The sequence below is a fragment of the Humulus lupulus genome, chromosome X (assembly GCF_963169125.1).
Source record: "Humulus lupulus chromosome X, drHumLupu1.1, whole genome shotgun sequence".
Taxonomy (NCBI): domain Eukaryota; kingdom Viridiplantae; phylum Streptophyta; class Magnoliopsida; order Rosales; family Cannabaceae; genus Humulus; species Humulus lupulus.
The window spans coordinates 8,082,549-8,154,637 of NC_084802.1; the positions used below are offsets into that span (position 1 = coordinate 8,082,549).

The 72,089-nt window shown below is 37.2% G+C and overlaps 1 protein-coding gene, 1 long non-coding RNA gene and 1 pseudogene across 2 annotated transcripts; 2 read left to right on the forward strand and 1 right to left on the reverse strand.

The window, feature by feature from the left end:
- Positions 1 to 15,098: 15,098 nt before the first annotated feature.
- On the reverse strand, positions 15,099 to 18,752 carry LOC133803283 (laccase-14-like). The gene is made up of 7 exons (XM_062241262.1): positions 18,583 to 18,752; positions 18,336 to 18,487; positions 17,834 to 18,078; positions 17,602 to 17,727; positions 16,728 to 17,358; positions 16,287 to 16,639; positions 15,099 to 15,472 (listed from the first exon to the last, which is right to left on the reverse strand). Exons 1-7 carry the CDS (start codon positions 18,691 to 18,693, stop codon positions 15,339 to 15,341), a joined length of 1,752 nt encoding a protein of 583 aa, XP_062097246.1. The 5' UTR covers positions 18,694 to 18,752; the 3' UTR covers positions 15,099 to 15,338.
- A 23,741-nt stretch (positions 18,753 to 42,493) lies between these two features.
- LOC133804971 (uncharacterized) lies at positions 42,494 to 43,875 on the forward strand. The gene is made up of 4 exons (XR_009878727.1): positions 42,494 to 42,673; positions 42,758 to 42,840; positions 43,049 to 43,375; positions 43,583 to 43,875. It is a non-coding gene; the product is annotated as an uncharacterized LOC133804971 (long non-coding RNA).
- A 1,672-nt stretch (positions 43,876 to 45,547) lies between these two features.
- LOC133803362 (uridine kinase-like protein 3) lies at positions 45,548 to 48,369 on the forward strand (annotated as a pseudogene).
- Positions 48,370 to 72,089: the final 23,720 nt, after the last annotated feature.

Here is a 72,089-nt window from a genome sequence, read left to right on the forward strand (position 1 = left end):
CTTGAAGCTTTTCCCATGAAGCATAGTTTCTGGCCGTCATGAGTCTCGAACATCACCTTCTTGCGTTTGCAGTCGATGGTTGCACCGTGCTATGCTAGCCAGTCCATGCCTAGTATGACATCGTAGTTTTTGATCTCCAGTTCTATCAGGTCTCCTTTTAGTTTTACGTCCTCAATCTTGATCGGTACACCTCGTACTATCCGTGATGATAGAACTACTTTGCTCGAAGGCAACTGTAATGCCCCGGATTCTCTATTATGGTTTAATGGCTGGATTAGTAGGCCGGGAGGGCCATAACTGTTTAATTATGCCATTAAATGTGTTTATGCATGTTTATGAGAATTATATTATAATATGATGTTAAATGCATGCATGTGAGTCCACATTTGTTTACAGGGGTGTTTTGGTAATTTGTCCCGTTGAGGGTATAATTGAGTATTTGTTTGCGTGTTAATGATATATTGTGAGACCACATTATAATGTGGATTGGTTCGAGTATTTCGACATGAGACGATCTTTAAACATGATTTAACGGTTTGGTCATAACAGGTTTGAGCTCGGGGCTCGGGGTGAGTCTCGGGGTGATATTAATGGTTATAGCGTTATCGGGGATTTTAGGGTAACGGGATATGAATTATTGGTATTTGAGGATATTGAGATTAGCGGTAATTAGGAAGCGTTAATTATGATTAACGGGTTAACCGAGAAGTACCAATTTTACCCCCTAGAATAGCTTGAGAAGCTTTAGATGACTCAAGGGCAATTTGGTCATTTTAGGGGTGGATATATGTGACTTAAGTGGATGTAGAAGGTGGTAGACTTAAACAGAACAAAATAGAGAATTTGCTTCCTCTTCCTTCCCGTGCATCACCTTCCTCTTGTTCTCCTTTAAGGTTTTGAGCTCTAGGTGTGGATTCAACCAAGGTAAACTTAAAGGCTGGGTTGGTGGCTTGATTCAGCTTGTAAGGGAGGTCCAAAACCGGTTTCAAGGTGAGTTTTAGTCTTTGATTTCAGGTGTTGCTCTGTTTTCGTTTAAGTTTTTAGCTCATGAATCTTGATGTGAGAAGTGAGAATCAAAGGGAGTTTTTGTGTTGGTTTGATTGGGATTTGATGAGGGTGAGCTATGGGTGTTATTTGGGGGTTTAATTGTATGTTTGGAGGAGGATTAGAGATGGTTTGAGGGGTTGGTTTGGGAGGAAGGAGCACAGGGGAAAAACTGGTTCGTTTAAGGGCGTGTTGTTGGTCTGGGCTGGGCGCCGCGGCGCAGCAGGTGAGCGCCGCGGCCCTTGGCGTCTGGCAGGGGGAGTCCCTCTCTGTTTGAGGGCGCGCCGCGGCGCAGCAAGGGAGGGCCGCAGCCCTTAAGGTCAATTTTTCCAAAAACATGTTTTTAGCTTGGGGATTCAAACCTTAGGCCTCGGGGTTGAACCTAGTACCTGGTTGAGTTATGTTTGATGTCCCGGAGGCTAGTTCTTGGTTTGGGAACCCTCAGTTATCATTTTTATTAATGAATCCTATAATTTGGTTATGACCAGGTGACCGTCAAGGAATTTAAAGGTTGATCGTTCTCAGGGGTCGTTCATATAATAATTCTCACTCGAACCAGAGGTAAGAAAACAGTGTATGAATACAGTTGCACCCTGTATAGGTATATGACATGCATGGTTTGATATTGAGGCATGTTGGTTGATATATGTGGACATGGGTTGCATATTAAATGCTAGTGAACGCTGATTACCTGTTTATGGCATTGACTAGTCAGGGACCGACTCTAAAGTCGATGAACACGCATTGAATGGCTCTATGACATTAATGCGGGACCGACCCTAAGGTCGAGGAACTTATAAGCGCTTGCCTGGTCTATGACCAGATGTTTATAGCCAAGGTATATGACCCCGGTGACCGTTCGTCACATGGCTAGGGGACGTTGTCCATAGTTTCGACTCTAGGGTCGTGTGGAAGGTTATGTTGGTGACTAATCACCATGCACTTGTCCTGATCAAACTTATGAAAGAATCACTTATCAGTTAAGCCCTAGTGACCCTATCGTCACATGGCTAGAGGGAGTGATGCTCATTAATGTGACTTTTGGCTATTGTCACCTATTCGCTTGGACTGATAGTCCTGAATGGTTATTATGATCGTTGTTGATATTATATCATGCTTTATTGTGTTTTCTTGCTGGGCCTTGGCTTATGGGTGCTTTGTGGTGCAGGTAAAGGGAAGGAAAAAGCTTAACCAACCTTGAGTGGAGAGCTTGGGCGATGTTGTGTGCATACATGGCCGCTTGATCGCCACGGTCAAGGAGTTCTCAGAGGGACTAGGGGTTTACCCTATTTTTGCCGCTTAGGCCGGCGGGGAGTGTAAATTTGAAACAGTAGCGACTCTTTTGTATTACAAACTACTTGTAAACACTTTGAAAGGCTCATGAGCAGTTTATTTACTTAATGAAATGTATCATTTCCTTTTTACTGGTTTTCCACCTTAACCTGATAACAACACTTAGATCACGTTTTTAACCAAAGGACTCGGGTAGCGGGTCAAACTTCCGGTTCACTGTTCACCGTAACTGTTCTGGGGTAACCAGGGCGTTACAGCAACTCGGTTACAAACCTAGTTCTAAATCTTTCACATGGTTTGCTAGTTTTTATATCATTCCTAACGGGATATACGAATGAGTGGCTCCCAAATCAAATAATACAGAGCATATATTATTGAGGATAGAAACCTGACATGTGACCACCTTATTGGTAGCATCAGCCTCTCCTTGGGTTAAGGCAAAAACCCTAGCAGGAACCATCTGGTCGTCTTTCTTCCCCTCTGGCTTATGCTAAGGACAATCTCTTTTCCGGTGTCCTTCACCAGGATGTTTCTTCTGACACTTAGCACATGGCGGGTATTCCACATAACCAGACTTATTTCCCCCATTATTTGTCTGTGCCTTTTTATCGCTATCAGATTGCTTATTATCAGGATGCCTTCTTTTCTGACCGTTACTGTTGTTGCCGGACTGATTGTTACTATTATGGTTATTGTTCCGACTGGTCTGAAGTTGACCCTGCTATATAGGCTCATGCTTACTGGCTTCTTCTTTGCTTACATTAGCCTGCAGCCTCTCTACTTCTATTGCCGTCTCTAAAACGTTGGCATACGTAGTAATCCCCGGGTTTACTAGCTTAACCCCTAGCTCGATCTTTGGTCGAATTCCTCTAATGAACTTAGACACCCTCAGATAGTTGGTTGGAACCATTTCCGGTGTGAACTTAGCTAGGGAGTCGAAATGATGAGCATACTCTGCCACTGATAAACTACCTTGCTTCAAGTTGGAAAACTCCTCAACTCTTGAAGTGAGTACAGCCGAATTGTAATACTTCTTCTGGAACAACTCCACAAATCGAGTCCATGTCATGGTGGCAACATCATGCGATTGCTGGACCAAGTCCCACCATATTCTAGCATCCTTCTCGAGCGAAGACGAGACGCAGGATATACGGTCCGCGTTATTGAGATTCATGTGCGTCAGAATTGGCTCCACATTCCTTAGCCACTCTTCTGCTTCAAAGGGGTCTGTAGTCCCTTCAAAGTTTGGAGCGTGCTTCTTACAGAACCTCTCGTAAACCGACTCCATGTGTTGTACTGGATATGGCGCATAATTCGCCACTGGCCATCCCCCATATGGACCAACTTGTTAGGGTGCTGTGGCCATTTGGCGTGGCTGCGGCTGCAGTGGAGGCAGAGGCTGAGTCTGGGGCTGAGCCTGTTGTTGCTGTTACTGCAATAGTTCCTCGACTTGTTGTCGCAGTCTGGCAATCTTCGCAGTGTTGTCAATTGGTGGTGGCGGTGCGTTGCGGCTGGCAGTAGCACGCACCCCCCTTCTGCGAACTAGAGGGGCTTCATTGCTCACTGGAGCAGCGTTGGAGGCATTTCCGTTGGTGCGTGTAGATCTTCGGAGCGACATCGCAGCAGAGTTCTAACAGTTGAAAGAAACATGTTAGAACTTTACCTAATAGGCTCTAAGGCACAAACTTATTCTAAAACAAACATATCTCGGACCTATTGATTATGACTTCTTATGAAAATTATATAAGTCTTCTTATTTATTAGAGTGGGTTTCTATACTTAAACAAATAAGACATCTTTATTATTTTCTAAGTCTGTTCCTAATTATCCTATATGACTTAATTCTCAGGCTTAAAACTTATCTTTGTTCCAAAGTTAACCATATTGAGGGAGGGCTGGGATCAGTAAAATCTTTCCCACTAATATGGCCCCCTAACTCTCAATATAGAAACTTGGTTCATTGATTTGTATCCACCCTCACCAAACTTAGTCATTATTTATTATTTGTTATGATTGAAAAAAAAAATTCAAACTCATACATGATAACAAAATAACATGATATTATTTTGGAAAAGAGTTTTCACTAATTACAACCATAAAACAAATAATAAATAAAACAAATAATGAAACTAACTATTCTAAAAATCAGGATCTTCTATATCCGATGCTTCATCTAGCATATCATCATCTAACTCTTCATAGTCTTCATTATCATGTGCCTCAAAATGCCCTCGAGGAAGGTTCATAAAAATCCTATGCTTTGGTTTATGTTTTTTTAAATAATAATAATATGATAAACAATTTAGATCACAAACTACCTTTTAGGTACAAAACATTCAAGATATTATTCAAATTATACCTCAATGATTGGAGACAAAGCTTGTTTAATCTTGATAAATCAAAGATAAATGTTATTCTAAATTCTTATGTGGTTACACAGTCATACTATTTGTACACAGTCATATTGTTATGGACACGTGTCTTGTTTTGTGCTTTTGGTCCCCGCACAATTGGGTTTTATATATTTTGTATGTTCTATAGGTCTTTTTCAAGGAATACAAAAATTTTACACTTTCCTTCTATCATGGTATTGGAGCTGTGACGACTCCCCATGACATCCGAAATCAGTACAAGTTCTACAGCACTGGCTTTGCCGGAAAACCCATCATTTCCAGCACAAATACCACCAGCTCCAACTAGAAATGTTTCCGCTACCCAAAAAATCTCCACAGTTCCCTTCCACTTCTCCTTTCTTTTCATCACATTAATTATTCTACTCTCACAGGTCCGATGAGCTCCAGCTTTCCCTCGGTGAACCAAACCATTGTTATCAAACTTGATGATTCGAATTATCTGGTGTGGTGGATGCAGATGCAGATGCAGATGCAGAACATTATTGTGGCTAATTAATGGCCTTGAGGGATACATCGATGACTCTATTGTTTGTCAACCGTAGTTCGTCGATTTGGCTTCCACTCAAATCAACCCTGATTTCACTTACTGGCATCACTATAATTGGTTGATTATGAGCTGACTTTACGCCTCCCTCTTTGATACGATGTTGGGTCAAATTTTCAATTTAACCATTGCTTCTGAGATTTGTCTTTCTTTAAAACAAATTTATATTGCTACCTCCTTTGCTCGTATCTCTGAGGTTTGTACTTCTCTGCAAATTCTTAAGAAAGAGGGTTTATGACTAAATGGGTTAGGTCCTGAGTACAATGGTTTTGTCACTCCCATCCAAGCTAGGTCTCATAACCCTTCTCTCCTCCTCAGCCATGATGCCAGATTGGATCATCAATATACCGCTGCCTCACTTAGCTTCCTTCAAGCCAACTTGACTACTATGCCTTTCCCTAAACCCAAATCCAAACCTCATACTCCAATTCACCATCAACCTTTTCCACCACCATGACACTCACCACGCCCTTCCTTCTCTCCCAATTCATTTTCTCCCCACCCTTCTTCTCCTTGGGCATCCCCACCCAGACCATCTAACAACTCCTCATGCCCACTCTATTCCCCCAAATGTCAAATTTTCTTCAAAGTGGGACATACTACCAGTTCCTGCTATTACAGAAACAACCTTCAATACCATCCTCCACCTCTTCCACCCAAACAATACAATGCTTATCTTTCCCAACATACACCTTTCCCACATTCTCTCCCAATCTCATCCTGCAGCCAACCCTGGAACAATTACTGATCCTCACTGGTATATGGACTCGAGTGCCTCGCACCATTTCACTCCTGATTTGAACATGTTGGAGTCTGCTCAACCGTTCACTTGTGGTGACCAAATCACTGTCGATAATGGTAAGAAGGCCTCTATTTCTCATGTTGGTTTTGCCTCTTTACCAGCCTATAATTGTTTTCTTTAGCTTTGTCAAGTTTATCATTCTCCTTCATTGTCTAAAAATCTACTCAGTATTTCCAAATTGTGTCAAGATAATAATGTTGGGATTTGTGCCCTTAAAGCGTATTTATGTATGAACGATTACTGTTAATTAAATAAAGTTAATATTTTGCACTCATATTTGAATTTAATTATACATACCATTTATCATGAAGATCCAATATTATTGATGTGGTATTGAATTAAGTATATGTATAATGATATATATACAAGATGATTTAATTCAAGATAATAATATAAAAATTTTCCCTAATCGCTAAATAAAGTGGGAGCTTTATTTAATAAAGATGATGAGTATAGTCTATCTTCTATTTAAGACAAAGCAGTTTATCCAGATTGTTAAGTGTAGCGACACAAAAAGATAGATAGGTATCATATACAATATAGATTGTATTGGACAAGGACACGATGAAAGAAAGAACTTCTGATAATCTCCGTTAAAATATAGAAGTTAAACATTCATCAATCGATGGTCGTTTGAGACTTGACCTCAATCCTGAAGTGAGTAATGAACTCCTATTTGTGCTTTTACTTTTGACTTATCGGGTAAGGTTCAATATTCCTACGACCAAATTCTTGATATCTTGGAGTCATAGAACTACAAGTGGCTTGTAATGACCCAACTATTTTAGACCTTGGTGGTAATAACTACTATACTTAATCATAAGAAAACGTACATATGAAAACATCATAACTTTATTAGATAAAGAAAAGGTTTGAATACATAAAAAAAATGCATTTATTATATGGGATCACATTGTTTTAAAAATAAAAACATAACATGATCTAAATAAATCAATTACAAAACTAAGTGCGGAAAAATAATACATAGAAATCATAATTTAAAGACTTAAAGACTTCATCCTCTAATCGAACGCTCAATCCATCGATTCCATCCTGCCTCAATACATATCCCCAAGCTGCCAAGAACCTTTCCCGCCGCCATATCTATTTTCCTGCACATATAAACATAAAGGAATGAGCCTAATGCCCAGCAAGGAAAATCTAACAACATAAATCACATACATAAAATTCGTATCATATGCTAAAAACATGTCATAAACATATACCATAAGCGTATCATAAACATATGCCATATATACTACAATGGCTGTAGGCTTGTTAACTAATCAAGTCATATGCCCATTAGATTTGTGGGGCTTGCTAGCTAAGCAAGTCATATGCCCATAAATTTATTGGGGCTTGTTAGCTATACAAGTCATATGCCCAAGTCTATCAACATACATAATATAACATTTCATAACACAACATAACATAAGATAACATATAACATATAAAATCCTATCCTATTTTCCTTACCTATATACCGGGATATGAGAATGGAATCGGGACTTTGGAACACTCCTAAAAACCATAATAGAATGGTGAGTATACTAAAGAAAAGATATGGAAATAATAAACTACACCATTGAAACGATACTTACCAACGAAAACCTTATGTTCGAAGAACTTAGATGCCTAACCAAGAATAAAGAATACGAGTTAGGATTTGAGTAAAAGAACTTTAAGAATCAATGCAGAGAGGAACTAGAATTAGGAATACCTTGAATGCTTCTATGACCGAACTATACCTCGAAAGCAAAATATACTATGAACCTTACTTCCCGAGTGTTTATTAAGCTTATAAGGATAAAGCTTATAACCCCGACCCAAGTGTTTATCACTCTAAAATAACCTAGTAGCTGTACACTCTGAACTTAGCTTGATGAATGAATAAATGGCTGGGTACTAGGTCCTATTTATAAGAGTTCAAGAATGAAAAGATCTTTATTTTGCTTGAATAAAATAATGGCTTTTTAATTGAAAAATCTTCGAATAATCATTCAGCAGAGGCTGAAGACTCGGTCAAAAAGATTCTAGACTTATCAAAAGGTTAAAGAATAAATTAAGCTCGCTTTCAAAAGTTTTCAAATATCTGGCACTACAACCGATATATCACCCCTAGTAGGTGATATATCGCTTGGGCTAATATGCCCGAGGCTCATCGCGGTGGCCGTGCGAAGTTACGTATTTTTCGTATCCCCGTATGGCGATATATCACCCCCTAGTGCTGCGATATATCAGCATATGCTGAAATATTATACACGTAATTGCACTTTTTCAGCCTAATTTGAATTGAGTAAACAGCCCTGACTAGGTTCTCTAATGATTTCAAAGCTGCTGGCAAACCCTAGGATATTCAAATATTACTCTTATTAAATTTATTCCTAAAAAATACTTAATTATTCATTAAACATACACATGACAAGTGTCATTTCCTTATTGGGTTTATTTAAACCTTATATTATAATAAATATCACCTTCATAATCAGTCATATTAATTAAACCTTAAGTTATAATTAATATTCTTAAACTATAGGTTAAACTTATAAAATCTACAAGTGTTACTACGAGTGTCCAACTAAATCCCGGCTTGAACCAAAATCCACAGTCATAAAAATACTATAAATATTACTATTGCTACTACTATCTAACTATCTAAGTAAAGTTCTTGGACTCTATATGGCTGGGAACATACTTCACAGATATGGAATCTGCTTCTTACTTAAATGAAAGCAGATTAGTTGTTCTTTTTAGTGTTGATTCAGGGCTTGAACATAGAACGCTTAATTTGTGTTAGAGAATAGAAATTTCATTCTATAATTAAATTTATAGAATAATATCCATTAGAGGATCAATGGAACTAATCGATAAAGACATAATTAGAGGGTGTATGCCTTAAATATTCGCATATATTGGTGAGCTAGAAAATGGCCTAATTCGATCTGACACGTGTAAATCTTCCCATTGGAGCTGTGTGTTGCGGGCCTCCTTTTCTACATCTCGAGCTGATTAGAGAGTTAACTGCTACATGAAGGCATCCTGTAGCTAGAGTATGAGTGTCACGAGCTGACGCCACGTTAAGCTCGTGATGCAGCAGAGACCTGACATCCGAACCCTTGTAAAGTCAACCACGCAATATAAATGTGCATAAATCAGACATCACATGTCTATTCTGTTCCCGAATTCTCAGACACGCAGTATAAACGTACGTGTTCGGACATCCCACACCTGATTTGGGCCATGCGGACCATTATCCCTCATTACCTATTGATTAGACCACACTTCACTGCAAAGTTCAGGAAATAATCATCAGTGTCACAAACATGACGTGAAGGATAAAGAGATCACGGGATGACCCCATTGCCAACCCAGATATCTTCTTCCTATAAATACCGAGACCCTGGGTAGGGCAAGGGGTTGTCATATTTTTGTAAAGAAACACTTTGTAAGAACTAGTCAAGAGATATCAATAATATCGCCTGGTGGACTAGAGGGATTTTAACCTTCGAACCACCTAAAAAGAAAGAAGTGATCATCTATAGTTATTTTTATATTACGGTTCACCAATTTGCACTAATCCATCCTATTTATTCGCATAATTACCTGTTGCCGAAGAACCACGTCAACAGAGGGGTTAACAGACATTAAGACCTAACTTTAATTATGAACAACTAACAGAGGGTCATAACCCATGCAATTGTTAGGAAAAACTTATATAGGATCTTTATTTATTTTCCTGTATATCTAATATTAAACAAATTAATATGAGATAGCCTAAAACATGTTTCTAAAATTGAATTCAAAGAGAAACAAAGAATAGAATACTTACAGTATACGCAGCGGAATTAAAGAGTCATTCTTTCATTTTCTCTAACTCTTGTATCCTTTCTGTAGCATAGTATTATCAAGAAACTGAACCGATCTTCTATTTTCTTCACAACCTTCCAATGTATCCTTAGAATCACCTAGACTAGTGTGGGAAATTCTCAACACATGAGATACATACAGAGAAGAAGAAGAGAAAATAATCAAAGAGGCTTAGAAAAGGACTTGTGTTTAGATAGAATCTAAAACTATCAGAAAACCAGTGATTAAACTTATCTGTCATCTTAGAAATCTAAACTGATGTCTTCTCTCTAAACAGTCCTTTTACAGACTCAATTAGGCCATTTAATTTAATTAAAAAATAAATAAAATAATAGCCATTTTTAAACCTTAGGTCGAAATTATCATGGGCTTTAGGCCCTTGAAATTTCCCATTTGATTATAAGCCCGTTGGACTTAAAATCAATGCATGTATTATTTTCTATTGATTTAATTAATTAAAACCTTTATCAAATTAATTATTTATAATTTGAACCTTGATTTAAAATTATTTATTAATTTATATACCAATTTATCTTAATTAACAAATCTGCCATAATTTTTCTTTTCTTCTCAAAATTACACAACTCTGTGAAACTTTCCAAAATTGGCCTGGTCAACTTTGATAATTCTAATTGATAATTAAATCAATTAATTGAGACTATCTAGATGATTTTATCCAAGGTACAATGGGGACCATGGGCCTATGCAATCAAGCTCCAATAAGTTATCATAAATCTAACAAATAAATTTACTAACTTATTAATTCCTCGTGACTCCACTATAGATTTAGAATTGCACTCTTGAATTCATAGAACGCTCTATAACAAATATAAATACATTCTTAATTATCCATTGTTACAACCATAATTGTCACTCAATCCTCTATAGACGGTCTACAATGAGATAGGACTAAAATACCGTTTTACCCCTCATTGTATTTTATCCTTAAAACACTTAGTTTCTTGTAAATGATATTTCAGTAAACTAATTTAATTACTGAAATGAGATCTCTATCATTTAACACCTTGAACCAAACTAAAATGAAACTGTCGTTTCACTTCTTCATCAGAAGCTATAGATGTTCATATCTATGATTAACACTCCCACTCAATTATACTACCGAGTTCCCAAGATGTAAGTATGGGCTAGTCCGTAGGGTAAGCTGGTAACGAACAAGTCAAAGAACTCAAATAATACAATTAGTTAGAATACTAACCACTCAGAATTGAGATTGAATTGACCTATGGTCAACTATATGATATGACTAGAATAGATAATAACAGTATGTTTACTTATCTTATCAACTGTCAATTTCGGTCCAATCCGATGTAACAAATACATCCGATCTTATCTGCTTTGCTAATGTTCTGGAAAGAACATAACATTGTAATGTGTAAGTATATAATATTGTAGATTGGCAAGTCAATGTAAATCCTGTGCACTGACTAATCTTGGGACTAACTTATTTTGAACATATAATCATATTTATATTCCACTGTGATTACGTCACTATAAATAAGATTAGATACATGCTCGGGATTTAATAGAAGTTTATATTAAACAAATAATCATGAAAATAAAACATGTGAGCAAAGTGATTGACCAAGTCAAAAAATGATTTATATTCTTTTATTGATAATAAATGAGATCAAAGAATTTATGTTTTAATTAGGGCATAAAACCCCAACAGCACTGACTAAGTCAATTGACGACTTTATAGTTATAGCTTCTCATAATATAAGATTGTAGTTTTGAGAGTTCAACTATCAATTTCTAGTGGAATAATTCATATTTAATAAATTAATTAATGGAACTAAGAGTTTGTGAAATTAATTAAATGATTGGAGCTTACAACTACGAGTCCATATACCGTCCCCATACTAGCTCGATAACATAGAGGTAGGATTTTGGCATTAAAAGGAAATAATTAAAAATAATAAACTATTATTTTTAATCTCATAAATTATTATTATCTGTGAAATAATATTTAAAATATGATTTATGAAATAATATTTAATGGCAAATAAAATTATATTAATTATTTTGTGAAATTAATTTTCAAGGTATAATTGTATATTACATAAAATAATATGATAAATGCCCAACAAATAGCATTTTATAGAGACAAAATACCATAGGGCCCACAACCCTGCAGTTGGCGGCAACCACAATCCAAATGGATTGTGTCTCACAAATAGGCCCAATGTGATTAGGGCTAGGTCTTTTTTTTTTATTATTGTTATATTAATAGAACATAACATCACGAGAAAAAGATACCAGATGCATTTAACGTTATGTGCCAAGAGTGAAAAATAGAGAACTTGGTTATCTCTGAATTGTGAGAAGAACACTCTCTCATGTGTTGAGATTCAAAAGTATGTTCTTGTGTATCCTACCAAATAGCGCATAGACATCCACCTGTCTCCTTCTCTTTGTGCGAGCCATAGTATGGAAGATGGTGGGTTAGGAGGCTAAGACGATATTTGATCTACACATGTTCTATAACTACACAAATGTATTTGTATTTTTCTTTTTATTCAGATTCATGTCGCATGAGAAAGATCTCATTCTAGTTATGGTTCCTAGAGTGATTCATTCTTATGCTTTAATAATTGCTTTTATTGCATTGAAATATAATACCATGCTTTCGCTGCACTGTCAATCACATGATCAAAAACCAACAAATAATGCATTTGTTGAGTTTCATCCTCATTTTTTTTTGTAAAACATCAGGACAACAACCAAATCCTTCTCCAAGGTCTTCTTGAACATGGAATTTATCGAGTCTCCTCTCCGTCGTCATTGTCATCCTTGTCTTCTACTTTAACTCAGCTCCTCTTGACTTCCAAAAATGATCTCACTCTGTGGCACTCTCGTTTAGGACACCCGTCGTGGAGTGTTGTTACTCAAGTTTTTTCTACTTGTAATGTTTCTATTTCTAAGAATGATAGTGTGCAATTTTTTACTTCATGTCAATTGGCCAAGTCTCATAGACTGCCTTTCTCCAATTCTGCATCAAGGGATTTAGCCCCTTATGAATTAATACACACAGACCTTTGGGGACCTTCCCCTGTTACTGCCATTACTAGTGTTCACTATTTTATTTTGTTCATTGATGATTATAGTCGTTTTACATGGCTTTACCTTCTTAAAACTAAGGATGAAGCTTTCCAAGCTTTCATCACTTTCAAAAATATGATTCCCACAAAATTTAATGGTGTCATCAAGCGGGTCAGGTCTGATTGGGGTGGGAAATTTCGTTCCCTCTCCTTTTTTTTTCTTTCACTCAACATGGTATTTTACATGAACTTTCTTCTCCTCATACTCCACAAAAAAATGGACGTGTTGAGCGTAAGAATAGGCATGTTGTCGAGACGGATCTTACCTTGTTTGCACACACGTCCATGCCTCTTCGTTTTTGGCCCTATGCTTTCTCTATGACAGTCTATTTATTCACAGTCCTTTTCAGACTCTTTACCACAAGCTTCCATCTTATGCTCATTTTAGAGTCTTTGGGTGTGAATGCTTACATGGTCCCCCTGTGCCTACCATTGTCCCTATAAACTTGCATCCTATGATCACTAGAGCTAAGTCTGGTATCCATAAACTACAACTATTTTACAATGTTACTCCCAGTCTTTGTAACGTCCCGAAATTTCTAATATAACTAAGTGTTTTGATAAGCGTGTCGGGAGGACATGTGGTGTAATTATGAGTTAATTATTTTATTCATGTGATTTATACAATTGAGTATGCATGATTATGTGTATTAAATGTGTTTAAAGACTTGATTTTGTTAAGAAAGAGTATTTTTGTAATTTTGACCCGTTGATGGTATATTTGTAATTTTATACGCTATGTGCTTGAGATCACATTATTATGTAGATATATTCGTGATATTCGGCATGAGTCGATCATTTCGAGTAATTTAGTGGAAGAGTTACAACGGGGATAAATACTCGGCTTGGGATGAACCAAGGGGTATTTTTGGTAATTTCGCATATTTTGGGAATTATTAGTAAATGAAATAATTGGGGAAAATATTTGTGATTGGAAGATTAGGAGATTAAATTGGGGATTAGAGGTGTAATTTGAGATTAGTGGAGATTTTTTAGGCTTGGGAGGAAGGGTAATTTGGTCTTTTGACCTTGAGGATAGTGAAAGCTGATACTATTTGTACACAGTCATACTGTTATGGATATGTGTCCTGTTTTGTGCTTTTGGTCTCCTCACAAAGGGGTTATATATCTTTTGTATGCTCATTGAGTCTTTTTCAAGGAATACAACAATTTTACACATTCCTATCACAAATGTATTCAATTAAATAATATTGTCTATGAAAAAATAATTTATTATGTATATATAAATATATATATGAATATTATATACATACAAATATATTTTAAAAAAGAGTTGTTGACATTAATGCATCAAAAATCTATTTTACCATCTATTTCAAATATATTAAGTGTTAAATTATGGACCTTATCATACAATCTATTTATGAAGTAGACTTGAATATTAAAAAAAAAGCTTACAAATTAAAATTCTTTGTTAAATATGAACTTCAACAGATTTAATTGATCAATAACTAGTTCTATATATATAGTTCCAGATGTAAATTAAGAGAAAACATGCTTAAAGTTACTTTTAGGTGTGTTTGGATGAAATATAGAAAAAACTTTAGAAATGACTTCTAAAAAACACGAGAATCTATTTTCTTGTTTTAATGAATATTTCATAATACTAGTTTACCCCTATTTTTTATAAAAAAAAAAATCAAATTACATCTATATCCTAAATTGTGCCGATAACAGTTATAGAATACGATTATTTTTTTTCTTAAAAAGTATTCTATCTAATTTTTCTAAGAATAACTACCTACTATTTTTTTAGTTTTTATTTTATATATAGAATCTCTTTCTCTAACTACATTTAGATTTTTATATTTGAATATTCAATTTAAAATTTATATTTTCTGTTAATTAAGTTTAGATTTTTATGATTTATTTATTAATTAATTAATATTAATTCATATATGTATGCAATTAGATTTTTTTCTTCAAAAGAACGATTAATTTTCAAATGAGTTCATACATAACATATATTATTATAAACATATATTTATGGTTAAATATGATATTTATTTTATAAGAGCTTTTATGTAGTATATACCAAACATTCTGAAAAGCTCTTCAACAAAGAAAAAAACTCTTTCAAAATATAAATCCAAACAAAAATTAGAAATCTCAAACTTTTACTTGTCTTCTTTTTATGTCTAAAAGTAAAAGTAAAAGCTATACCAAACAAACCCAATATATATAAGTATATATTTATATGTATATATATATTTGTGGTGGAAGCTTTTAATTAATTAAGAGCAGATTGGCATGTTAGGAGGAGGTTCTCGAATGCTTGTCTCCTTCGTTGGCCCATTCTTGACAATCAGCACAGCACTCATACCCCAACTGGCATGTCTCTCTAGATGACAATGCAAAAACCACACTCCTGAAAAAAAAATAACATTTGAATTTCTTAATTACTACTGTTCAAGAGTTTAATGCTCTTAAAAATTTGAATTCTTTTCTCATAAAAATTAAAAAAAATAATTAATAAAAAAATGTAGTATCATGTATGATATATGTGATATATGCCTTGGAATATGACCCATATACGTTGTGCTTATATATACAATGACTCCACTCCCCTCATCATACATAATTTCTCTTGAGTATCAAAACAATCATCTTTTCTAACATGTTTTTGGAAAGCAAAAGGGTCTTTTCAATTTAATCAACCACTAGCTATTTTTATTCTTTGTGTGGTTATGTTGTCAATCATTATTAGAAATTAATCATCTATAGTTTCTAAATATTGGTGTCTCTATAGCTAGTAGCATTCCCCATCAAAAAACAGCAATATATTCGAACTTCTATATATATATATTTAGTGAATTGATAAGGTGAACATCCATCATCCCTAATAGTGTTATTCAATATCGAGTCTCATATATTTAAATTTAATAAGTATTATATGAGATATCGATAACCAATTAAGAGGTATCACCTTGTGTGGCGTTGGACACCTTAAAATATGAAATAACCACACTCATATATATTTATGTCGTATGTGGAATCTTGTGTGCTCTTCTTCTTCATGCATGTTATTAATTTGGACAAAAAACATGACATAATGGAGAATTATTACTCATGTAGTCATGTTATTATAATAATTTGCTAGATATATAGTATATATATTCTGTAACAAATAAAAACTACTCATCATATATAAACAAGAATAAATTTCTTACGTACGTACGTACCAGGATTTTGAGCAAAGAATCTAACGGCAACCCAACCATTTTTGGGAACTCCAAATGTGTTGAGCACAGGTGGATCAAGCAAATTGTAGGTTTTGGGGGAAGTTTTGTGGTCAAAGTTGCCATAACCATTTCCGACCTTGTAGACACTAAAACCATGGAGATGCATAGGGTGATTCTCAGCAGCAATTACATTAGTCCCTTGGAATATAATCTCAATTGTTTCACCATATTCCACCATCTTCACCTTCGTTCCAATGCTTGGGTGTAATGTGTTGTTTCCCACGTCTCCTGTGAAGTTGAAAATATAAGGTGGCCTGGCTGGGAAATCACTGCTATAAACACCTGACAAGCTCCTGCACTACGTACATATACATAAATATATATATATATGATATTGAAAACTCTTCAATAAATATATTTATATTTACGCATATGATATACCTGTAATATGCTTGTAGAATATCAATCGAAGGGGTCTGAAAGCTAACGTTGTTTAAGCTTGCTGCTATCCGATTACCATCTGGTCCCTCACAAGACGAGTTAGGGCAAATTATTGTATTAATCGAAACCGTAATGAACAATCGTTGTCCAACATTCGTAGGCAGATTAACCAGAAATTCCTTGGTAGCCAAGGCTCTAATACGACTAGTGAAATTGTACGAAGCAACTCTATCAGTTATATTAGGAAGCAATATTGGCATTATTGGAACATTTGATGAAGAGGGTTCGATGGTTTTGTTGGAGATATTTTTACTATCATCATGGTGATAACGAAGAATGGCAGAGGTAGTAGAGGTATCGATGGAGACATTCGAGTCAGAAAATGGTCTAGAAAAGATGTAGTAGAGAGTGGGTTTTGAGTGGTTTTTGGTGGTGAGTAAAATGTCCATGGTTTGGCCTGGGGATATCATTATGTAGTCTGTGGTAATGGGCTTGATGTAAGCTGCGTCTTGAGCCACCACTGTGAGATTATGCTGTGCTATGGCTAAGAACATTTCTTCGTTCATTACTGCGTTCACTACTCGAAGAAGGTACCTCCTTTTTGGTTTCACTACCAGGTTGTATATTGTTTCTACAAAATGATATGATGAGACCATGTTGTTAGTAACTAAAATTATATAAAAAAAGATATGGTAGAGGTATTGGGTTCGAGATTTCTACATTGTTTAAGGTAATATTATTAGTGCTTATTATGGCTTGATCTCCACATACATAACCAAAAAAAGTAATTTATATATGTATATATATATATATATTGAATTTAATTGATGCATGCATGTAACATAAAATTTCTGCTCAATTATAAGTTATATACCATTGGTGCAATTATATAAAGGTCCAGGCCAGCCATTGATGGTGAAAGCATCTGATATATTTGGGTCTGATCCGGTTGCCATGGCACTCTCAATAATTTCATTCACGTCTCCATTGAACCATGAGGCTGCAATACATATATATAAAACACATAAATTTGGAATTTTATTAGATACATTTTTTCGCCAACGTAAGAAATATATATATATATATATATAAATATATACACATACCGAGTACGACTGTTTTCTGTGCATGAGGTTGAGGAAATGGGTATGTTTTCCCTAATGGAGGCAAAATAATAATGGGGCCATGAACAGTGGCACGTGACCAATCACTATGAGCATGCCACCATAAAGTTCCTTCTTCTGTTGAAAATATAACCTCATAAGTAAAGCTTTTCCCAGGTTGGATTGGACATTGCGTTATGTTTTCAGGTCCATCTGACCATGGATTTCTTGGTTGTTTTACTCCATGCCTACAAATATATATATATGTTAATTACTATGAGTTATAAGCACAAACACACACGTACCCTTTACTTAAAATATAATTAAGAATAAACAGTGATTAACATAAGCTTATTAGCGAGGAGAAAACAACATAAATTCTCTCAAGAACATTTCATTCATTGAGCTATATATTACAGCATTAATTATTTCATTACATGATGAATTATTATCTCATAAACTTATTATAACATAAAAGTAGGAAAAGATAGCAGTAGTTTATTACCAGTGAATAGTGATGCCATAGTTTCCTTTGTTATGAACAGTAATGAAAGCCGTTTGGCCCTTCCGAACTCGAATGGTTGGGCCTGGGAACATGCCATTTACAGTCAACATTTTTTTTGTTGTACATAATCTCCTAAATTTCTTCTCTTCAACCTGCAAATCAATTAATAATTTATATGATTATGAATAATACATATTTATATATATAAACATTGTGAAATTATATATATATATATATGTTTACTTACAACAAATGTATAGTTACTGTGAATGCTATGATCAGCCATGATGAGCAATCCATCTAGAAAGAAGATCCAGATGAAAATCAAGATCAACCTAACTTTCCTCATCGGTTCCATTTTCTGATATTACTATATCAAAATTTTCTATGAGATAGTGATGATAATATGAATAATACCCTTTGGAGATTTGCATTTTGATATGAGAAAAGGGACATTTATTTATAGACCACAATTTTGGGTTCTGGAAATTTATGTACAGTACGTCTGGGAAGCTTTAGTTAATGTTTGCAATGAATTGTGTCAATTCATCTTAAATTTATTTTTTTATTAATCCACCAAAGTCAATCAAAAAAAAAAAAAAAAGAGAGAAAGAAAATGACTTGAACTAGAAGATGGTATACAGATCATTACATTTATTATTGGCCTGTACTTTGTAATAACCAGCTAGAATAATAGTACTATATGAAAATTCTAAAGTAGTCCACTTAAAAGGGGATTATGGTTGTCCTTTTTGTGTTTTCGATATGGATAGTTAGAATACTAATTTAAAAAAAAAAATATTTGTGTATATTAATTGTATTTATAGCAAATATTTAACTAATTTTTGTGAAATTTTGAATTATTTAAAGGGTCGAAAACAAGGTTTATGTTGCACGCGTGCTTTTTTTTTTATACGCACGGGGTGTTCATCGGTCAGTTTGATTGGGTTACAACATATTTTAATCAATTTAATGTAAAAATCAGCTTGAAAAAATCCAACTCTAACCTGTCCAATTAAAAAAAAAAATTAACCTAACCAAATATTTTAGGCGGTTTGGGCGGGACCCACCCAAACTTATGTTAAGAATTTTGTTTAAATATTCAAATAATTAGATTCAACAAACTAAAAGTATAATATATAATTCCAAACTTAGACATTATTGTAAATTGAAACTTTAAAACATTATTCTAAATTCATTGTTATTCTAATATAATATATGTATGTATAAATGAAAAAAAAAACTCGTAATCGGTTTATTCGGGTTATATTGGGAGGGTTGGTATAATTTCCAAACCGTCCAGTATAATAATTGGACGGTTTGAATTTTTGTCAGGTTATTCATGTTGCATTTATTAGTATATATTCAAATTCTAATAATTATATTTGATATAATTTTGTGTAAAGTATTGTTGAAAAGTATATAAAAACATCTCAAACTATAATTTAAACAAAATAATGTATTTGTATTGATAGTGAGTCTGTTGATTGTTAAAGATGAAGTGGATGATTCAATTTCCTATCCTCACGTTTTTTGGCAATAATAAAATGAGCCTAAAAGTGGGTCCAAATAAAGAAAGTGGGTCGGCCCAGGGCTTACTATTTCAAATATGGATCAGCCCGACAAAAATTTGAATTTGAGCCCAGCCTAGCCCAACCCGAATTATTCGGAGGCACGAAAAATGTGGACCATGCCAGGTGGGGCCAACCCACATTTTCAGCTCTATTATTTATAATAGGTTGATATATTTGGCAAACAGGGATGGTAATCATTGAGTACATATAGGTTCTATCGTATTTGCTCTAAAACTCCCCAAACATAAATTTGTTGCAATTAAATTCAAATGTTAATGAAGAGCACATGTAGTGATTATTACCATACACTATATATTAAATATTTGTGTGGATCCGACTAGTGACAGAGCCACTTTGGCAAGAGTGAAACTTTCAATAAATTTAGAGTTTTAGTGAAAGGTTTTATGTTATTTTCTTTAGTTATGTTAATTAAAATTTTATTAAAATTTCAAATAAAAACAAATTGAGGTGGCCTTAAGCCCTCACATTCGCCTTGCGGCCTCTGTCACTGGATCCGACATCTATGTCAATCATACCAATATTATAATTAATATTATAATAGCTTTTGGATTATATGTCATTCTTCTAACAGTCACCATAACATATGTCATTCTTCTAATGGTCAAACACACACGTACCCTTTACTTCAAGTATAATTATGAATAAACAGTGATTAACATAAGCTTTTTAGTGAGGAGAAACAAAATAAATTCTCTGAAGAACATTTCATTCATTGAGCTATATATTACAGCATTAATTATTTCATTGCATGATGACTTATTATAACATAAAAGTAGGAAAAGATAGAAGTAGTTTATTACCAGTGAATAGTGAGATGCCATAATTTCCTTTGTTATGAACAGTAATGAAAGCCGTTTGACCCTTCCAAACTCGAATGGTTGGGCCTGGGAACATACCATTTACAGTAAACATTTTTTGTTGTTGTACATAATCCCCTAAATTTCTTCTCTTCAACCTGCAAATCAATTAATAATTTATATGATTATGAATAATATATATTTATATATATACATAAACATTGTGAAATTATATATATATATATATATATATATGTTTACTTACAACATATGTATAGTTACTGTGAATGCTATGATCGGCCATGATGAGCAATCCATCTAGAAAGAAGATCCAGATGAAAATCAAGATCAACCTAACTTTCCTCATCAGTTCCTTTTCTGATATTACTTTATCAAAAATATCTATGAGATAGTGATGATAATATGAATAATACCCTTTGGAGATTTGCTTTTTGATATGAGAAAAGGGACATTTATTTATAGACCACAATTTTGGGTACTGGAAATTTATGCGCAGTCACGTCTCTGCGAAGCTTTAGTTAATGTTTGCAATAAATTGTGTCAATTCATCTTAAATTTATTTTTTATTAATCCACCAAAGTCAATAAAAAGAGAGAGAGAGAAAGAAAATGACTGGAACTAGAGGATGGTAGAAATATATATTTTTATTTCGGTTTTTATATTCAGCATACAAAAAGCTGAAGTAAAAGCCTTTTTAAATTCTTTTACTTCGTTTTTGAATTTGGCGCTTAAAAAAATTAGATACTACTTAGCTTTTTTTAAAAAACGAAGTTAAAAATTCAATTGAAAGGGGGACATATTTGGTTGCACAGGCCCGTGATTTTTATTTAGAGATAATAAGGATGTAAAAAAATAATCAAGCAAAACGCGTCCCTTATTAGTGGCTGTGTACTTTCTACTACAGTTTTTATGTAAAAACCGAAGTAGAACATAAAACCCGTAGTAGAAAGTGCACGGCCACAAGAGGCATAGCACCATTAAAACCCTTCTACTGCGGTTTTTATATAAAAGCCGTAGTAGAAGAGTTTTAAAACCCATTCTTCCACCCGAACGGCCCATAATACGTCATCTCCTCTGTTGAAACCCCAAAACCTCCATTGACGTAACTGTACGGCAACACCATTTTCTTGAATCAAACTTTTTTTTTTGTTTTTTCATTATTTCTTATAACTTTCCTTCATTATAAACCGAAATATAGCCTAAAAATCTTTTTTTTTTCTTTTAGAGGAAAAAGATAAATTTTGTCGTGGGTATTATTTCTCATGGTTTCTTGGTGTTTCTTGTCGGATTTTGACCGTATTTTTGTCATTGTAAAGTGTTTTTGAGCTTCAAAACAGGTATGGATTGCTAAAACATTGTTTTGATGATAATTTTTCATTTTTCTATGTTTTATTTATTTATTTTTATATTATTCCTAATTTTATAATTAGATTTAGTAATATTTTGTTAACTTTTCTAATTATTTGTTTATTTTGTTATTTTAAATAATGTGATAAAAATTTGTTTTATTATAAATATATATGTATATTAGTAAATTTTAGAAATTGTGACAAGATGAATTTTCATTTTTAATATTTGAAAAAATAAATAGCTTGAAGATGATCAAAGTGTTGTTCATTAGATTCTATAACTAGTTTGATTTGTTTTTTTATTTATTGTTTTGATAATTAATTATGTAGTTTACTAATTATGTAAGTCATGTTTTAGTAGGGTCGTCGATTGAGTGGTGACTTTGTTGTTCATTTCGGGTGAATTGAAGAGTAATATTGAAGGTTAGTTATTTTTTATTTTTATTTATATTACTACAATATTTATGTATAAAGATAAGGTTAATTAAATCATGTATATTGGATTTAGTGAAAATTATGTTTGAAAATTAGTGAAGTAGGCTTTGGAAAATTTACGTGTTGTGGTGATATAAGGATGAATTCATTTATGCTTGATTATTGTATTTGTTTGTGTTGTTTTTATAGGAAATTATGAAATTGCAATATGCTATAGAAACAAAGGATACTCTGTCGAATTTTCAAAAAATTTTATAAGTCTAGAATCTAATAATGATGGATTCATCTATGTTTGATTATTATGTTTGTTTGTATTGATTTTATAGGTAATTATGAAATTACGATATGCTATAGAAATAGAGGAAACTCTGTCGATTTTTTTAAAATTTTTATAAGACTAGAACCTAATATAAGTGGTTTTTGTAACTTATTAGGAATTTATTATTGTTATTAATATGGATAAATCATGGATGCTTGAGAGGAGAGAAACACCACAATTTCAAGATGGATTCAACAAATTTTTAGAGTTTTGCCTAAAGAATATTGTAGTGATCCACAAAAAAGTTGTTGTCCTTGTATCGATTGTGGTAATGGAGTAAATGAGAATATTACCATGATAAATGATCATGCATTTTATCAGGGATTTGATATAAGTTATAGAAGATGGTATTGGCATGGAGAATTATTGAATGACGACCCATATCCATTAGGTAGGTGAGGTGTAGATGATTTTGAGAGTAATTATATTGATGATCATCCTATAGAATTGTTTGATGAAGCACAAGAAGATTTTGTTCATAATCCAAAAAAAATTGATAGTATGGTTGAAGATGCAAATAGACAATTGTTCAGTGGCTGCAATAAACTAAGATTGCCAACAATAGTTAAATTTTATAACATAAAAGCAGAAAATGGAGTTAGTGATAAGTGTTTTAGTCAATTTTTAGCTGCTTTCAAGGAGATTTTGCCGCTAGAAAATTGTTTTCCGGAGTCTACATATGAAGTAAAGAAAATATTAAGTTTGATAGGGTTGAAGTATGAAAAGATTCATGCATGTCCGAATGATTGTGTTTTATATCGTAAGGAGTATGCAGACATGGATACTTGCCCAGAATGTGGCGTAGCACGATACAAACCTAACAAAAGTAAGGAGATTAGGAAACTTATTCCTAAAAAATTGCTATGGTACTTACTTTTGATTTCGCGGCTGAATCAATTATATCGAAGTGCAGAACACTCTAAGAACTTAATATGGCACGAGACTGGACGAGTAAAAGATGGTAAACTCCGGCATCCTGCAGATTCACAGGGCTGGAAGAAGGTAGATTATATCAATCCAGAATTAAAAAAATGAACCAAGACATTTTCGTCTCGGTTTAGCTGCTGATGGAGTAAACCCGCATAGATCTCTTAGTAGTAGGCATAGTTCATGGCCTGTCTTCTTGGTTATGTGCACTCTTCCTCCTTGGTTGGTCATGAAAAGGAAGTTTATGATGCTTTCATTAATGATTTTAGGCCCAAAACAACTAGGACACGACATCGAAGTTTATTTGACACCATTAATTGATGACTTGATGAAATAGTTGTATGAAAATGGTGTTGAGACATATGACGGTTTTAAAAAGAAGTATTTAATTTGAAAGCGGTGTTGTTATGGACTGTTAATGATTTTCCAACATATGGTAACCTATCAGGGTTGAGCACAAAATGTTACCAAACTTGTCCAATTTGTTGCACCAACACAAGGGCCCGTCGCTTGTCAAATGGACACAAAATGTGTTATATGGGTCATGGACGATATTTGCATTTAAGTCATCCTGACAGAAATAAAGAAAAAGCATTTGACGGTACTGTGGAATGAGACCTTTCCCCTTTGCCATTGTCAGGTGAGAAAATTCTTAAGGAAGTACAAAAGGTTGACTTTAGGTATGGGAAGAAGAATAAAAACAAAAAAGTCAATGGATGTTTTCAAAGAAAATCAATTTTCTTTCAACTTCCTTACTGGAAAGATTTACTCGTTAGACATTGCTTGGATGTCATGTACATAGAAAAAAATGTGTGTGAAAGTTTAATCGGTACATTACTTGATATCCTAGGTAAAACCAAAGATGGTTTGTCTAGTCGTTTAGATCTTGTTGAGATGGGTATAAGACACCGCTTGACACCTGAAGAAAAAGGTAAACGCACATATTTTCCTTCTACTTGTTTTACATTGTCTAAAGAAGAGAAGCAAGTCGTATGTAAATCATTGGCAGAGATGAAAGTGCCGATGGTTATTCATCGAATGTTCGAAACTTGGTGTCTATGTAAGATTTGAAGTTAATTGGAATGAAATCACATGATTGTCATATATTAATGCAACAATTACTTCCAATTGCCATTCGGTCAATTTTACCAAAAAGAGTTCGAGATAGTGTGACAAGTGTGTGCATCTTCTTTAATCAACTATGCGGAAAAGAATTAGAAATGAAGAAGTTGAATGCATTGCATGATGAAATAGTTGAAACTTTATGCAAGCTTGAAAAATATTTTCTGCCATCTTTTTTTGACATCGTGATACATTTGAAGGTTCATTTAGTAAGAGAAGCTAAGTTGTGTGGGCCAGTTTGGGTGAGATAGATGTATCCATTTGAAAGGAATATGAATGTGTTGAAATGATATATACGTAATCACCATCGCTCTGAAACTTGTATGGTTGAGTGTTATTTAGCAGAAGAAGTTGTGGAATTTTGTTCAGAGTACATGGTTGGAGTCGACACAATCGGAATTAGCAAACCACGAAATAAATCGGATGGAATTGATAGAGGATTACGAGGGAAAGGAACAGTAGTGACCATATCTCATGCAGAATTAGATCAAGCTCATTTAGTTGTGTTGGAAAACAATCCCGGGGTTCAACCATATATAATGTAAGTTATAAATTTAATAAACATTATGCTCATTTTTATGTATAATTGAAATTATAATATTGTACTTTGTATTTGCAGTGAGCACATGGAGTTATTACAATCAATGATTCCAAACAAGATTAAAAATAAACAGAAATGGATTATAGATGAGCATCATAAACATTTAGTCGATGGTTGAAAAATACTATTCTAGCAAGGTTGGGAGAAGAAAACCATGGAGTGTCGACAGAGTTAAATCGCATATCATTTGGAGCAAGTGTTCATGTAATAAAGCACCATGCTTACATTGTTGGAGGAAAAATATTTCACACAAAGTCAAGAGATGATGCTCGAATGGTTCAAAATAGTGGAGTAATTATTGTTGCAGAAGCAATGCATTTCGCTAGTGCAAAAGACAATAATCCAGTAGCTGGTACTATAACATATTATGAGGTTGTTGAAGAAATATGGGAGCTTGATTATTCCTTATTTTAAATTCCCCTTCTCAAGTGTTCTTGGGTGGACAACAATGTTGGGGTTAGAATTGATGAACTTGGATTCACTTTGGTTGATTTAAGTAAGAAAGGTCACAAGAATGATCCTTTCATCATGGCTACCCAAGCAAAACAAGTGTTTTACATAACATATCCTGTGATGATAAATGGTCCGTTGTTTTACGAACCCCGGAGAGGCATTTTATAGAAGATGAAAATGACGAAGAAAATGATGATTTGTTTCATGATAATTTTATTGTTGGACAACCAATACATGAGCAAGTTGAGAAAATCCATGATTTCAATGAAGATGATGATGATGGGGAATACATTAGAAATGATATTAGAGACAGAATATGGGTAGATTGTGAATCAACCAAGAAAAGAAAAAGGAAAAAAAATGTGTCTAGTGAGTAATGTATTAATTTTTATGTTAAATATATATTTATTTATGTCATAATTGTAACGTTAATTCTTGTTTATGTGCAAATGATAAATTCTGAAGAGGAGAACACACCAAATAGGCGAGGCCCAACAAAGAAGAACAATATAAATAATAAAAAAGCTAAGGGAATAAGGAGAAATATATATTACATTTAATGATAAGGGTCAACCTATAGGGAAAGCATATGAAGAGATGCAATCGTACCTTGGAGTTAAAATTAGGAGAACAATCTCTCTCAATTATAAGGATTGGAGACAAGTCCCACAAGAATTAATTATGTTGGGGAGATACGCTATGTTCGGGATACCTATGATGCATTCATTCATTGGCCAAGATAATTAATTATGACTGATCAGGCATAAAAGAATTCTTTAATTTGTTATCTATTAAAATATTTGTTGGTCTGTTATTTTAATATTCATTTTACTTGAGGTTGTGTAGGGTCCTCTAAAAAAGAGACCTCCTATGTCAACAAGCCCATCCAAGGATAAGACGAACCGTAATTCTACGACTAGCCCACATTTGTCATCATCTGGATCTCACGTCAATCTAGAAAACACTCTGATAGAAGGCCAACCATTTGCCGATCACATCATGAATCACATCCATGTTAGCCTTCAGTTTATGGTGAGAGAGTTTTGCAGAGTTAAGGGAATAAACAAAGTAGTCTCAGTTCCAGTGGACCCATTATTCATGAATCACGAGTCAATCTTTATAACTTCAGAGGATGTAGAACAAGTTGCTTCTTTGCATATGATTGGAGGCTCAACAATGATATTTGGACTAATGTATCCCTTCAACTAATTCTTTGGAATGATATAAAATTTAGAATGGTTATGAGTAATGATCTGTGATCTGTTGCATATTTTCATAGTAAATTGAATGTTTACAGGTTTGGGTAGTCCTATTTATAGGGGAAACTCTACCGAAATTTTCAAAAATATTTAGCACTTAGAAAATTTTGCAGATGCATTTAGGAGTCCCTATTTCCAAATCAGCGTGTCTTTTATAAGTTTTTTGACATTGAGCGTCTTAGCATTAATAATGCTAACGATGTAGAACGATCAACCATTGACTTGGCAAATTGTTTGATGACCATGAATAAAGTTGGTCAACTATACTTTATACCTTGGAACATACGGTAAGAAATATTATAAACTTTTTTTATTTGATTATTCATATTAAAAATTTAATTATTTTATTTAACCTGCTTATTATTTTAGGGAACATTGGATGTTGGTGATTGCTATGCCAAAAGGAAAAATCATGTTCTTGGATCCACTGAAAGCACACAAACGTCCTGAAGAAATTGATTAAATGATAATGAGGTAAGTTATAAATTTTTAAAAATATTTCTTAATACGCAACAACTATTACATGTTACTACATTTTAATAAATTTTGTAATTTTTCTTTTTAAATAGTGCATATTATAAGGCTTCTTCCAATGAATTATTCAGCAATCCTACAAAGATATTCAATGTTGCATGTCCAAAACAACCACAAAGTCATGAATGTGGTTTTTATGTGTTGAAGTACATTAGAGATCTTGTACGGGCATCAAATGCAATGGAAACCCTAAAAGAAAAAGTAAGCTTATTTTTTATAACTTATTTTGGTATCGATAATCTATAAAATAATCAATGTTGTTATTAATTAATTTTACAGTTTGATGGGAAGAAGGAATATTGTGAGATTGCAAACTTCTTGCCAATCCAACACGAATGGTTAGGTCGATTGATGACATACATTTATTAGTAAGCCTATTTTGTTTATGAGTTCGTTTAGTTCTAAGTTTAGTTTTATGTAAATGTATTAATGTTAAGGCTAGCTATCTTACTTAAGTACTTGTGTTTTATGCTTATGTATGACATTTCTAATTAATGAAAATTAGCATATTTTCATTAAAAAAAATCATAACTAATTCCAATTGTAAATATATATAACTATAAATTCATATAATTAGTCCATTTAAAAAAAATTAAGGCAATATATATATAAATAGAATTGGGCCATTTTAAAATAATCAGAAATAATTATTAAAAAAAAATAGGGGGGGCTTTCTACTTTGGTTATTATGTAAAAACCGAAGTAGAAGGTGGGGATTCTATACTTCGGTTTTTATATAATAACCGAAGTAGAAAGTAGGGTACACTTCCTTGCTGGGCACTTTCTACTTCGGTTATTATGTAAAAGCTAAAGTAGAATTCTCACTTTCTACTTCGGTTTTTATATAATAGCTAAAGTAGAAAATGCCCAACGAGGAAGCGTAACCCACTTTCTACTTCGGTTATTATGTAAAAACTGAACTAGAATCCCCACTTTCTACTTCAGGTTTACATAATAACCGAAGTAGAAAGTCTATTTTTCATTTCAGTTTTTAACTACTTTTTACTTCGCCTCGAACTACTGCGCTTGCGAATTTTAGCGAAAACCGAAGTAAATCCAGCTTAAAAATCGAAGTAAAAGCTCTTTTTTCTTGTTGTGACAAATCATTACATTTATTATTGGCCTGTACTTTGTAATAACCAGCTAGAATAATAGGTTTATATGAAAATTCTCAAGTAGGCCGGTTAAAAGGGGATTATGGTTGTCCTTTTTATGTTTTCGATACTTGAGTTGTTAACATACTATTTTATATATATATAATTGTGTATATTAATTGTAGATATAAAAACCATCCCACTAATTTTTGGGAAATTTTGAATAATTTAAGGTGTCGAAAACAAGATTTATGTTGTATGCGTGCTCTTTTTTATATGCACGGGGTGTTCATCGATCAGTTTGGTCGGGTTACAACATATTTTAATCAACCCAATGTAACAATTAGCTTGGAAAAATCCAACTCTAACCTGTCCAATTAAAAAAAAGTTTAACCCATCCAATGTGTTAGGCGGTTTGGGCGGGACCCACCCAAACCAATCTTAAGATTTTTTTTTTAAAATGTTCAAATAATTAGATTCAACAAACTAAAAATATAGCATATACTTCCAAACTTAGACATTATTCTAAATTCATTGTTATTCTAATATAATATATGTAATAATATATGTGTATCCTAATTTCAGCATGAGTTTTTCACTCAGATCGTGTACAACTAGCAAATAGATGCATGGAAGAAATAGCCAAGGAGTCCATGTATTTTCCATGTAGACAACATGGTTTTCATGATGGTTGTACGAGCTAGGGATGCATAAATTGATAAGCGCGAGCTTATAATATTTATAAGGCATGGCCTCCATAGTACGAGCTTGACGGTATATCCAGCTCGTGGCAATTTGGAGATATGGCGTGTCCGCGGATCCCCGAAGACCCGAATACTTTATACGATCGTTTATGGCCAGCCTATGACATTTAATGTCCCAGATATTAGGAGATTATTTATTTCATGATCAGATGATATCCTAGTATAAATGGGAATATTTCATATTAAATGTAATAAATGTGTAAATCCGTGATTGACTCACGCGGTTACCCAAACCTATCCAAGGAATTTCTCTATAAATACTGAGAATATTGGACAGGAAAATGGACGATTATTATGTAATACCGAAACTCTATCAAAATAGAGAGAGAGAAAAACAGTAATAATATAGACTCGTGGACTAGGTGGATTTTAACCACTGAACCACTTAAAAAGACCAGTGTTCTTGAGAGTTATTTTCTTACTTCGATTTATCATCAAGCACTAATTTAACCTTGTTATTTTCTTAATTCACTATTGGTGAAAAACCGTGTCAACAGTTTGGTGCTTTCATTGCGAGTTGAGATTAGTGCTTTCATAAAAATCCCAATCAAATTTCATCATGGTGATCACTCGCTCGATGCACGACAATGAGATGGAACAGTCTGGTGGGCAGGGGGCCCACCAGACCGTTGTTTCAAATGAGCATGGCCCTGAATATCAGCAACGACTGGGAAAGCAACCGGTGGGCCACGCCGATACTGGGAGTTTGGCGTAATTGTTGCCGAATCCAAACCCAGATTACTTAACTGCAGTAGAACTGGAAAACATGCAGTTAAGAAGCCATCTTGCTAAGGTAAACAGGAAAATCGAGGAGGTTCTGGCTCAGTTACCCCCTCTTGCAACCGACGTTAATGTCGGAAAGAGGCAAAGTGGGTCTCATAAGTCCCACAGGAATAACTGGTCCAAACCAAGTCTGTCAGTCAGAACTGCCACCCCAAGTTCTGTGCCTACAACGCGAGTCACCAAAATGCTCAACCTAGTGGCCCTCCTAGGGGTCATCGGCAGGTCAGTCGATCAGTTAGAAATGCGACCCCAAGTTCGGTACCGCCGTCGCACGTTCCTGGGAATAACCATGGCAACCCATGAGGAGGAGCCGGAGCAGGCTCACAGAGATAAAATGTTTCGACTAACCCTTTTGCGTCACGATCAGATCGCCAAACACAAAGAGCTAGAAATGGTGGGGCGGAGCGACTGCGGGCTAATTTAGTTCATCCTGATGGGACAAGAATTGCCTCGCCAGTCTGGCATCCCCCATCACCCATAAGACATCCGACACCGGCTCGTTCTCCACGTGACATTCCTGCTTATAGGGACAGAAGGAGAAATCCTCCTCCGTGTGCCCCTACTTATGTCCTGCTGACACGTGTCAATAATCCAGATCCTCAGCCTCAACCGCGAGTAGTGAGCTTTGCTAATGGAAGTTATTGGACCGAAAGCCATCGAAGTGGTAGGTTCGAAGGTGATCTAAGAAATCACCTGAGTTTAGCTCAGAGTCCTCGATTTGATCCACATTTTGATCTATGAGATCGCCTAAACTTACAGAGAAGAAATTCAGCTCGAAATGAAGGAGTTAGTCACACTCGTCAAGGGGGAGGTCCTCCTGAAGTACGTGATAACAGGAATGTCCCACAAAACCAAGCCTGAACTTGGAGGGACAACAACTCGCCGAATGCGTTCGATAGGATGGGAGCTATTGAACAACCCTAGAATAACCAAGGAACCAAGGACCAAACCCTCGAAAGGTTAGCTCAGATGGATGAGCTAATGAAAAGGCTCCTATCAGAAAAAGAGAAAGATGAGTGTGATTCAGAGGATGAGCTTGAGCTTTTCGCCTCAAATATTGCGATGACTGCATATCCACAGGGTTTCAGGATGCCACATTTGTCAAAGTTTGACGGAGATGGAGATCCGTTTGACCACTTGGGGATATTCAACACCATGATGATGGCCCACAACATCAGATGCCTAATATTCCCCTCGAATCTGATTGGGCCAGCTAGGCAGTGGTTCAAACAGTACAAGAGGCATTCAATCAACTCGTGGAAGAGTTTTTCTACCGATTTTAAGAGAACATTCAGGGCTTTTCAAGCAGCTAGGATTAAAGTTGACTCTCTGGAAAATGTAAAGCAACAACCCAGAGAACTGTTGAAAGCGTACCTAAGTAGGTTTGCCAATGTTGTTGCACGAGCTAGAGACGTCGACGAGAGTTCTAAGCTTATGGCAATGAGGACGGGAATCCTTGTTGGAGGCAACCTATGGCAAGAGCTACAGAGGAAAGGAGTTAGAACTGTGGATGAGTTCTTGAACCGAGCTCAAAGATGGGTTAACCTAGAAGAGGTGAGAGCTTCCGTCGCAGGAACCAGTCAAGTCCCTGTCCAGCCCGTTGGAGTGGTAACGGATGTGGTAGCTACGACTCAAACCGTTGCCCAGAATAACCAATGGGGAAATAATAAGAGAAAGGGAAATGGTGAGGGCGACCAGAACAGAACAAAGAAAAACAAGTCTGTGGAGAAATTTAAACCAGTCTACACAACATATACCGATCTCATGGATACCAGAGAACACATCTTCCTGGCAAATTCTGCTCACCTTCAATGGAAGAAACCAGAACCATTAAAGAATCAAAGGGCGAAGAGAAACCCTTCAAAATTCTGTCGATTCCACAATGATATCGGTCATAACACTGATGACTGCAGACACCTGAAGGATGAGATCGAGACTCTCATCAGGGTAGGACCTTTGGCTCAGTACGCTCGAAATCGAGCAACTCCCAGTCAGCTCGCTGGACAAAACACTCTGTCAGCTCCGGAAGGTCCAATGAATCAAGCTGGAGCTCAGGTGAATCAGGACAATCCTTCTTTGATAACGGGAGGAGATACAACCACTATTTCAGGAGGACCTCATCTGGCAGGCACGAGTAGAGGTGCCCAGAAGAGATATATTAATGAACTGAAATCCCATAGCGGAGTAGAGTTCGTCCCGAAGCAATGGTTATCAAAGCAGTAGCGATTGGAAAAACAACCAATCATTTTTACAGAGGAATATGCTAGCCATGTCCAGTTCCCACATAACGATCCTCTGGTCATAACAGTTCAGCTCGCCAACCAGAGAGTTAGGAGGACACTAGTAGATAATGGAAGTTATGTGAATCTACTCTTTAGGTCCACCCTAGAGAAAATGGGATTATCTGTAACCGAGCTAAAGGAAACTTCCATGATTCTATATGGGTTTTCTGGTGAAGAATCGACAACTATCGGAACGATCGAATTAGTGGTAACATTAGGTGAAGGTCCACGAACTGTCTCCAAGCTTCTTGAGTTTTTGGTCATCGATTGTCCAACTGCATACAATGCGATTTTGGGCCGACCTACATTGATGGCATTTGAATCCATAACCTTTATCTGCCACCTAGCAATCAAATTCCCCTCATCTGCGAGAATATGCACTGTCAGAGGCGATCAACTTGCTGCCAAGGAATGCTATAGCATTTCCATGAAGGGAAAATCACAACCCGGGAAGCAAGAAATGGCCATAAGTGGTGGAGGTAAGGAGTCCCAGGAAGTGGAAGTTACCTCCGAGATGGAAGAACCTTAAGGAACAAAGGATAGAGACATCACCCTAAGTGATGATATCGACCCACGAATGGACGATGACAGGCCAGAGGTCCAAGCTATTGAGGAGCTCGAGGAGATAAATATAGACATGTTCGCCTGGTCTCATGAAGACATGGTGGGAATAAGCACGAGTGTGATCATGTACACCCTAAACTTGGATAAAAGCATGCCTGCGAAATCCCAAAAACAGAGGCGTTTGTGAACAGTCTGAGCTGAGGCATTGGAAGAAGAAGTAGCTCGGTTATTAAAGTATGGTTTCATTCGTGAAGAAAAATATCCGATCTGGGTTGCGAATCCTGTCCTGGTCCTGAAGCCAAATGAAAAGTGGCGGACCTGAATCGATTTCTCCGACCTAAATAAAGCTTGTCCTAAGGATTGCTTCCCTCTGTCAAGAATTGGTCAGTTGGTAGATGCCACTGTGGGACACGAGCTCATGTCCTTTATGGATGCGTACTCTGGATATAACCAGATTATGATGAATCTTATGGACCAGGAGCATACTAGCTTTATGACTCCAATAAATGTGTATTGTTATAAAGTTATGCCCTTCGGGCTGAAGAACGTCGGGGCTACCTACCAACAGTTAGTCAATAGAATGTTCGTTGGTAAAATCGGGAAAGATATGGAAGTGTATGTCGAAAATATGCTATTCAAATCCAAGACTGCCGATAACCATGTTACCGATCTAAATGAATGTTTCAAAATCTTGAGGAAATATAATATGAGGCTAAATCCCTAGAAATGTACTTTTAGAGTGGCGTCGGGAAAGTTTCTGGGATTCATAGTCAATACAAGGGGGATAGAGGCGAACCTAGATAAAATCAGGTCATTATTGGATATGCCTTCGCCCAGCTTGCGTAAAAAAGTTCAGAGCCTGACTGCAAAAGTGGTAGCGCTAAACCGATTTATTTCAAAGTCCACTGACAAGTGTTTGCCATTCTACAACTTGCTCAGAGGAAACAAGAAATTTGAATGGAGTGAGGAGTGCAAGCAGACATTCCTCAACCTAAAGACGCATTCGGCTGAGCCCCTAGTATTGTCTAAGCCTGTATTTGGAGAGCCCCTGTACCTTTATTTGATCGTGACAGAAAATGTAGCCAGTGCCGTGTTGGGAAGAAGACTGTGCTCAAAAACCTATATACTATATAAGCAAAAGACTTCTTGGGGCTAAATCACGGTATCCATTGATAGAAAAGATAGCATTCTGCCTGTTATTAGCTTCCAGGAAGCTTAGACCATACTTCTAGTCCCATTCAATCGACGTCATGACCAACCAGCCTCTAAGGCATGTATTGCAAAAACTTGAAGCATCGGGACGTCTTTTAAAATGGGCAGTAGAACTCACCCAGTTCGAGATACTGTACATACCACGGACCTCGATCAAGAGCCAAGCCCTTGTTGATTTTGTGGTTGAATGCACCGGATTTCAAGAGGAGCTTTTGAAGGAACCAGTGCAGGAGTTGTGGAGAATATTCATGGACGGCTCATCTAACGAGAATGGGTCTGGAGCTGGGATCATATTGATCTCTCCAGAGGGGCATCGATTCCATACAGCACTGAGGTTCGGATTTGAAGCATCAAATAAAGAAGTTGAGTATGAGGCTTTGTTAGCCGGGCTTAGAGTGGCAAAGGAATTGAAAGCAAGGGTCATCCAGTGTTATAGTGATTCCTAGCTCGTGGTCAATCAGGTGTAGGGGGAATATCAAGCGCATGGTACCAAGATGGCGGCTTATCTAGCTAAGGTAAAGGAAGAGCTATCAGAATTTGTGTACGGTACTGTCGAACAGATCCCCTCATAAGCAGAACACTAATGCTGACGTTTTGGTAAGGCTTGCCACCACCAAGGAAGCTAAGACTTTGAACGTAGTACCAGTGGAATTCTTGGAGAGTCCAAGTGTGGCAAAAAAAGCGATAGAGGTCGAGATGATTGACACAAGGCCGACCAGGATGACCCCCCCATAGTGGAATATCTTACAACAAGAAGGCTACCTAAGGAAAGAAAGGACGTGAGAAAGATACTCTATCAAGCTCCGAGATATGTGATAGTGGATGGAACATTATATCGACGTGGTCATTCGCTACCTCTTCTACGGTGTGTTCTACCTGAGGAGGCTAAAACCATTCTGCAAGAGGTGCATGAAGGTTTTTGTGGAGATCATGTTGGGGGGCAAAACTTAGCCTTAAAAATATTAAGCCAGGGTTATTTTTGGCCCATTTTAACAAAAGACTCCATCTCCCATGTTCAGAAATGCGACAAATGCCATCGCTTCACCACAGTCGCACGAGCTGCTACAGTCGAGCTAATGATGATTTTATCCCCGTGCTCATTTGCAGTATGGGGAATTGACTTAATAGGATCCTTACCTATGGGAAAAGAAGGAGTTCGTTACGTGGTAATGGCAATTGATTATTTCACGAAGTGGGTAGAGGCCGAGCCTTTGGCAACCATCACTTCAAAGAAAGTTTTGGACTTTGTGGTGAAAAACATTGTATGCCGATTTGGGCTTCCTAAAAAGATCGTGTCAGATGATGGAACCCAGTTTGACAGTGATCTCTTCACCGATTTCTGTGAAAAACACGGAGTTATTAAAAGTTTTTCTTCGATTGCATATCCACAGGCCAATGGACAGGTTGAGGCTGTGAATAAGACCCTAAAGGCGAGCCTTAAGAAAATTTTAGATGAGGCCAAAGGAGTATGGCCCGAGCAGCTTCTGCAAGCACTTTGGGCATACTGAACTTCCCACAGGACCTCCACCGGACATACTCCTTTCTCCTTGACCTTCGAAAGTGAGGTTGTCCTTCCCGTCGAAGCAAAGGTAGCCACGCATAGACTAAGGACATTCAGCCATGAGCGAAATGATGAGTTACTTAACACATCTCTCGACCTGATCAATGAAAAACGAGAGGATTCACAGTTACAGCTTGAACACTATCAGTAGAAAATCACTCGTTATTTTAATTCTAAGGTCAAAAGACGTAGTTTTGGATTGGGCGACCTAGTTCTCCAAAGGGTCTTTTTTGGCAAACAAAGATCCTAAGGACAACACTTTAGGTTCGAAATGGGAAGGACCTTATCAGATCGTGGAAGTTTTGCGTGAGGGAACTTTCAAGTTGGCTCAACTTAGTGGATAAATAGCCCCACGGACCTGGAACGCCATCCACTTAAAGAAGTATTACCAACCATCTATGTAAGGCTTAGTTACAAAAGCCATTTCATTAAATAACGGGGGGTTATTATGTAATTTTTCTTGTTAGCGTGGTTTTAAGTAATTTTTTCTTTATAAGGTTATTTATCAATTAGCTCGTGTATTGATGTTTGTAAAAGCAACCAAGAAAATTTTTACATTCTGGTTACTTGGAGGGCTGGACACAACCGGGTATAAAAAAAAAATCCAGGATACAACCAGGTATAAAACTAACCTGGATACAACTAGGTCGGAAACTTAGAAGCTTAGGAAATTGATTTTCCGAAGGCTTTTTAAGAGCTCGAGGTGTCAATAAACCTAGCATGAACTAAGTGAAACTTAGAAGCTTGGAAAATTGATTATCAGATGGCTTTTTAAGAGCTCGAGGTGTCAAAAAACCTAGCACGAACTAAGTTCAAATCACTTAAAAAACTGGATACAACTAGGTCCAAAATTTAGAAGTTAGCAAAATTGAATATTCGATGGCTTTTTTTTAGAAGCTCGTGATGTAAATAAACCTAACACGAACTAAGTTTAAAATATTTAAAATCCTGGATATAACCGGGTCCAAGGCCTGACACTTAACAGGTATGATATAAATCAACACATTAAATTTGGATATAACCAAACTCAAAATATCTATCCCGATCTAAAAATTGACTTCTAAAATATCGAATATGCAAGTCTAAGAAAGCATAAACATGACAGATAATCAAGGAAAAGACAAATAGATTAAAAGTTAGATATATGAATTGAAATTCAAGTTGTCCAGAGGAGAAAAACCTCGAACTAAGCCCAAGGGAAATTGTTTACAAAAAAAGAAAGAAGAAGGAAAGAGTAAAACAACGAAGGCTTCATTAAGCCCCTCCAGGACGTTCTGAGGACGTGACCTCCTCGATCTCTTGCTCGCCTGCTGTAGAGGCATCCCCTGTCTTTGACGGGTCTTGCAAGATCCGGGCCTTGAATTTTTTGAGGTATGGATCCCACATCTCGGGAGCCATGAAAGAAAAGTTGCCATCTTGGTTAAAAGCCTAGCAATGATACAACATGTTTTCCATGGAGGACAGTGAAGCTGCTTTCTCTTTTTTAACCGTAGCCTCGGCCTCTAGCTGCTTTGCTTTGGCCTAAGCAACCTCGACCTGGAGAGCAACAAAGGCTATCTTTGCGGCCTGCTCACTTTCTTGAGACGATGCAAGGGTGAACTTGGCATCGTACTAGCCCTTTTGAGCGGCTGCAAAGGCAGCTTTGGCAGCTTGCTCGCCTTCTTGAGCATCAATCAGGGCGGCATTGGCGGTTTGGAGCTCAGCTTGGAGTTCATCATTTCTAGCCCTAGCTCGGGCTATACTACGGAGTTGAGCCAAGGCAGACTGCAAAATAAAGAGACAAGTTAAATGTATACTTTGGCAAGATAATTTTTTTTTTCACTAAAGAATGATATTTACTGTGAGGGTCATCCCCAAGGCTGACTCCAAAACATTCTCCGGGCTCCGCTCTTCTATCGTCCTCAGGTCCTTTGGGTTGGCTTTATAAGAGTGCCCCACCATGTGGCTCGCTGTCTCGTAGAGGATTCCCTGAAAGGCATCAAGGTTCTTCTCTAGGTCCTTGGGATCAACCGGGATGCGCACAATTACAACTGAGACAGGAGGAGCTGGGGGATCAGCTTGTATTACCTGATCCCAAGCAAGCGCGAACTGAGGAGGAGGAATCCTCTTCTCCATCATGGTAGACGCTGGAGTGGTTGAGCTTGCGCCTTTCCCCTTAGCAGGGGAATTGGAGTTGTTTCCTGCCGCGTGGGGGGGGGGGGGGGTCAGGAGCCCCAGATCGTTCCATCTCTTCACCTGAAAAGAATAAGAAGGGAGTTAGTTCACAAGTAAAGTCAGAAACTTACACAAAAGAAATAAATAAAGGTCCTACCCTTCGGGCTGGGGGAGGATTCTATTATCACGACCTCCAACCTTGGGACTACTGGAGGAGAAGGAGAATCTAAGTCTAAAATTTCTTGGATTATATGAGGTTCGGGCTCAGGTTCTACCTTGGGGCTAGACTCGTCTACATATTGCCTAAATCCAGGGGCAAAGGCGCCCTGAAGCAAAGAAGACCACAACCTACGAATTGTCCCATATTCCTAAAAAATGGTTGACCTAAAGGTTGAGGTATTATCTACAACAATAGTGCCTCTAGGGTAACTCATATCATGGTGCAACACTAAGTGATCCACGCACTGGAGCAGGGTAATGTTATGGTCTGGATTGTTAGGGTGGCGGTGGACAAGCTGATTTGAGCTAAATCTAACTAGCCTAAAGTCAGCAACAACCCTATCTAATTCCCTATAAGGGTATGGGTTACCTTGGCCGAAAAGGTCGGCTACTTCCCTCGACGCAACTCATTCTAAATTAGGTTCCCGAGCAGCCTCAGAAACTCGCCTCTTCCGCACAAGAGGCACTTCATCTTCCTCTTGCTCCTCACCTTCAGCAGCTTCTGAATCTTCTTCTTGAGAAGGCGGGAGCTCGTGGACTATCAGAAGGGTAGCCCGGGTCATTCTTAAGGCCAGCGTTTGGCCTTTGTCGATCAACTTACACACCAACATCGTGGCGTCATTCACGAATTGGCGGTAGTCCTTCTCGCTGGGTGGAAGCCCATAAAGTATTTCATATTGACCCCCGAGGGTCAATGTCTTCCCCGTCCTCACGAATATGGCTGCACAAAAAATGAAATCAATTAACATATGCACAATGAATATGTCTTTAAAAAAAGAATGACTTTCCGAGCTATGGAAAGAAATAAGACTTACGAGGACGGTTGAAGTATCGATGCTCACAATTTTGGAACCCATTCGACATAAAGAACTGGTCCTTGTAGTCATTGGGGTTGCTTGGGAGCTCGATGACCGAAGCGAAGTTCGGGAATCTGGTGAGGTAGTAGAATCTGTCAACTTGCCATTTTTTCTCTGGGCTAGCCTTAAGGTAGAAGAAGTATAAAATATCTGCCAGAGTGGGGACCTCACACTCGTGCTTCAAAAAGAGATATTTTAGCCCCACCAAAAATCTGTATGAATTTGGGGGGAGCTGAAAAGGTGCTAACTTCACATAATTTAGGAAGTCGGCAAAGTAATGATCCAGGGGAAGGAAGGCCCCCGCCTTTAGATGCTTGTCACTCCAGATCGCGAAGTCATCTCGGAGAGGCGCGCAGCTCTGAACGGAGGTCGGGCAATGAGGACTCCGAACCTGACCTCTATATTATGGCTCAACATAGTTTTGTTGACCCTTCCTTGGGTCGTAATCTTGGAGGCAATTGTCTTTGCCTCGAAGAACGCATTGGGGTCGACCACAACCTCCCTCTCCACCACTGGGCCGAAATGAGGAAGGGGAGATTCAGAGGCGATCTCTTTTCCCTTGTTTGTTTGTTGAGCAGACGAGCCAGATGCATTCTTATTGGATACACTCTTCTTGGATGCCATTAGATCGCCTAACAAACAAGAATGATGAGTTACTTAGTAGGCGATCTAAGATTTTGTAAAGGTTATGACCAGATGTACCGGGGAGAAGGCTATCTCTAATATACGAGCTGGCACTACACCAAATACCCATTTCTATAACACATGAATATAATAATAATAAAAATGTGTTATTGTAGAGTATTATATTGGCATGAAAAAAGGGCAGTAATATTCACCATCCCGCCACTTAGCCCTTTTTTTTTCATTACTGAGACCTGAAAATTTGTGAGACCCGCCACTTAGCCTTTTTTTTCATTCCTGAGACCTGAAAATATGTGAGACCGAGAGACCCATTTCCTCAATTCCAGTGAGACCGAGAGACCCATTTCCTCGTGAGACCGAGAGACCCATTTCCTCAATTCCAGTGAGACTGAGAGACCCTGAAAATATGTGAGACCGAGAGACCCATTTCCATTTCCTCAACCCAAAGTCCGTGCAGCTCTAACCATCTCCAGTTCACTCAACCCAAAACTCTGAGGCGCTGATCTTCTATCTCCGGCAAGCTCCAAAATCTAAGGTTCTGCCCTCCTCCATTCATCTATCTATCTTCCCTTTTCTTGCTAAAGCCAAATGCATTTCGATTTTTAAGTATTATTTGCATAAACTAGGACGAGAAATTGGGATTGGAATGGTTCGAATATTACTACTCTGGTTTTAAGTTGGGGCAGCACCCACTCGTGTTGGTTGGTCAATCTGTGAGAAGCAATTTGGTATTTGTAACATTGTCTAAAAATGAAGTGCCAGATTAGTATATTCATTTCACCATTTGAGCATCTAGGTTACAGTATTGCTTATCGGTGAGACTACGAATTAAAGAGGTGGAATTAAAGAGGTGGAGCGATCACTTGGTGATCGTACAAAGGATTTCGAGTTGTACAGGAGGTATATAATTTTGTTTTATTTTTTAATTGTTTTTTGTAATAGTGAGTTCCAGAGATTCATTTCAATCTAAAACCCATGATATTGCAATGCTTTGCAAAAAATGAGACACATGGAAACTTCATTGTCTAAAGCCAGTGCGGTGTACCCTGATTGCTCGATGAGAAAGGTAAATATATGTATTTAAAATACACAAATATTTTAGATTTGAGGAAAAAATCTATAGTAATTTTTCTTTCCCCTATTGCCTCTTTAACTCTTCAAGAGTCACTGATTGATCTTGATATAATGTACAGGCACACGGCTTCTGTTGCTGCAGGAAACCATGGGGTTCCAGTTGTGGTATCAGGGCATTGCTTTGAGAATATCAGCAAGGGAGAACACATAAATTTGAGTATACCTAACTACAAGCTGGAGTGTAATGAGATAGAATTGAGTAAGGACTAGTTCTTCTATCTGGACAATTGCCAAAAGTTTTATAGTCATGACTACCCTTAATCATGGGAAATGAAAGTGGATTGTTTGAAAACCAAAATTTGGTACTGCAGTAGTTTTTTTTAATATGACATTGAATGATTTATTTGGGTTGTGTTATATATACATATATATTTCTATATTGTTATTAAATTGAAAGTACTCTTGCTACAAAAAAAATTCAAAGTGCTCTGATCGAAACATATGTAAAAGACTTAAGCCTTTGTGTCATGTTGAATTGGATATGGTAGTTAAGGTTATTGATGATAAAAAATTTACATTATTATTGAACTTTGATATTGTTGTAGTTAAATGAGGAAAGGTGCCAATTCTTTTCCATGGTGTGAAGGAGAATAGTCAATTGATTAAGATGAAGCACAATTATAATTCTGTTTGTGGCCTTTTATTATTATATGACCATTGATTTTGAATCTCGGTACTATGACAGAGGTATCTCGGTACCTTCCTTTTTCTCGTCTTTCTCTTGCTCACCCTCTCTTTATCTTCTGCAGGTGGCGACGATGACAGGCTCTCGATGATGAGGCTTGGGATGTTGGCAAAGGGATCTCACTACCCTGCCTTTTGTTTCGATACTGGAAGTCTCTTATTCAATCTCTAAAGTCTTTTGTCAACTATGTCCCATAGTCTAATTGAAAGGGTAAGTGCTCCATTATTTTTGTCCTCTGCTATACTTTAATGCCCTAAATGTTGATATTTTTGTATTGTGCAAATGAGGTTCACCATTGTTTTCAGTTTACTTTTGGTAACAGTGCTAGCTAAATTATTTTTATTTTTCTTGTGAAATTCTTTTTTGAGAAAGTGTTTCACAGTACAGATTGAAGATAAAATCTGAAAGCTTTTGTGATAGTTTACCATGTACAGATTTAGGATCTATTAGTTTAAGTTTTCGTGTCTTTGTCTCTTGTGAGCTGTGATTTGCTACTAATTGCTTGTTTTATCTCTGTTGGGTGTCATATAACTAGCTGCATATCTCTTCATTCATTGAGCAAAATCTCATCTTATTTATCTTATGATAAAACTCTATATGCAGGTTCTTAAAAGCTTGAGAAACTGGTCTACCTGTGTTGTCTTCTTATGGTAATTATAAGATTTGCTTCAATTATTTATCTTTTCTTGTTTTTTCTACACCACATTTGGCCTAATGTTTCTATTATATTTTTATTCTTATATATTGCCAAGGGAGTCTAGATTTAAGATGCTTGCAAGTTGAAAGTGCTTGTCATATATTAGACCATATTTTTCCTCATTTATTGTGTTTAGTTTTAATATTTGATTATAGATGCTCCCTGATCCTTGGAAGTAATGACTTATTTATTATTTATTATTTTTTGAAGAAAAAAGAATTGGAAGTCGAGCTGGTGAATGTAACAGGGGCAGCTAGGCCATGTCGCAAAATAAGGTGAAAATTCATTTTTTTTCATTAGCTGTTTGATCTGCTTGCTGTTTTTATTTTTCTTAACCTAGTTGGTATTGATGTCTTCAGGTCTGAGCAAGACAAGGAGCCAGAAAAGGAGGTTGTATCTGAAGTTGTGGGTGCTGGCCCATCTGAGGAATCTACATCTGATGGTGTGTAATACATATAGTCTATTAGATTATTCTTTTTCTTGGTTGATATTAAATGACGACAAGTAGGTGTTCTATTAGCGGGTAACAAGTGATTACCATTGTAGGAGTTTGACACTTTAGTGTTATATTTTATTAGTTTTTTTACTGCAGAGATGTTGGTTATTTAGCTCTCCTGTTTATGCATAGTTTAACATATTTTAATTGTCAGCTCCTCAGGAAATAGATGAGTATGAGCTCGTTGATCCTGTTGATATATTGGCTCCTTTGGAGAATTCTGGATTTTGGGATGGAGTGGTCAGTCTTCTTTCTTCTCTCCGTCAAACTAGTTCAATTTTTTTTTTTGGTTGTAGTGATTTAATTTAGGAATATTTGGTTTTGATGTTCCTGTACTGCTATTAACATCTTGTGCCTTATGTCACAGAAAGCAACCAATTGGTCAGAACGGAAAGAGGCTGTTGCAGAGCTAACCAAGCTTGCTTCAACAAAAAGAATAGCACCCGGTGATTTCTCAGAAATCTGTCGGACACTAAAAAAGGTACATTGTCTTTTTATGTTTGGGTATTTCGTTTGCATCGTTTATACCTCTATCTATTGCCAAGGATCTTTTTAATATTGCATAGTTAAGTGTTCAATCTGCTCCATTAAGTTTTAACTTCATGCTTTATATTCTTACTTCTGTTATAAGTTTATACTTGCTTTTTGAGTTTATGAATAAAAATCATTTAATTCTTTTTCTGTACAGCTCATAACAGATGTTAATATCGCTGTAGCAGTCGAGGCAATTCAAGCTATTGGCAATCTTGCTCGGGGTTTAAGAACTAATTTCTCTGCAAGTTCACACTTCATATTGCCAGTTTTGCTGGTATGTTCATTTTTTGCTAGCTAAAAAAATAATATTATATCAACTTAAAATGCAAACAGATTGTTTGAATGTAACCAAGCTGTTCAAGTGTTCATTTACTTTTTGCCAGTTACTTACAACTGAGCATGGTGGTATTTTTTTTTTGGATTTTGACTTGTACATTCATTTTTCTTATTAATAAAAGTGCACTTAGTCATATGAGTAGATTCTTTTTTAGAAGTTCAAATGATGTTGATCGTAGCTTTGATTTGTATATAAAGTGATTTTTTTATTCAATTTTACTTTTAATATATATTTTCATATGGTTTATCTCAGATTTTTCTTAGAAATAATTTAATAAAGATTGAAGAAGGGATATTGGTTTATTGCATTTATCTAACTCCTTTGATTTATCTCTCTCTCTCTTATTTTTTTTTATAAAGGAAAAATTGAAAGAGAAAAAACCTGCCTCTACTGAGGCACTAAATCAAAGTCTTCAGGCAATGCATACAGCTGGGTGCTTAAGTCTAGCTGACATTGTGGAAGGCAAGTATATCTTTATCCTACGCTGTAGTTCTTTAATTCAGAATATAGTATTGTCATAGGATTCCTTACTATGTTTTTGGTTTAAGTTTTTTTTTATTAGAGATTAGATGACATAAATTCTTTGCATTTGAGTGTTTGTAATCGCTTTGATAGGTGGTAATTTTGATTTTGCCCAAAGTGTAATGGATGTTGTCTATTGTAGATATTAAGACAGCTGTAAAAAATAAAGTTCCTCTTGTACGGTCATCAACTCTTAACTGGGTAACATTCTGTATTGAAACAAGTAACAAGGCTGTTATTTTAAAGGTGCACAAGGACTATGTGCCTATCCTTATGGAGGTAAGTGCATTTATGTTTGTAGTTGTAATATATTTCATATTTTTTAACAATCAGTTGAGTAAAATGTGCTAAACATTGCTTATTCCCATTTATTTTAGAAGACAGCTTCAGTACTGGTTTTGATGAGTTTAGAGCACTAATTCATGGTTTGCTGCTTAATTCTGAATTTTGATTATTGATGGTATGGATTTATTTCTTCTTTGCCCATTTTATTTAGTTGGTTGGTATGAGACCCTTGGAGCGGTCACTTGAGAAACTTGATGATGTTAGAAAAAAGAAGCTTTTTGAAATGATTTCAGGTTCTGAAGGTGGCACATCCACCAATACAAGCTTAGGTTTGTAATATCTTTATAGCATCAGTTCTTATATCACTAATTTGTTCAACATTCTTGTGAGTTTTTATAACCTTCTGCAGGAAAGGCATTCAAATGTGTACCAACCAACAACCTCTGCTACAGATAACTTCTTATGCAACCTTTTGTCATAGGTAAAGTTGGATTGGAAAACTACATTGTTACGACATTCTTCTTTTTAATTTTTTTTTTAATATATATCACGAATATGCCTTTAAACTTGGATTGGAACACGTACAAGCAGCCAATACTTCACTTTTCTTTACTAAATAGATATCATCCTAAGTTGAGGGAAAAATTATGCTGTGGTCAGGGATGGACCTACATAGTGACCAGGATGGGAAATAGCCCCTCTACAAAAGATTTGTATATATATATATATTTAATATATCTTCCCGAAATTTCACCTTCTTATCTATGTGGTTCTTAAAAATTTTATTGTTTCCACCCTTAGCTTTTTTAAAAATTCATTATTTTGTTTCTTTGGTAGCCTCTTGTATTTCTATATGCTGGACTATGGTCTTGGCGCATAAGGTTTTCGTTCTTTTAGGAAGAAGAATTGTTGGAAGAAGCTTGTTCTTCTGTAGTCTCTTCTAGATATCACATTATTCTTTGCATGGCAGGGGTTGCTGGTTGAGCAGCATCTGGTAAGACTACAGTTTGTGATATGATTATACAGCGGCTTCATGACCAGCGTGTTGTTCTTGTTAACCAGGTAATCTCATCATGAAAATATTCATGATTTGTATGGTTCTAGGCTTCTGGTTTTCTCTACTTGACTATAATTGATTTGAAACATACTTATTGATTTATTTGCTTGTAAGAAATTTAATTATATTTTTGAGCTGAACTTGGTAACACTCAGCTCAAGGGTTAGAATAGTTTTGTGTTGATTCTTAAGTTGATTTTTCTTTTGGCACATTTTTGGGTACTTGTGGATTTTCTGGTTTATGATGGTAAGTTTAACTAAATGGAAATCCATATTTCTGTTGTTTATTTGTTTCATAAATTTTCTAATATTTATGTCATTTTATGCTTGAGGTAAAATCTAGAAAGCTTTTATTTATAAAAATATCTGTGTATATGTGTTGCACATCATTCTTATAATACTTTTGTTTATGCTTTCTCAGGATTCTTTTTACCATAATTTGACACCAGAAGAACATGCAAGAGTACATGAATACAATTTTGATCTTCCTGGTGAGGGAATTTCTGTTTTAGTCACATTATATTTTTTCTAGGATTATATAGTGTTTGCCTGCATTTAAACCAAGCAATGAGGTTTGTGCTATTAAACTTTATGTAATTTAGTGCCCATTTGTACACAGTTTCTAATACCTGTATCCTGCTAAAAATTCACAAAAATATAGTATATTTTTAGCCATTTAGTGGGGCACATTAGAATTGGTTTGCTTTGTAGCCATAACTAGCCTAACTGTGGTATGTATTTCTCCTATATGGTGCATGCTGTCTCTTTCATGTCTTTTGATGTAAAATTGCTTTTATTGTCAGATGCATTTGATAATGAGAAACTTTTAGCTTCTATGGATAAGTTGAGGAATGGGAAAGAAGTAGATATTCCAAACTATGACTTCAAGAGTTACAAAAACAATGTCTTCCCACCTAGAAGGGTAACTTTTGTTTTCTTAACATGCTGGTCTAATGAATTGCCTCTTGTTTTCTTATACTTGTCTTACCAAAGAGAAGTTATAGGAGAATTAAAGTTATTCAGTACTTACAGTATGTGCATGCTTGCAATTATCATTATGTTTCTTATCTCTATTAGAGTTCTGAATTAGAGGACCCTTACTTCAACAATATGGCGGCATATGCTGTGCAGGTAAACCCTTCAGATGTGATAATTTTGGAAGGCATTCTCATTTTTCATGATCCCCGTGTTCGAGAGTTGATGAATATGAAGATATTTGTCGATACAGGTCATTTATTTTCTTTTTTATCATTTAGACTACTTGATGTTCTTACTCTGTATTTCTGATGCTTTTCATTAGTTACTACTACAAATATGTGGTCTTGAGATGCTTATCTGACTATTTTTTTTCTCTAATTTATTCAGTATTATACCATTACATTTGAGATTCAATTAATATAATGATTTCTTTTATAGTTTCTGCATTAACTATGGGATGCCATGGTATGTCACTTTATAGTGTTACTAAGTTGAGGCACTTCACATTGAAATTTTTTCAGTGTAGATGCTGGTGTTCGTTTAGCAAGGAGGATAAGGCGTGACACAGTAGCAAAAAACAGGGATATTGGTACAGTTCTTGATCAGGTTAGCAACTATTCATGTAATTTTGTAATCATTCTTATTGCCAAGAGATTATATCTTTGAATTTGTGGGCCTCAATTAAGTTTAAAGTATCAATGAATATACCTCAGGAGATGAAACTGCAACTCTGGTGGTAATAATGTTTTGTTACTTGTTAGTAGCTAGAAATGTCAAAGTGCTGTTTTTGAAAGTGATCTTTGTGACAGATGGTTTGCTCTTATTATTTGATTAACTCTTGTTGTTTAATCATTTATGTCATTCCCTTTCGCAAAATCTCCACTCGATAGGGTTGAGGGTTCACTATTAGTCTCCGGCACTTGATCATATGAAAATGAGAGAATAATCTGATGAAAGTAGGCTACATTTTTCACCATTTCATTTTCTTAAAATGTTTTTGTTTTAATGCAGTACTCAAAGTTTGTGAAGCCTGCATTTGATGACTTTATTCTTCCTACAAAAAAATATGCTGACATCATTATTCCTCGTGGAGGAGATAATCACGTGGCTATTGATTTGATTGTACAACACATCCGTACAAAGCTTGGCCAGCATGACTTGTGTAAAATATATCCTAATTTATATGTTATACATTCAACTTTTTAGGTATCTGGCAAGCTTCATTCTCTGTTATTAATGTAATTTCAGCAACTTTCTATGGCACTAATTACCGGTTGACTCATGCAGATACGGGGCATGCATACCCTCATACGTGATTCACAAACAACGAAGCATGATTTTGTATTTTATGCTGATCGGTTGATTCGTTTGGTGAGTATTTGTTTCTTTGAATATAAAGTTTATTTATGGTTTTGCATTTTGAGAATGGGATTAGTAAATGAGTAATGATCTTGAAATTATTACCAGGTCGTTAAGCATGGTCTGGGACATCTGCCATTTACAGAAAAACAGGTGGTCACTCCAACTGGTAAGCTGACAGTCAAATGGAATTTTTTAGTTCTTTGTCCCTTTCAGTTTTTTGTTTTCATTTTTAATGGGTTCCTTCAGCTTATATGTGAAAAATTACTTATCATATTGTAACTTTTCCTTTTTTCTTTTTTTAAACAGGGATTTTTTTAGCATATGAGTAACATTAGCTTCTTGTCTGAATGTGAGGGCATTAACTGTTTAGCCTCAACAATTAAGTGCCACTACTCATATTAGAAAAGCAAAGCATTGTGTTGTCAGTACTGCAAATCTCTAAAAAGGAAAATCTAATATTAACTGTCCTAATATGAAGTTTAGGACCCATGCTTCATATGCATGTTTGCTGTTCAAAGACTAAAGTTAGTTTATGCTGTATAGATGATACCTTCATTATTTTGTTTTCTTTTTCTAATTTTGATTTCTCTAAGAGAGTCCAATTTCTTGAAACTGTAATTGTTGATAGCTATTTTACATCTCCTGTCTTTCGCAGAGTCCGTGTATACTGGTGGAGATTTCTGTAAGAGATTATGTGGTGTGTCTATAATCAGGAGGTAATTTCGCAAAGCAATTGTGGCATGTGTTTTTTTGTCAGTTTTTCATATAAATTTTATATTTGGACGCAAACTCTAGAGGATTTCTATTCTTGGGCCAAAAAATAATTAACTTTTGTCTACCCTTGAAGCCCAATACCTTGATCAATTGTGTATTTTTCCATTACTGTACAATTCTGTCTACAAAGACAGCAGTTATTCTTTGGGAAAAGCTATCTTGGCTACTAAAACAGACATGCTGCATAATAGCTTTTTGTTTGGTCCAGAATTGTTGGTTAATAAAACTTCCAAGTTTAGTCTGTTGTGTTTTCTCTCTCTGTTTTTTTTTTTTGGCAGTGGCTTCGATCATAAAGCACACTCTACTGCTGATTTTTGTAGCTTAGTTTATTGTGGTGTTCTATTTGTGTTTCTCTTTTATGAGTTTCTTATGGCTTGTTGGACTTAGTCTAAACACATGGTCATGCTCTTTATTTAATCTCTCAAACTATTTCAGACTAATGAATTGGCACAACCATTTATGCTCTTTATTGCTTCTTTTTTTAGTAAGCCTAATCACATGTTTGCCTTGCACACATATAATATGAGTGTCATCTAGATTCTAGGCCATTGGATCTTATATATATCTTACATCATGCAGTTATGTTTATATGCACACAAGCATATATAGTGCTCTTTATTACTGTTATGGTTGGAATAGTATGGTACATATATAAATTTTGTGCGACTTCAGTCAATTGTTTCTTTTGCTCACCTGTCATAACCTGATGAAACCAAAAAAGAAAAAACTGCTAGTATTTCCTTTTATATCTTATGTGGAGACTTGGAAATTATGGTTTTTTGACAATCTTAAGTAAAATACTCATTTCCGAGTAGTTTCGAAGTAGAATGGTTTTTGTTTGCTTTAGTGTAGTTGTGAATCCATTATTTTATATGTGGTGTCCTTTCTTGGATATAATTTCCATAGCATTTTTCTTGAAGTAATTTGTGATGCTAGATAATAACAATAAAATATTTCTTTGTTTATTTTGCATATGTGACAAGCGAAGTATAAAAGGATACTTAAGACTCCTTGAAAGTAGTAACTTTGTTTATTTATTTGTGTTGAAAGTAGTAACTTTTAGACTCCTTGAATACTTAAAGAATATTTTGTTGTTGATGACAGTGTTGAATGTTTTAAACTAGATTGTGGATTGTTAATTCAATGTTGAATGTTCTTACTTTTTGTTATTTGAAAATCAAGTTCATTTGATGATGCTAGTATATATTAGAAAGCTAATTTTAATTATATAAAAAAATTAAAATATAATGGAATAAATTAGTGTTATATAATGAGAATTTAAACATATCTAAATATAACAATAATACGAAAATTGAGTTATAATATCTATTACAATAACACTTTTTATGCAAAGAATTATGTTATGCAAACTTCATTATATAACACAAATAATGTGTTATACTAAAGTGTAGTATAACACAAAAAAAGTGTTATACTAAAGTGTAGTATAACACAAAAAAAGTGTTATATTATCGACTATAAATAACATAATTCAATACTTATCTATATATTAAAATAACACAGAAATTGTGTTATTGTTGACAGTACAATAAAACATCTGTATAACACTGATAAAGTGTTATGTAAAGTACCCTGACCTACGATAACATAGTCTTTCTTAACACATCAGAAAGTGTTATCGTAGGTTTTGATAACACATTTTTGGTGTTATTAAAAGCATTTTTTCTTGTAGTGTGAATTAGTCTCAGCCCGTGTGTCAGAAAATCCGGCCACTATTGTCCTTGGGAGGCGGTTTAGAGAAAAACCACCCAAGAAGCGTGTTCCCTAAGTAAACTGGTTTCGAACCCTAACCTTTCATCTTCTATATCCCGAATGGGTATTTCCTAAAAATTTCCATAAGCTACAAAAATTTACCCAGAAATGACCCAATTCTGTGAATATCGTAGTTTTAGGAAATATTCTAAGACCTTTTCAGTAAACTTAAGTTGAAGCCTCTGTGCCAAAAACATTGAGAAAACAACCTAATATTAACTACGGTGAAGCATGTGTGAGCATGGTAAATAAAACACAGAAATTAGTAAACAAAAAGTTTCTTCAAACGATAAAGACTTACAATGTGTTTGTCAATAGAAGAAGTAGATTTCACAAGGAAGAATTCTTGGAAGACTCCTGAGTAATAGAGCAACTGGGTTTCAGAAAGATTTTGCACAAAAGGTTTTTGGGTTTCTTTTCCCTGAGAAAGAAAAAGGGTTTGAAAATGCAGAATAGAGAAAATGATGAAAGATTTCGAGTAACAGGTGATGAACTGTGGAAATTGTCTATCCTATTTATACGTAAACGACATAGATCAATTTGAGCCATATCTAATTTGGTCAGTACAAGATCCAAGGGCTATGTTTCAAAGGACAAAACGACGGCAAAAAGTTGAAAAGACAATTACTGCAGTCCTCGAAACCCAAACATACGCCAATTGTAGTGTTCCACGTGTCCAGTACTCGAGTAGTGGGCAGGCATGGTTTATTGCAATAGAAGTCTAAAAGTCCCTACTGTGTAGATTAGAAGGCGACGTCATAAAACACGAGATGGGACTTGGGGGGAAAATGTGTATCCTAATTTCAGCATGAGTCTTCCACTCAGATCGTGTACAGTTGGCAACTACATGCATGGAAGAAATAGCCAAGGAGTCCATGTATTTTCCATGTAGACAACACAATTTTCATGATGGTTGTACGAGCTAGGGATGCATAAATTGATAAGTGCAAGCTTATAATATTTATAAGGCATGGCCTCCATAGTACAAGCTCAACGATATATCCAGTTCGTGGCAGCTTGGAGATATGGTGTGTCTGCGGATCCCCAAAGCCGGATACTTTATACGATCGTTTATGGCCAGCTTGTGATATTTAATGTCCCAGATATTAGGAGAACATTTATTTCATGATCAGATCATATCCTAGTATAAATGGGAATATTCCATATTAAATGTAATAAATGTGTAAATCCGTAATTGACTCACGCGGTTACCCAAACTTGTCCAAGGAATTTCTCTGTAAATACTGAGAATATTGAACAGGAAAAGGGACGATTATTTTGTACTACCGAAACTCTGTCAAAATAGAGAGAGTAAAAAGTAATAATATATACTCGTGGACTAGGTGGATTTCAACCACTAAACCACGTAAAAAGACCAGTGTTCTTGAGAGTTATTTTCTTACTTCGGTTTATCATCAAGCACTAATTTAACCTTGTTATTTTCTTAGTTCACTGTTGGCGAAAAAAATATACATAATATATGTATGTAAAAATGAAAAAAAACTTGTAATCGGTTTATTCGGGTTATATATTGGGAGGTTTGGTATAATTCCCAAATTGTCTAGTATAATAATTGGGCAGTTTGAATTTTTGTCAGGTTATTCATGTTGCATTTTTTGTCGATTTTTTCGGTTTGGTTTGGGCGGTTTATTCGGGTTGGATAGTTTGCAAATTTTTTTGCACAGCCATGGGCAAAAAAATATTTGAATTATTCTATGTATATTAAGTGTGATGCTTGCTGTAACTACAATATGCACTGTCATATAAAAAATTATAATTATAATTGTTGACCTGTGAAATTGGCCAACGGTCGTATGTGCAGTATACGACACCTTTTGAACAAATTAAATAAAATAAATGGCAGAGTACGATATCTTAAATAAACACACACGATATCTTAATAACCTAATCCACTTAGCTTTTAGTATTGAATCACTCGACAATTACACTGTTGAACCAAAATATCCACTCGTTCTCACTTGCCCAGAATTTCTCCCCAAATATTTTTTAGGTCTCCAAAATTCCTTCAAAAGTGATCTAGCCCGGAGTCCAAAAGTCCCCGTAAATGAAGCCTTGGGTCCTTTATTTATAGTACCCAGGGGCTATTACATGACCAGTAGTACTGGGATCGTAGTTTTGTACACGATTATCATGTAATGGAGAGACGTGTCCACCTTCCCACGATCATGAGATCGTGGGTATTCTCATTGTTTCTTTAGATCGTGGTAGATAATGCATGATTGAAACTTCTGGGAAAATGTTAAGTCTTTGTTGGTATATGAGACTTAGGTGCTAGGCCCGACGACCAAAGCTTGGGTGCTGGACCTGTGACCCTTTGGGTGCTAGGCCTGTTGATCTTCGAGGTGCTAGGTGTGGCGTGCTGCCCCTTTGGCACACCCACATGGGGCCATTTTGTAATGAGCATGCCTTGGTGCTTGATCATTAGTCAAGTCTTACACCAAGCAACCTCATGGGATAGGGTAGTGGCAGTTTTGTAATATTGCATATGTCTCCCAGACAAAAATCATATATGTTCCTGGGAAGACTTTATTTCCCTAGAAGGCTCCTTAGGGGGAGGTGACCTGGTGACTTAGGGAAGCACCATGGCCATCAGCAGATAGGGGCCAAAGCTGTGTACTCCCTTGCCCTATCAAGGCTATATATTAATGAAATAACATTTATCCATACTTGCCCCTGTGTACTTCCTTGTTGTTTATGTGTTACTTGTTTGTTACCTTCGTTGGGCCTTTGTGTGCCACTTGCCTTGTTGTGTGCTTTGTGTTGTGTGGACGTTCCTAGGAATGACTTGCTTTGTGCTTGCTCATACTTCGTTATTGCCCGTTGCATGTCCGAGATGTGTATGTGGCTAACCGCTGAGTTTGTTTGCCTGTAGGTGTGTGTTGTAGGCTGACTTGCTAGCTTGAAGAGTCTGCAAGTGCCGCACGTTCCGTCTAGTTGGAATCCCCAAATAGCCGGCCCGTGACAGTTGGTATCAGAGCCAAGTTAGAAAGCGCTTGGCAAAAACACACTATGGTGAACCACACTCAGAGGATCGAAGCTCTTGAGAAGCGAGTTGGGGAACTGGATGGCCTGGACGAGAGGGTCAGGGATCTTTCCTTTGCAAGTCAGGACTCGGGTTCGTCTGATGCATACAATCGCATAGCTGCGTTGGAGAAGGAGAATGATGTTCTTCTATCCAGAATTATCGCGTTGGAGAAAAGAAACACTCCAACAAGTACTTCTGTTTCCCCGCGGTGGGAAGAGCGCATCGCGGCAGTGGAGCGCATGCTAAAGGAACAAGAAGTTTCAATAAATGACACGACGGAAGATTGCAGGGAGGCAGTCAATGTACTCAGAGAAGAAATGGCTGAGCTGTCTGCCAAAGTAAACCTAACCATGCGAGCGGTTGGGAATGCCCCTGCAACAGGGCCGATGGGTATGGAATATGGCCGAGCCAAAGTACCCGAGCCGAGGCCCTATAATGGGGCCAGAGACGCAAAGGATTTGGAGAATTTCCTCTTTGACATGGAACATTACTTTAGAGTCGTGCGGGCCGATTCGGAAGATGGAAAGGTCGCCATGGCTACCATGTATTTGTCGGGGGATGCCAAAGTGTGGTGGAGGACCAAATATGATGATATAGAGAATGGCAGGTGTACCATCACATCTTGGGCGGACCTGAAGAGGGAATTAAAGACGCAGTTTCTGCCAGAAAATGTAGCTTACATAGCTCGTCGCCAGTTATGAGAGCTTAAACAAGTCGGGACAGTCCGAGAGTATGTAAAGAGATTTTCGGGACTGATGCTCGATATTAAAGACATGTCCGAAGTGGACAGGCTCTTCTGCTTCCTCGAGGGACTGAAACCGTGGGCCAAGCAAGAACTTCAAAGACAGCGGGTGACTGATCTAGCCACCGCTCAAGCTGCTGCCGAACGCTTAACAGACTACACTCCGGAGAGTAGCCTGCCGAAAAAGGCTACCCCTCCAGCCAGCTCAAGTAGCGTCGGGAGTAAGAAGTTTGGGAAGTCCTGGCAGGGCAAGAGTGGGGGAGAGAAGAGGACAGCTGAGTCCAATTCTTCCAGTGGGACAGATGCTGCTGTAGGGAAGAAGCCGCTAGCTTGTTGGATTTGCAAAGGCCCACACAAGTCGGCAGTATGCAAATTCCGGGGCCAGATAAATGCCCTCATTGGCCAAGAACAACAAGGTGAAGGAGAAGAGGAAGAAGAAGAAGAGTACGCGCACATGGGCGCTGTCCGCCTGTTGAACGCTCTCAAGAAGCATGGCGAGAAAGGGAAGAAGACCCTGGGGAAAGGGCTAATGTTCGTGGATGCCGCTATCAATGGCAAGCCTGCCAAAAGCATGATGATTGATACTGGCGCCACCCACAACTTCATCTCTGAACTCGAAGCAAAGCGACTGGGACTAAAGCTGGAGAAAGATGCAGGCCGCATGAAGGCGGTCAACTCCAAAGCCTTGGCCACATCTGGCGTGGCTAAAGGGGTAAAAGTGAAGATCGACACGTGGGAAGGGCAGACTGATTTGGTGGTCGTCCATATGGACGACTTCGATGTAGTTTTGGGAATGGACTTTCTAACCGAGAAAGGTGCCATTCCAATTCCTGCCACTGGAAGCTTACTCATAATGGGAGAGACTCCTTCAATGGTACCTGCAAAGGTGAAGCCACCCCCTGCTGTGAAGCTTCTATCAGCTTTACAGTTCAAGAAGGGTGTGAGGAAGCAGGAGCCGACTTATGTAGCTGTGCCCACCGTGTTCGAAGAAGTAGTGGAAGAAATTGTTCCACTAGAAATTACGAGGGTCTTGAAGGTGTATGGGGATGTGATGCCAGATAAACTCCCCAAAGCCTTGCCACCAAAGAGGGGGATTGATCACCAGATAGAGCTGGTGCCTGGAGCGAAACCTCCAACAAAAGCGCCATACAGAATGGCACCCCCTGAGCTAGAAGAATTGAGGAAGCAATTAAAAGAGCTATTGGACGCAGGCTTCATCAGACCGTCGAAGGCGCCATATGGCGCACCGGTGCTATTCCAGAAGAAGCACGATGGGAGCTTGAGACTGTGCATCGACTATAGGGCTCTCAATAAGGTGACAGTTCGCAACACATACCCCATTCCTCTAATCGCTGATTTGTTCGACCAGCTAAGTGGAGCTAAATACTTCACAAAATTGGACTTGAGATCGGGCTATTATCAGGTGAGGATTGCAGATGGGGATGAACCAAAGACTACGTGTGTTACTCGATACGGAGCATTTGAGTTTCGAGTAATGCCATTTGGGTTGACAAATGCACCTGCTACCTTCTGTACACTAATGAACCAAGTATTCCACGAGTATCTAGATAAGTTCGTGGTGGTGTACTTGGATGACATCGTGGTTTATAGCGCCACGATAGAAGAGCATCAAGAACACTTGGCTCAAGTGTTTCAGAAGTTGAGAGAGAACCAGCTATATGTGAAGCGAGAGAAATGCTCGTTTGCACAGGAGAGCATCAAGTTCTTAGGCCACGTGGTGGAACGTGGCCGTATTCGTATGGATCTGGAGAAGGTGAGGGCAATCCAGGAATGGAAAGCCCCCACAAACGTGAAAGAACTCCGCTCCTTCTTGGGCCTAGCTAACTACTATAGAAGATTTGTGGACGGCTACTCAAGAAGGGCGACACCCTTGACCGAGCTTCTGAAAAAGGGTGTGATTTGGGCGTGGACTGACAAGTGTGCTGAAGCGTTCAGAAGTTTGAAAGAAGCCATGATGAAGGATCCTGTTCTTGCCTTGCCAACTATTAGCAAGCCCTTCGAAGTACAGACAGATGCATCAGATTATGCTCTGGGAGGGGTACTAGTACAAGAGGACCACCCAGTCGCATACGAAAGTCGCAAGCTGTCTGAAGCTGAGAGGAGGTATACTGCCCAGGAGAAGGAGCTCCTCGCAGTTATACATTGCTTGCGAGTGTGGAGGCATTACTTGCTGGGGTCAAAGTTCGTGGTGAAGACGGATAATGCAGCTGTGAGTCATTTCCTTACTCAGCCGAAACTGACCCCTAAGCAGGCTCGATGGCAGGAGTTTGTGGCGGAATTCGACTTCCGTTTTGAGCACAGGGCAGGACGCTTGAACCAGGCAGCTGACGCCTTGAGTCGTAAAGCGGAGTTGGCGACTCTAAAGATCATGGCTAGTTTATCGGCTAGCGTGGTGAACACTCCACTCAAGGAACGCATTAAAGAAAACCTAGAAAAAGACCCAGTTGTCAGGACCATCCTGAAGCTCGTAAAAGAAGGCAAGACTCGCCAGTTCTGGGTGGAGGATGACCTTCTGTGGGCTAAAGGGGGACGCTTGTATGTTCCAAAAGCTGGAGATTTGCGAAGGACATTACTAAGCGAGTGTCATGACACTCTGTGGGCAGGTCATCCAGGGTGGCAGAGAACCCATGCCCTCTTGAAGCAGGGATACTACTGGCCACAAATGCGGGACGATGTAGTGGAGTACACCAAGACATGTCTGGTCTGCCAGCAAGACAAGGTCGATAGGAACAAGACACCTGGGTTGTTGGAGCCCTTGCGAGTCCCAAGCCGACCGTGGGAGAGCGTGTCGCTTGACTTTATCACCAGTCTTCCAAAGACAGGAGATTTAAGTGCGATCTTGGTGGTCGTGGATAGATTCTCGAAGTATGCAACATTCATCCCAGTGTCGAAGTACTGTTCGGCAGAAGAGACAGCCAGACAATTTTTCAAACATATTGTCAAATATTGGGGAGTGCCCCAGAACTTAGTCAGTGACCGAGATGGAAGATTCACGGGGACGTTTTGGTCCGAATTATTCAATCTCTTGGGTTCACAACTGAATATTTCCTCGAGCTACCATCCGCAGACAGATGGGCAGACAGAAAGATTCAACGGGATGTTGGAAGAGTACTTGCGCCACTTTGTCAATGCCAATCAGAAGAATTGGCCGCAACTACTCGATGTAGCTCAATTTTGTTTCAACTCTCAAAAGAGTTCTTCGTCGAATAAGAGCCCTTTTGAAGTTGTTAATGGACAGCAACCACTGTTACCCCACACAGTGGACGAATATCGCGGTCGGAACCCGCGAGCCTTTCACTTCACCAAAGACTGGAAGAAGACAACAGAGATTGCCCGAGCTTATCTAGAGAAAGCCTCAAGAAGAATGAAGAAGTGGGCAGATCAGAAGCGCAGACCACTGGAGTTCAAAGCAGGTGACTTAGTGTTAATCAAGCTGCGGCCCGAACAGTTGAGATTCCGAGGGGACAAAGACATCAGACTCGTCCGCAAGTACGAGGGTCCAGTCTCAGTCATCTCAAAAGTTGGCCTAACTTCATACAAAGTCGACCTACCCGCTTGGATGAAGATACACCCGGTCCTTCACGTCAGCAACTTGAAGCCGTATCATGAAGATCCAGCCAATCCAGAGCGCAACCAGTCAACCAGAGGAGGAGTCAGTGTTCAGCCAAGGAGCAAGCGTCAACCTGAAGAAATCCTGGCGGAAAGAACGGTCACCACTGACCGTAAAAACCATAAGGAATATCTGGTAAAATGGAAGGGGCTCGCTGATGACGAAATCAGCTGGGAAAGGGCGGAAGACTTGAAGAAGCTCACGCAGAAGATTGAAGATCTACAAGCTACTTCGTCGAGGGCGCCGAAAGATTAAGTGGGGGAGAGTGTGGCGTGCTGCCCCTTTGGCACACCCACATGGGGCCATTTTGTAATGAGCATGCCTTGGTGCTTGATCATTAGTCAAGTCTTGCACCAAGCAACCTCATGGGATAGGGTAGTGGCAGTTTTGTAATATTGCATATGTCTCCCAGACAAAAATCATATATGTTCCTGGGAAGACTTTATTTCCCTAGAAGGCTCCTTAGGGGGAGGTGACCTGGTGACTTAGGGAAGCACCATGGCCATCAGCAGATAGGGGCCAAAGCTGTGTACTCCCTTGCCCTATCAAGGCTATATATTAATGAAATAACATTTATCCATACTTGCCCCTGTGTACTTCCTTGTTGCTTATGTGTTACTTGTTTGTTACCTTCGTTGGGCCTTTGTGTGCCACTTGCCTTGTTGTGTGCTTTGTGTTGTGTGGACGTTCCTAGGAATGACTTGCTTTGTGCTTGCTCATACTTCGTTATTGCCCGTTGCATGTCCGAGATGTGTATGTGGCTAACCGCTGAGTTTGTTTGCCTGTAGGTGTGTGTTGTAGGCTGACTTGCTAGCTTGAAGAGTCTGCAAGTGTCGCACGTTCCGTCTAGTTGGAATCCCCAAATAGCCGGCCCGTGACACTAGGCCTATTGATCTCAGTTTCAACGATAGTGATTATTTCTCAGTGAAGTGTACTTGGGGGTTTAGGCCGACCACCCTATGAAAGATAGAATTGGCCGACCACCCAGGTGGCTCTTGGGCCTGCTTAGACCGACCACCCTAGGGGTTGGGGTCGGGCCAACCACCCCTAGGGGTCCTTGGGCATACTGGGGCCGACCACCCTAGGGGTTGGGGGTCAGGCCGACCACTCCTAGGGCCTTGGGCCTGCTTAAGCCGACCAACCCTAGGGGTAGGGATCGGGCCGACCACCCCTAGGGGTGTTAGGCTTGGTCGACTTCCCTAGGTCCTGGACCTATCTTTTTTGCCTGTCGGTATTTTCTCAATACTTTGTTGTTTTTCCCTGATTTGTGATGTCACATTCTCATTCGCTATGTCATCCTTGTATTTTTTAGGGATAACATTTGCCGCCCAAGTTTATTGTAATGTATTCAACATTACCGTAAACTTGATCCATGCCCAAGAAACATACTATAGCAATACTAGTCAAGTCCCTCGGGACATTACATAGTACCTTTTTTTTTTACTATCGATACTTTGCTCGGTACGAATTTTTGAGGGACAATTAGTAATTCCTAAAAATAATTAGGCTTTTCAAGAAAAATTAATTTCCTAAAAATCTAATATATTTTCAAGAAAAATTGAAATCCTAAAAATATAACATATTTTTCAAGGAGTTTTAAAGTCCTAAAAATATAATATATTTTTCAAGGATATCAATTCTAAGAAATAAAAAATATTTTTCAAGGAATTTTAATTCCTAAAAATATAAAATAGTTTTTCAATGAATTTGATTTCCTAAAATTATAAATATTTTTCAAGGTATTTTAAATTCCTAAAAATATAGATTTTTTTCAAGGAATCTAAAATTTAACCATATGATATATTTTTCAAGGAAATTTGAATTCCTAAAAATATATTGTCTGCTTGAGAGGTTATAAGTATATCCTCTCTCCTCATTCCTGCTCTATGCACCACTTTCAAATACGATTCAAGTCTGATTTTTCCAGTTCCTCATCAAACTCAAATCTTTGGTAAGTACTCTCTTCTAATCTTCACATCATTTAATTTAAATGTGCTTAGATTTATAAGAAACGCTTTGCATTTTAGAGGAATTTTTGTCTAAATCTTCTTATATTGTTATATCTTGATCCAAAATAATTGACTTACGCGAATCAAGATTTCTCTGTAAACTTCCTTAGCCTGGGCGATTTCCAGGGTTATAAACCCCAAACTGAACAATTTCCAGGGATGCAGGACACTAGGGTGACCACTCACTAGTCCTAGCGATTTCTGGGATTCCAAACCCTAGTGCCTGCAATTTCCAGGGATAGGCTCAGGCTTGGGTCAAGCACCTCCATGGCACCCAATCATGGGCCGAGTACCTCTTGGCTTCTCCTTGTACGATTTCCAAGCCTAGGAGCAGGTTTGGGCTGGGCACCTCTAGGGCTCCCAATCCTTGCCTTGGGCGATTCCCAGGCTTAGAATTAGGGCTAGGCCAACCACCCATAGAGCTTCATGGGCCGAGTATTCCCTTTCCTTCCCTTAGGCGATTTCCAGGCCTAGAATTAGGGCTATGCCGACCACCTTAGGGGTTCATAGGCCGAGTACCTCTTACCTTAGGCGATTTTCAGGGACTCAGGGTGGTCGGCCCAAGCATAAGCTAACCACTTGGGATCCTAAAAATTAATTTTTTTTTCAACTTAGCTAATTTCCTTGGGGGTCTTCCTTGTACTGTAAATTTTATTTTTCTGGAGACTTGAACGGTCCTCTGGCATTTTTTTGAAGCTTACTTCCTTGGGGTGGTCGGCCTATGCTTAAGCTCACTAGGCTGACCCCCTATATAGAATCTTCTCCTGATTTCTTTAATTTTACTCTTTAGTTCATGAACATGCCCCCAATTGTTGGCATCATTATGCTCATTTACTAACTTTAATCTTTATTTTTCTTCTGTTGCAGTAGTCCAGCTCATCTTCATCAGACAAGTCAGTAAGTGAGCGTACTCCCCAGAAGTTCTTGGAAAGGTTGAAAAGGATTCTCCTTCATTCCACTTTATACTTTTTTAGTGAGGAAGATTTCTTAAAGAGGTACTATCCAATGGCGAGAGTGAAACAGACAACTCGGCAACCCTCTGAAGATGATCCTCAGATTGCCAGGCATATCACTCAGGGCTTTTCAGAGACAGCCTTTTCTTGCTTTTACTTGATCTAGAAGTCCAACAAAAATCTAAACTTGGATTTCCTTCCAAAGAAGACGCGAGCTAAGGAACTTAGAAAGTGTCTGGTTCGTGAGGCTGCCGTGGCTTAGGGTAGTCTTTCAGATGATACTCCTAGCCCTAGTTAGTCTTCTTGGTCCTTTATTCTATCTTTCCTCTCATGCCATTGGTGGGGCACCATGTACTTGACAGTTTTTACATATGACATTTTATGCCTTTATGCTTTTTTGTTATGAGTACTTAGTGTATTGACTGAATTTCTTTTATTTCCAATACTTACTAAGTATATCAACTCACAACCCTTATTGGTTCAGGTATCAGTATGCTCTGAACACATGTATTTTACGTGCCATACTAACCTTTCTCCTTTACGTTTTTCATGCTAACAACCATGGTAATGTGAGTAGTATGATACTTCATCAAGTACCATGAACAAAATGGTCAGGTCGACCACCTGATGGGTGATAGACCGACCACCCTATAGGGTTGATGGACTAGCCGACCACCCCATAAAGGACATGGTTAGTGTAATGCCCTGAATCCCTAATGTGGTTTAATGGCTGTATTAGTAGGCCGGGAGGGCCACAACTGTTTAATTATGCCATTAAATGATAATATGCATGTTATTGTGAATTATATTATAATATGATGTTATATACATGCATGTGTGTCCACATTTGTTTATTAAACTGTTTTGGCAATTTGGCCCGTTTAGGGCGTATTTGTGTATTTTGGTGCGTATTGTGATTTGTGAATGAGATTCCATTATTATGGAGATATATTCGAGCTATTCGGCATGAGACGGTCCTATATAATGGATTAGCGGTTTTGTCATAACGGGGTCAATTATTGGGTAATGAGAATGGCTATTTGATGATAAATTGGGAGTATTTGAAATCAGGAGGAAATTCTGGAAGTTTTGACTATAATATCCTCGGGGGTGTTTTCGGGACCCCGAGCACTAGGTTTTATTTGAGGTTACTTAAGCTTGAAGTAGCTTATCAGATCGAACGTACGTTAGAAAACATTTCCTCTCTCCTTTGTTAGCTCATTTTACCATTCGAAACCTTTTCGAAGAAATCTCGAGTTCTAGGAGTCATAATCAAGTGAGGATCGAGGCATAGCGATCCTAGGAAAGATTAGAAGCTTCTTAACTGAAGGATTTGATGGAAAAAAACCCAATCGAAGGTAATCTAAGTTTTATGTTTTTAGAGTTTCTAAGCTTTGAATTGGATTTTTTGAATCATCAAGTTTTTGGTTCGTTTGAACCTTGGGTTTTGATGGTTTTGGACCATTGGGAAGCTTGGGAACTTTTATTTGATGATTTGGAAGTGTTTAGGCATGTTTTTGGGAGAATTGGAATGAAGAAAACCGTGTTTGGGAATGGCTTTGGGTTGGGGGTCGCGGCCCTAGCTCGATGAAGCAGGTGGAGCAATTTTGCCTTTGTTGGGCGCCGCGGGCCTTGCTCCTGAAGTGGCTAAGGGCCGCGGCCCAAGGTGTTAGGGCCGCAGCCCTTGAGCAGGTTTGAGCCCATTTGTGTGTTTTGACCTCGGGAACATAGTTTTAGGCCTCGGGATTGTTCCTACTACTTGGATTAGTTTGGATTGATGTCCCGGAGTTTAGATATTGGTTTGGAAACCTATGTTTATCATTTTTATTGATGGTGTCCCGTATTTGGTTATGACTAGGTGACCGCTAAAGGACTAAAAGTTGATCGTTCTCAAGGGTCGTTCTTTAATTCATTCTAGCTCGAATTTGAGGTAAGAAAACTGCACCCTGTGTATATATGACATGCATGATTGTTATTAAGGCATGTTGGTTGATAAATGTGGACATTGATTGCATATTAAATGCTAGTGGAGTATATATACTTGTATATGGCATTGATTAGTTAGGGACAGCACTAGCCGCATATTACTGACCTGTGAGTCAGAAATGGCATAAGCGTCTTGAACGCAGGGCCGATTAAAGATTAGATCTAATCGATATCAGCTTTGAATGACTCTATAGCATTAATCTTGGACCCATCCTAAGGTTGATGAAACTTATAAGCGCTTGACTAGTCTATGCTAGTTACTCAGAGCCAGGGCTAAAAGCCTAGGTGACTGCATGTCACATGGCTAGGGAGCAGAATCCCATGGTTATGACTTTGTCATCATGAGGTAGGTTATGTTGGTGACTATTCATCATGCACCTATCATGTTTAAGCTAGTGAAAGGTTCACTTATCTGTTAAGCCCCGGTGACCTTATCGTCACATGGCTAAAGGAAGTTGTACCCACCTTAGTGACTTTTGCGACTGTCACTTACCTGTTTTGGACTGAACGTCCTGAATGATTATTATGATCATTGTTGATATTATATCATGATATATTGTGTTTTCTTGCTGGGCCTTGGCTCATGGGTGCTATGTGGTGAAGGTAAAGGAAAAGAAAAGCTCACCCAGCCTTGAATGGAGAGCTTAGGTGGTGATGTGTACATATGCGGCCACTTGACTACCACGGCCAAGGAGTTCTCAGAGGAACTAGGGGGTTTACCCTAGTTTTTGCCGCTTAGGTCGGCAGGTTGTAAATTTCAAACAGTAATGACCATTTTGAGTTGTAAATAACTGGTAAACGTTCTGGTGGGCCCATGAACAGTTTTAAATAAAATATATCATTTCCTTTTGGTTGATTTTCACCTTAACATGTTAATGACATTTAGAAGCACATTTTTAACCAAAGGACTCGGGTAACGAGTTAAAGTTCCGGTTCACCGATCACCGTAGCGGTCCCGGGGTCACCAGGGCGTTACAGTTAAGAATCTCCCTACCAATGCCTTTTTTATTTTTGTTTTTTTGCACTTTCAGAACATATGTTGAACAAATGTCCTAGAAAAACTTGAGCTTGATTAGTACTTAAGGTCACACCCTCATTGCTCGTGTATACCTCGATCAGTATGTACTATATGCCCCCAAGTGATAATGGGTTTAAAATCCTTGGTCACTTGCTACTTGACCATGCCTTGCTTCGAGCGTTAGACACATAGTACTATCCTTTTCACCCAATGATGCAAGCAGCAAATGCTTGTCCCTCATTGGTAGCGGGTGATGGTTTCATGCTCAGTAGTAATGATACCTATACACATATGCAGATTGTGTAGAAAGTGTCGATCACGATCTACGTAATCTCTCGTGTACTCATTAGAATGATTGTAGACAGAAATGTCTAAGTTGGACCAACCGGGTCTAGTTGGGCTAATCGAGCTTGTAACGAGTCTTAGATCAAATTATCGATCGATCCCTCAAGGATCAGATTCGATTATGATCCGATAATAGCGACTGGTCCTCGGACCAGTCTCTTGTTTTTTGATCATATGAGCCGATAGGTTCCTCAAGAACCGGGATCGAACATGATCAAATAAGTTGGCGACAAGGTCCTCGGATGCGCGAGGCCTTTTTGTGGTTCTGGAAATGGGTTAGTGGCTATACCGAGAACATGTTCTCGATATAGAGTCAATAAATATCCCAGCACGCGACCCCCCCACCCCCCCTTTTCTTCTTCCTCTGACCTTCAGTTTCTACAAAGACCAAATGCTTTCTTTCTACTCCGCCTCTCTCCACCGAAATTGCTCCATTTCCCTCTAAAAAATATAATTTTTAGGTCCAAAAATCTCTCAAGTTAAGGGGTTTCTCTCTATTTCTTAAGGTAGGATTCATTTCTTCATTTATAAATATATATATCTTTATAAAATGGTAATCTATTTTTGTATTTTTTGTTTGAAGGTGTTGGTGCGATTTTTCTTGAGCTACAGTGAAGGATTTGAAGTTGGCTTGCTCTTTCAAGATTCAAAGGTATTTGTTTTTAATTTTTCTGTTTTGTTTGATTTTTTTTCAATTTTTGAATGATTTATGTTTTTTATATAAATGAATTAATATTCGTTTTTAATAAAAATCTCTTATTATATTAGGGTAAATGTATTTATAATTAGGTTTTAAAAATGTTTATTACTAAAAATGAGATCAGGAATTAGAAAATTGTTAGATGGTTAATTAGTATATTTTTTGTATTAAAATAGATTCTTTGTTGTTTTGGTAAAAAAATGTGTATTAATCATATTAGTAAACATATTAAATATTTGAGTGTTAATTAGGAATTTTTGGGTGCTAATGTTAGTATGTTGTTGTTGTTAATTATTATTTTTTTGGTTATGTTAGTAGTAAAAAAATCAGATTTTATGAATATTGATGATTTGTTGTTGTTAATTTTTAGTAGAATTATGATATTTTTATTAGAAAAATGAATAACTAATAAAATTTGGACTAATAATTATAAATTATATAGTCTTTTACAATGTGTTTGTATTGCTTTGTGCATGTTCTGGGACTGGATATTTTTTATGTGTTATTTGCAGGTTTTTAAATTTTGGGATAGATGGAAATACAGTCGTTATGCTGCTGAATTTTACATAGAATTATAAAATTTAGAGATTTTGTGAATATTAGTAAAAGTACTCAATAAATTTTTTAATAGGTTTAGTAAAAAAAATCATAAAGTAATTAAATAACTTTTAACCAAATCCTAGAAATTGTCTGAAAATTAATTAAATTATTCAATAAAGTAAAAGCAAAAAATTTAATTTGATAAATGATTAATTAACATTTATAATTTTCACTATTTTTTGTAATTAAAATTAAAATTAGTATTTGAAGTTAGAAAAACATATATCAAATTTAAATAATTTTAATAATATTTACTCTCAAATATATTGGAATTAGGTATCATAAAACAACATAATTAATTTCAAAGAGCATAAAACATTATAAAATAATATTTAATTTTATTTGTTTTTCTTTGGTAATAAGAAATTATTACCAAAGATATGATAGTGTGTTATTATCACCTAGTGATAATTTTTTATTTTATTAGTGTTCATCACAAGAAGCCTTAGACCCGTTCGGAGAGGGTGAGTCATTGAAGACTCTTAAATTTGCCTCTCTCTGAATTGAGACACACACACAAATTGATTGTAAGTTTGATGATAAATGTTCCATGCGGTGCTACACTTATACAATGTCAATCGACAAGAGCTGGATTAATTTGACAGATCGATTATCTGATGAGTATGAGGCTAGCATGATGGATTTTCTTCAGAGAGCTAGGCAGTGCGTTGATTCAAGGGGATTGGTGAAATGTTCATGTAGGAGGTGTGTCAACGTTGAATTTCAGACGATTGATGTATCAAAAAATCATCTCTTTGTAAATGGTTTTCTACAGAAATATACCAATTGACATTGGCATGGAGAGGATGAAATAATACCAATAAGGAAAGTAATAGATCAAAATGATGAAGATGAAATGATGGATGTTCTCAATGATGTTATGCAAAATGACAATGACGAATATGAAGAGAATGAGCACGATCAAGAGAGACCTATAGTAGACTACAGGGGTGGAGAACATTATAACGATTTGTTTGTTGAGATCGAGGCTCCATTATTCCTCGGGTGTCAAAATTACACATCATTGAATTTCCTAGTGAAGTTGATGCATTTTAAAGTATTGGGAAAAATTCCCAACAAAATATTTGATGGAATGCTGGAGTTGTTATTACATGATGCATTTCCAGTCCCAATTACGTTTCCAAAATCGCATTATGCAGCGAAAAGGTTGTTGCGAAAACTTGGATTGGGCTATGAGTCAATCCATGTCTACAAGCATGATTGCGCACTGTTTTGGAAAGAACGTGCTAGAAAAAAACAAATGTCCTGTTTGTGGGGAGGATCTGTGGGTGGACAAGAACACCAAGGGCAAGAAAGTGTCTCATAAAGTGATGCGTTATTTTCCTTTAACCCCTAGGTTAATGCGAAAATATGCATCGAAGCACATTGCTCAACATATGCGATGGCATCACGAGCAACGTATAAAAGAAGATGGTATATTACGACATCTTGTTGATGGGAAAGCTTGGAAGGACTTTGACCGAAATAATCCAACGTTTGCAATTGAACCCATGAATGTGCAGCTTGGATTGGCTGCAGATGAATTCAATCCCTTTGGTAATATGAGTCTTTCTGATAGTATGTGGCCGGTTGTGTTGATGACGTGTAAACAGTTTTGAACGTACGGGGGCTCCATTACAATTTGTTGAGATAGATAATGTTGCAATTGAGGAGGATAAGGAGGAGGAAGAGGAAGAGGAGGATGAAGATGAGGAGGAGGAAGAGGAGGGGGAGGAAGAGGAAGAGGAAGAGGAGGAGGAGGAAGTTGAATATAAAGAAGAAGATGATGAAGAGGAAGATGAACACATAGAAACCGATGTTGATAGTGATGATTAAGTGGTAATTTTATAATATGTTGAAGTAATTATTTTAACAATAATTGATTATTATAGTTATTATGTTTAGTATAAATGTAATTTTAATATCGATTAATTTGACAGATATGGGTGGTGTTATTGCTCGATCTCACGGGGTGATGGTGGAGGATGCGATCCTCCACATGGATCGTCAGATATCTCAACTGATAAACCCTTAAATTTTAACACATTACACATATTAAACCCTTAAATTTTAACAGTTACACATTACACATTGATAAACCCTTAAATTTTAACAGTTAATACATATTAATTTTAAAATACCAAATTTGCATACAATAGTGTAGAGTCCAAGAACTTTACTTAGCTAAGATAGATAGTAGTATGATAGTATTTATAGCATTATCTTTGTTACTTTGGATTTTTGGTTCAGACCGGGAGTTATTTGGACACTCATAGTAGTACTTATAGATTTTCTAAGTTTAACCTATAGTTTAAGAATATTAAGTATAACCTAAGGTTTGATTAATGTGACTGATATTAAGGATTGTATTATTATATTATAAGGTTTAGACATCAACCAATAGGATTTTAAGCACATGTTTTGAATGGTAATTAAGGATTAAGATTTTTGAGGATTAAATATAATAAGGAGTAAAGTTTGAATGTTATAGGGTCAGTCAGCAGCTTTGAGTACGTTGAGGGCTTAGTCAAGGCTGTTTACTCCATTCAAACTTAGCTAAAAATGTGTAATTTCGTGTTTAAATATTCAGCGTGTGCCGATATATCGCAGCTATAGGGGGCGATATGTCGCAGCACGTAGATACGGAAAACACGAAACGATGCACGGTCGCCTCGGGCATACTGGCCCAGGCGATATATCGCCTACAGGGGGCGATATATCGCCTCCTTCAGCATGGATTCAAACTCTTTTGAATTCATTTCCTTTCAGCCATTCAAACTCCTTCAACAGTCCAGCATCTTGTGAACGAGTCTTCAGCCTCTGCTGAACGATTATTCAAATGATTTTCACATAAAAAGCCATTATTTTTATTCAAGTAAAATCAAGATATTTTCATTCCCAAACTCTATAAATAGGACCTAGTACCCAGCCATTATTCACCATTTGCTCTAAGTTCAGAAGCTGCTAGTGTTAAGTGAGTGTGAGAGTGTAAACACTTGGTTTGGGGAAAAACTATAAGCTTAAACATCATAAGCTTATCAAACACTTTGGGAAGTGAGTTCTATAGTATTTCGGTGAAGGTTAGATTGATCTTGCAATCTTTGAGGTAAACCCAAAACTCTAGTTCCTTTATGTATTTTATGTTATTTCCTTTCTCAAAACCTTCTACTCAGTCCCCTAACCTTATTCTTATTTTGGTTAGGGAATCCAAGCTCTTAAGCATATAAGTTGGTAAGTATGTTTTTATGGTTTAGTCTTTCCATCTCTTTCATTTCATCTCCTTTCTTTAGACTCACTCTTTCTTATGGTTTTAGGAGTGTTCCAAAAGTCCCAACTCAGTCCATAATCCCGGTAACTTTGGTAAGGAAAATAGGCTAGAATTAACATGTTATGTGATTATGTTATCTATATGTTTTATGTTATTAAAAGTGTTATGATATATGTGTATGTTTGTAGGCTTGGGCATATGACCCATATGACTAACAAGACCCCAAATGGGTTATGGGCATATGACCTACTTAGCTAGTAGGACCCCACTAATCCCATGGGCATATGCTTGTTTAGTCTATGGGACCCCAAGTAATAATGGCCATTATAATAAGTGAATTATGTGTTATGATATGTCTTTACGTTATTATGAAATTATGTTTATGTTTATGACTATGTGTTAGATTTTCCTTGCTGGGCATTAGGCTCATTCCTTTCTGTTTATGTGCAGGAAATAAGCTTTAGAGGCGGAAAGATTCGTGACACTTAGAGGATGTGTATCGATGGTGAATGGAGTCAAGGGGCCGAGCGTTATTCGATTCGAGGATGTAGTATTCTTTATGTTTTTTTTATGGTTTCAAATGTATTTTCCGCATTTTCTATGTAACTCTTTTTAGTTTTTAAGTTATTTTTGTTTTAAAGACAATGGGTACCCATATCCTACTTATTTTATGAAAGTAAACTTTGTTTCTACAAGTTTCTGATAAATTATGGTATTTTCGCAAAAATGTAAGTTTTATGTATAGTTTCGTTAATGGTCCAAAAAGTCTAGAGTAGTGGGTCGTTACAGTTGGTATCAGAGCAAACGGTTCCTTCGCATGAAGTTCTCCTCGATACACATGCTCAAAGCTCCGAATCGGACCGCCAAGTAAGTGTTTAAGTTACAAGTTACAAGTTACTTTGTCCATGTGTATAGCTAACAACTTTAGTGTTTATGTTTTCAGTTAAGAATGAACGGAGCTTTAAGCAATGAGGATATCCGAGCCATTAAGGCTTTAAAAAGAATAAGGGAGCCAAGAAACACCGTAGGAGCACTAGAAAGGATCACTCAAAGATTGATCTTGTTCCATAAAGAGATAGGTCATCTTCAAGAGTCTAAGCGAATAATGATGAGAGCTGCAGAACAATATGTCCTAGTAATTAGGCTTTTAAAAGATTTTCCTTCAGCAATTTTAACTTTAGAAGAAATATGGGAGAATATAAATAATGATGATTACTTACAAGCAGCCCTAAGATATTATTCTCTCATACTTAAGTTCACCTATGATTTAGAGTTTCAATTCACTAATGAGCAACAACATAGAATCTTCTTGAATCTTCCCCGAGGAAATTTTGAGGCTCAAGACAATGATGATTATAAGGAGATAGATAATGATATGCTAGATGAAGGATCGGATGTAGAAGATCTCGATTTTTAAGAATAGCTAGTTTTTCATTGTTTGTTTTGTTTATTTCTTTATTTTATGATTGTAATAAGTGAAAATTATTTTTTTTTTCTCCAAATTAATTTCATGTTATTTTATCATGTATGAGTTTGATTTTATTTTCGCAATCATAATAAGTAATAAATAAAATGAATAATGACCAAGTTCAATGAGGGTGGATACAAATCAATGAACCAAGTTTCCTTATTGAGAGTTAGGGGGCCTTAGTAGTGGGAACGATTTTACTGATCCCAGCCCTCCCTCAATATGGTTAACTTTGGAACAAAGATAAGTTTCGAGCCTGAGAATTAAGTCATATAGGATGATTAGAAACACACTTAGAAAATAAAGATGACTTGTTTTTCTAAGTATAGAAACCCACTCTAATAATAAATAAAGACCTATATAATTTTTCTTAAGAAGTCATAATAAATAGGTCCGAGATATGTTTGTTTTAGAATAAGTTTTTGCCTTAGAGCCTATTAAGGTAAGTTCTAACAAGTTCTCGACTGTTAGAACTTTTGGTGAAGATGTCGCTCCGAAGATCTGCACGCACCAACGGAAACGCCTCCAACGTTGTTCCAACGACCAATGATGCCCTCCAGTTCGCAGAAGAGAAGTACGTGCTACTACTAGCCGCAACACGCCGACACCGCCAGCTGACAACACCGCGGAAATCGCTAGACGGCAACAACAAGTCGAGGAACTCTTGCCGCAACAACGTCAACAGGCGCATACTCAGCCTCAGCCTCCGCCGCAACCGCAACCGCAGCTATAACAAATGGCCCTAGCACCCCAACAAGTTGGTCCATATGGGGGATGGCCAGTGACGAACTACGCGCCACATCCAGTACCGAATATGGAGTCAGTGTATGAGAGATTCCGCAAGCAGCACGCTCCAAACTTCGAAGGGACTATAAATCCCTTTGAGGCAGAAGAGTGGCTAAGGAATGTGAAGCCAATTCTTACGCACATGAATCTTAGTAATGCACACCGCCTATCCTGCGCCTCGTCATTACTCAAGAAGGATGCCAGAATGTGGTGAGACTTAGTTCAGCAGACTAACGATGTCACCACCATGATATGGACAAGATTTGTGGAGCCGTTCCACAAGAAGTATGACACCTCAGCAGTCATCACTAATGGTAGAAGAATATGCTCGTCAGTTCAACAGATTAGTCAAGTTTGCACCAAAGTTGGTCCCAACCGACTTTACGAGGTTGACCAAGTTCATCAGAGGACTTAGACCAAAGATGGAATTAGGGGTTAAGTTAGCAAACCTGGGAACCACTACCTATGCCAATGTTCTAGAAACGGCAATCGAAGTAGAAAGGATTCTGATGAATGTTAGTAAGGAGAAGAAGGATTAAACGATGATTCCAGACCAAAGTCTTTGCATTGACCCAAGGAGGAACCCATGCTAGTAACAAGGATTTACAGGTCAGATCCTATCCTCGATAGTATATGTTCTACTATCGCTTGATTGGTAGCTGTATACTCGTATATCTCATTAGGAATGATAGAAAAACTAGACAAACCTAGTGAAAGATTTAGAACTAGGTTTGTAACCGAGTTGCCTTCGGGCAAAGTAGTTCTATCATCACGAATAGTACGAGGCGTACCGATCAAGATTGAGGACATAGAACTAGAAGGAGACCTGATAGAGATAGTGATCAAGGACTTCGATGTAATACTAGGCATGGATCGGCTAGCACGGCATGGCGCAACGATCGACAGCAAACGCAAGAAGGTGATGTTCGAGACCCCTGACGGCCAGAGACGATGCTTCATGGGACAAGCTTCAGGATTACGCACCCCGTTAGTGTCATCCCTCAAAGCTCAACAAGGGATAG

Excerpts from the sequence above, each read along its gene's own strand:
- LOC133803283 (XM_062241262.1), bottom strand. The coding sequence starts at position 18,693 with ATGGAACCGATGAGGAAAGTTAGGTTGATCTTGATTTTCATCTGGATC. Across the intron at positions 18,488-18,582 it reads ACAGTAACTATACATTTGTT|GTTGAAGAGAAGAAATTTAG; the intron begins GTAAGTAAACAT and ends ATTGATTTGCAG. Across the intron at positions 15,473-16,286 it reads ATTCTTTGCTCAAAATCCTG|GAGTGTGGTTTTTGCATTGT; the intron begins GTACGTACGTAC and ends TTTTTTTTTCAG.